The 71,915-nt window shown below is 38.1% G+C and overlaps 4 protein-coding genes across 8 annotated transcripts; 3 read left to right on the forward strand and 1 right to left on the reverse strand.

The window, feature by feature from the left end:
• The first annotated feature begins 15,986 nt into the window (after positions 1-15,986).
• On the forward strand, positions 15,987-22,697 carry mllt11 (MLLT11 transcription factor 7 cofactor). Its single transcript, XM_038302157.1, has 3 exons — positions 15,987-16,126; positions 21,828-22,003; positions 22,106-22,697. Exons 2-3 carry the CDS (start codon positions 21,839-21,841, stop codon positions 22,196-22,198), a joined length of 258 nt encoding a protein of 85 aa, XP_038158085.1. The 5' UTR covers positions 15,987-16,126; positions 21,828-21,838; the 3' UTR covers positions 22,199-22,697.
• Positions 22,698-35,611: 12,914 nt separating this feature from the next.
• On the forward strand, positions 35,612-50,397 carry gabpb2a (GA binding protein transcription factor subunit beta 2a). Of its 4 annotated transcripts, none has more exons than XM_038302171.1 (8): positions 35,612-35,755; positions 43,345-43,452; positions 44,250-44,417; positions 44,672-44,866; positions 45,193-45,346; positions 47,813-47,989; positions 48,073-48,191; positions 49,211-50,397. In XM_038302171.1, exons 1-8 carry the CDS (start codon positions 35,717-35,719, stop codon positions 49,556-49,558), a joined length of 1,308 nt encoding a protein of 435 aa, XP_038158099.1. In that variant the 5' UTR covers positions 35,612-35,716; the 3' UTR covers positions 49,559-50,397. The 4 variants fall into 4 exon arrangements, with proteins under 4 accessions (XP_038158099.1, XP_038158102.1, XP_038158101.1 ...); XM_038302174.1 differs by having other exon boundaries at positions 35,621-35,755; positions 43,284-43,452; XM_038302173.1 differs by lacking the exon at positions 35,612-35,755 and adding an exon at positions 40,741-41,002 and having other exon boundaries at positions 43,284-43,452.
• Positions 36,645-38,346, reverse strand: LOC119794576. Its single transcript, XM_038302178.1, has 2 exons — positions 38,042-38,346; positions 36,645-37,480 (listed from the first exon to the last, which is right to left on the reverse strand). Exon 2 carries the CDS (start codon positions 37,461-37,463, stop codon positions 36,660-36,662), a length of 804 nt encoding a protein of 267 aa, XP_038158106.1. The 5' UTR covers positions 37,464-37,480; positions 38,042-38,346; the 3' UTR covers positions 36,645-36,659.
• Positions 50,398-52,992: 2,595 nt separating the features above from the next.
• Positions 52,993-59,349, forward strand: anp32e (acidic (leucine-rich) nuclear phosphoprotein 32 family, member E). Of its 2 annotated transcripts, none has more exons than XM_038302175.1 (7): positions 52,993-53,188; positions 56,367-56,516; positions 57,467-57,589; positions 57,688-57,850; positions 57,930-58,057; positions 58,463-58,499; positions 58,968-59,349. In XM_038302175.1, exons 1-7 carry the CDS (start codon positions 53,135-53,137, stop codon positions 59,051-59,053), a joined length of 741 nt encoding a protein of 246 aa, XP_038158103.1. In that variant the 5' UTR covers positions 52,993-53,134; the 3' UTR covers positions 59,054-59,349. The 2 variants fall into 2 exon arrangements, with proteins under 2 accessions (XP_038158103.1, XP_038158105.1); XM_038302177.1 differs by having other exon boundaries at positions 57,930-58,021.
• Positions 59,350-71,915: the final 12,566 nt, after the last annotated feature.

The following is a 71,915-nucleotide window of genomic DNA, read 5'->3' on the forward strand; positions in this document are numbered from 1 at the left end:
AACATTAAAGCTACCTTTAGAAAGCATGCTAAAATTGAAAAAAAGATAATTCAAACCAAATAAAAGTAAATCTGACTGCTTAAAAGGCTAAAGAAAGATATTAGGTATGGTTTAAAATAGTTACCGGTGCTGTATGGCTATAAATATTTCAGTCATGTCTAGAGGAAATGTTCGTAATTCATGCTTATAGTGTGTGAATAATTCCTCTTATCTCGTCTGTATCGAAGTTTTTGTCACACATTTGTCTGGTGATTACCAGTGGCGGCCGGCCCATAGGGGGCGCTGGGGCACCGCCCTCCCTGATAAGAAGAGAGAAACGTAAAATATATTTTTAGAAATTAACTCATAAATGTCAGTTTTACTCTCTAGACTGTGTACCTATAAGCAAAACAAATTATATAAACTACATTTCCCTATCTACTGTCATTAATTTGTGGATTTCCACAGACAGACTCCTACCGTCTCTGTTCTGGGGGCGCTGATCAGACTGACCCACATTTGCAGAGAATCTGTCAATCATGTACTATTGCTAGGTGAATTTAATGGCCAATCAGCGTCTCGGAACTTTATGGTATTGGGGCGCTGAAAATACTGCGCTTTAACAGGCTTCTGAACCCAAGCGCAGGTGCAGACAGTTAGAGGGAAGATGGCGAATGTAACGACCGAGATGCAGCTTCCACCAAATTCGGTGAGATCCTTATTTATCTACCCGTTTGCCAGAAGAATATCCCTGTTGTAGGATATGAACATTTCATGTCATGGTTATTGTGACTGTGACGAATCCACCTCGTCGCTTAAAACTACCTCTCTAACTTTGCGCACCACACACACATTCCTGTTATACTGTGTTTGTGAGGACCAATACACTCGCGCTGAGACCAGTAGCTCCATGAACTTAAAACACACAAGCTGTTCCTGGTTACCTGCTGGCATATTGAGGGTGCACACTTAATATTTCAGTGGGGTTAGCCGTGTGTGTGTGTGTGTGTGGGGGGGGGGGGGGGGGGGTGTACATGTTTATGCTATGGGGACTTGTCATCTTCAGTCTGGCTGCGTCTTTGCTGGGTTCAAACCCAGTTTTGTGTAATTGAATAAGTCAATGAATCTGTGTAAAAGAATTAAGTTGTAAAAATTATTTGTTTTGTTTTACATCAATTGTTTGTGGAGGTAATATATGGACAAAACTGATTAATGAGAAGAAATCAGAAATAAGAGAGCCTGATGTGAGGGGCTTAAACTATTTAATGAGGGCTGTGGGAAGAAAAGCGGCAATTTTTGTTTTCTGTTTCTTTGTTACATTGCTGGTAACTGGAGGGAGGCTGAGGCCCAGAGTATCTTGTATGTTTAGTTTCTTTTGCACCCTGTTTTGAGTTTTTGAGCTCAATAAATCACCAACACCGGTAACCCGACTGAGACTGGATTCTTGGAGGCCAAAGAACCCCGTCACAGTGACCCAAATCATCACTGTTACTGTTATTATATAGTAAATTAAATCATTACTGTTAAATTGTATGTATTGTCCAATTGTTTACTTGAATTCTTATTCCGGATTAGTTGGAGACATACACTAGGCTATATCAGCCCCACCAAAAATATTTTTCACCAGCCGCCACTGGTGATTACTGCTGTGATGTTTCATGGTCTGGATCATCCAAACAAGCAAACAAACAGCTATCGTCACTACGACCTCCTGATCTGAGAGCAGCTGAGCGTTAATCACCTCGAGGGGAGAATCAGCTGCAACGCCACAAAAAGAAAACAACAGTCTGTCTGTTGGAGACGACATGCTGCAGGTCACGCTATCACACTTCAAGCAGACGAAAGGAAGGCTGAGGAACCTTTATTTACTCATGATGAGGCGTCTGACCTCTGGCAGTTTCACAACGACACGTCAAACTTGATGACTAAAGACAGAAAAGGCTGCAGACAATGGCAAATGACAAACAACATGGGGAAGCTGAGACCTGTTTCCTTTTTTTAGGGAATGCATTAATGCAAAGTAACACCTAATAAATGAAAGTGCTGGTGGTGAAATATTAGCCAACAGCACCAATTTTCTTCAGTTTCAGTATTTGCCTTAAGCAAACATGTCTAAACAAATGTTTAGCTATATTTGCAGGGGAAACTGTTTGGAGGAAAATCTTAGGAACTATATGTTCAGACAAAATGCAGGTTCTTTGTTAAAGATGAAAGATCACAACAACAAAACCTGGACTTTTATTTAGAGCCACTTCCTCCTTCATATACTTGCTCACATTTCCTCATGCAGCTTATCGCAGATCAGAAGCAGCCTTTGATCCAACAAAAATAAGGCCTCTGCTAAATAATTAAAAGAAATCAGTTCAGATCTAAGGACAAAGAAGAATGCAGAAAAAAAAATGAAAGATTTTATGTTTGATTATCTTTGCTTTTCAATGGCTCATAAAATCTCCTTCTAATTCTCGATGATTTCTCATTTTCATGCATGCAGTGTGAAACAACAAGTGGAATGCAGACTTTTTGTTGACTTCTATTCTTCTTATTCTTTCCCCACATGTCATGTCTTGGCATTTGAAGGCCTACCGTACAGAGAACAAGGCTATCTAAATGTGCCTGGACAGTTTTTCTCTACAAAAAATTATAAATATCTCCACATACAGTACAAACATAATTGCATGACTGACTTCATTAATGTCAGACTTCATTTGGTTGACTTGAAGCTTTTGTAGCGATCTTCATGTTTACTTGAAAACTATTTCTAGATTTGGTTAGTGTTTACATTTTTAGCTCAAACGTATAGATAGAAATCCCAAGAAAAACAATGGAATAAAGTTAGTTATAAAAAATATGCATTGATTGTTTTATTATTTACGTATTACCACTGGTGATCCTGCATGGATGAACAATTATAGACATGGATAGATAGATGTTTAATTAGAATATTTGTGCAGGTTTTATTTCTAAATAACAGCCATTACATCAAATTAGGCATCTTTATTTCATGTTTTTGAGAACAAACTATGAAATTATGGTATTTTGCTCAAGGTTATGATACCTTGAGAAGTTCTTACTGCTCTCTACCAAGACAGTGATAATAAAACAGCACCTGAAAGGCAACTACTCATACAGCCTGTCATTTACATAATTTTACATCAGCTTTTATCATCTTACTAAAGAGCACAAATTAAGGAACATGTTTTATTTTACTCTGAAAGAGACATCAAGGGTTATTTAAATTTTTTATGAATACCGAGGGGAAGCCCATAAAGAGACAGAAACCTCAAATCTTCTTTAAAAGGACATAGATGAGAAATGTGGTTAAATTTTTAATATTTCATGCAGAATTTGAAGTTGAAAACAATGACTCTGTCACTAAAAAGTCCTAGCATTATTGCCCTGATCTGAGTTTCGTGGGTTAAACCAGAGAAACCTAATAGAATACAAGATTTATATAAACATTGCCAAGCAAAGGAATACTCATCAACATTTCTGTAAATTTCCAGGAAAAGAGCAAGAGAACATCAAGAATCATTATTTAGTATATCACTGAGAAATAGAATCAGCTGTTAATACACAACACACTGAAAGAGTATTAATTTGGAAAATGTATTCAATGTAATAAATTTTTGTCAAAAACTCAACACTTATTGCAAACACCTTCATTTAGATTTGTTGACCATTCTTTTAATAATTGTGATGTCATCAGTCGCACCCTGTTTAAGAAACTCTAAGTTTCCAAAGGACAAAAATTAATCCCTACTGCATCAAACTACTTTTATTACTAGGGACCATGGCTGCTGCAGGCTTAGTCTGCAGGAGGACATAAAAACCACTTTCCCTTACTCTATTTTCTCCTACGTCTCTCTATTTATGCATTTAAGCAGGGTCAAATTCCAGACCTCAAGGGCTGGTGTCCTGCTTCAACATCCTGACTCAAATATTAGCTCTTAGAGATTGCATTTATGCTATTATCAGTAGATTTAGGTGTATAGGTCAACACAGACTTCTAAAAGCTGCAGGATACCAGCCATTGAGGATTTGAATTTCAAACCACTGGGTTACCAGCTAAGCTATCGCCAATAAACTTATGTCCTTGCTCTGTTGATGATACACTTGGTCCTGGCACTGACAAGACTTCTGATGTGACTATGTGTACTACCTTTTTATCCCGTAGATTGGACTGCATGCTAGGATCAACTGGCCAGCTGTTCGTCCCCGAGAACAAACAGCTAAATGTCCTCTTAACACCAAGCTGCTCAAACTAAGCCAGGTTTTTTCTGGAGGTTTCTTTGAGTTAAAAAGGGTTGCAGCAGAGCTATTAACTTGATGCAATTGACTGGATTTTGCCTAGATAAACAACCTTTATCCCTACTGGCAATATAATCCAAGATAATTTGCATTGCATTACACAATGATAAAACCAGGCTGTGAGTAATTAGGTCTAAATTGTGTCTATATAAGCGTATTCAGAGGGTTAATTGTTCTCTTTGTGCACTGAACCAGTTTTTCTTGATAATTTTTCTCAATTATCATATTAACTGAATTGACAGTTTTCATTTTTAAATATTTTATTATGAATGGTTGGAAAATTCTACAGAAAAACAAATGGATCCAAACTATGAAAGCTCTTATGAGTCGTTTCTCACATATAAAAAGACTATTAAAAAAGCTGCTCTGCTTGACTCTGTAGGTGATCTACATTCTGCCAGAACCTGTTTTTTTTAACTAAGAATAAATCCTCATACCATTTCATTTGTTCTTGTATTCATATAAACTTTTAGCCATTAAGAGGAGGCTGTAAATGGGATTTTTATTGAATCCACGGTCCAGAAGGCCTTATCAGATTGCCTGTGTGTTCCTTGGACTCTCTACTAGTGCTGGTGAGAAGCTGTAAAATAAAACATTTTATTCTAGCGCTCAGTAAAAACCAGCCTCTGTTAATTGTGAAGCACTAATAGAAACCATAGCTTAGCTTTTCTTTTCTTTTTTTTTTAATACATATTTCACATTAACCCATCCCATTTAACAACAGCTCAAATCCCAACTTCAGTAAAGGAAAGTGTTGACCTCTGATTTAACACAGAACAGTTAAGGTGATAGAAAGTGGAGCGGCTACAGCTGGAGGGCAGAGAGGGAGTAGGAGCAGGGCCCCTTTACAATGAAGCCTTTTTATTTAGACATTTAAAGGAAAACTTTCTAACTGGTTAACGGTCGAACCTCCTGTTTTAAAACAACGAGCTGCTTTTACTCCATTCCCTTGGAAAAAAAGTTAACACACCTTAAAGTGACGCAAGTCTTTAGGTTTAGCAGCTCAGACACAAAACTAGGGAATGCAGAACAGTAATGTCTTCAGCTGATTCGAAAATAGAGCGAAACTAAAACGAGAAAATGCTTTTTAGGAAGATCAGACGAGATGCTGTCATGAGATATGAGCCTATATTGTGCAGGCAGCTGTTATGAAATAGTTCTACATGTGTAGACGATGCACAGATTTTCATTTCAGTTCCAAGCTTAGTCAGAAAAAGAGTTATAGTCAACTAAACAATAACTGCAGAATGCTCCATATTGAGATCGATTCAAATAGATTTCTGAAATAAATTGAATCTGTTGCTGAATGCAGAAAGGGAAAGTTATTGAAGCAGAACATCTTGAGTTTGTGAGACAGTCCTGAAAAGCTCCTGCAATGATTTAACTGGATGCAGGTTGTTATAGGGATGAGCTAAGCGAAGCGTTGAGCTCACACGGAGATGAAGATGGATGACAAATATCCGCTTCTGGACCTGAGACATTTGTTTAACAGAAACTGAAATCCAGCCAAGCAACCAATTCAAATGAGTTAGTGGAGGGGACCGTGGGAATCAGACATGCACAGAAACATTACAACAGCAATAAAAAATAAATAAACCGAAAGATGTTCAAGTTGCCTGGAATAGTTATTGAAATGTAAATACATAAGCAAAAAAGGTATTTGTGCAGAGAGGGTTTTTTCCCCACCAGAAATGAGGGCTAAAATACAATAATCCACTATTTTAATGAAACTTTCTGGGCCTCTATCATCTGCTTGAGCCCTGCTCCTTAACAGGAAATGTAAAATCTCTGTTTTTATATTTACCTAGGTCAGAGAGGTGAAGTTTAATTTTTTCTGTGCTAAACCTCAACCACATTCACCACTCTTCCTTATCTTTGAGATCTGACCATTTTGAACAAAATACCGTCAACAGCAATACAATAACATATATGGGTTGCTGCCAGCAAGATGTGATCATTGTACGCATAAGGTAAAAGTGTCTAGTCCCAATTCAAATATCTAGTTATAGGTAAATAAACGGACAGACTTCAACCAAACCTGCCATAAAGTTTCTGAAAACATCCTCAACTGCTTCTGGTTAGTTGTTTCTCTGTTCCATGTGCTTCAGTTTCATGTGTATCAGTCATCCTCTATAGCCAAATTCACTCAGTAGCATCTAATCTGTACCTGGTTAATCTGTTCGTCTGGTCCTACTTCAGTATTAAAGGTCATAGAATGCAAAACCGAGTTTACATTTTCATAGATGAATAACGATAGTTCAGTGGGTGAAATGGACGTACAGAAAAGTTCAAACCCCATCATCAGCACCTACTTTCTCTGCAAATCTCACAATTCTAAACGTCCACCATAAAACGGGTGAATCCGAACGAAGCACCGAATTGACGTCAATTAGGGGATGTTGCCTTATTTGGTTCTGGCCTGTACTTCCGTCACTCCCCTAAATTGACATACAGACCAGCCTACTGGTTCACTGGCCCAATGGAAGGGGGGGGGGGGGGGGGTTATGAAGTGTCGACTGCTGGGCTGTTGACTGGACCGGACTTTGGCAGAGCCATCAGCTGCCTGTCCTCATCCGGAGAAGGGGGGCTGGGGGCTGCTAAGGCAGGTTTCGCGGACCAGCCACGGAGCTCATGGCTCCGTTCTGCAGTTCTTTCAGTGAGTGAGTGCTCGTTGCTATGATGCGTCTTTTCTCAGCAGCTTTGCTCGTTGTAATCCAACCAATCAGCGCACAGCTCATCTAAATATTCATGAGCATACCATAAAAGGAAGAAAACCTGTCATTTCATTCTAGGGCTTATAGCCAGACTTCATTAAGGCTCATAGAACATCAAATATGCCGTTTTCAGCCCAACCAATGTTACACACCCTATTCAGAGACCTTAAGGACCAGCACCACATACCCTATATAATCATTCTATGACCCCTTGAAAAACACGTTTGAAACAAATTCTTGAGACATTCCCACCACTAGTCCTAAAAGAAGGTAAGAAACTGAAAAGAATCCAGAGACAATCGTGATTAAAACATCTTTCAAGTAAACTGTGTGCATTTTACTTTTTTTTGCTTGTGTTTGTATGAAACACACACAACCAGATGAAAACAGCCTCACTACTGCAGCTGTAACAAGACTAACTAGGTTAACTGTGAATAGGTCAAACCAGTGGCGGCCGGCCCATAGGGGGCGCTGGGGCACCGCCCTCCCTGATAAGAAGAGAGAAACGTAAAATATATTTTTAGAAATTAACTCACAAATGTCAGTTTTACTCTCTAGACTGTGTACCTATAAGCAAAACAAATTTTATAAACTACATTTCCCTATCTACTGTCATTAATTTGTGGATTTCCACAGACAGACTCCTACCGTCTCTGTTCTGGGGGCTGTGATCAGACTGACCCACATTTGCAGAGAATCTGTCAATCATGTACTATTGCTAGGTGAATTTAATGGCCAATCAGCGTCTCGGAACTTTATGGTATTGGGGTGCTGAAAATACTGCGCTTTAACAGGCTTCTGAACCCAAGCGCAGGTGCAGACAGTTAGAGGAAGGATGGCGAATGTAACGACCGAGATGCAGCTTCCACCAAATTCGGTGAGATCCTTATTTATCTACCCGTTTGCCAGAAGAATATCCCTGTTGTAGGATATGAACATTTCATGTCACGGTTATTGTGACTGTGACGAATCCACCTCGTCGCTTAAAACTACCTCTCTAACTTTGCGCGCCACACACACATTCCTGTTATACTGTGTTTGTGAGGACCAATACACTCGCGCTGAGACCAGTAGCTCCATGAACTTAAAACACACAAGCTGTTCCTTGTTACCTGCTGGCATATTGAGGGTGCACACTTAATATTTCAGTGGGGTTAGCCGTGTGTGTGTGTGTGTGTGTGTGGGGGGGGGGGTGTACGTGTTTATGCTACGGGGACTTGTCATCTTCAGTCTGGCTGCGTCTTTGCTGGGTTCAAACCCAGTTTGGTGTAATTGAATAAGTCAATGAATCTGTGTAAAAGAATTAAGTTGTAAAAATTATTTGTTTTTGTACATCAATTGTTTGTGGAGGTAATATATGGACAAAACTGATTAATGAGAAGAAATCAGAAATAAGAGAGCCTGATGTGAGGGGCTTAAACTATTTAATGAGGGCTGTGGGAAGAAAAGCGGCAATTTTTGTTTTCTGTTTCTTTGTTACATTGCTGGTAACCGGAGGGAGGCTGAGGCCCAGAGTATCTTGTATGTTTAGTTTCTTTTGCACCCTGTTTTGAGTTTTTGAGCTCAATAAATCACCAACACCGGTAACCCGACTGAGACTGGATTCTTGGAGGCCAAAGAACCCCGTCACAGTGACCCAAATCATCACTGTTACTGTTATTATATAGTAAATTAAATCATTACTGTTAAATTGTATGTATTGTCCAATTGTTTATTTGAATTCTTATTCCGGATTAGTTGGAGACATACACTAGGCTATATCAGCCCCACCAAAAATATTTTTCACCAGCCTCCACTGGGTCAAACACATATCTGGGTCACCCGCTTTCAACAACTGCTTCTCCAACCTCCTCACATATAATTCAATAGAGCTTCTAATATAATTTAAAATGCTGCATTTGCACCTGGGGGCAAACAAAACCTGAGTAACAAGCTGTTAGAAGCAGCAGAAATAATGAGAACTATCTGCTGGCTCAGAGTTAATGTTTTTTGTTTGTTTATCCAAACATCTTTGCCTGGAGAAAGTTGAATCCCATGTGAAGCTCAGGGTTTTCCAGTAAACATGTTCCTTACTGCTCTTGAACGCAGCCTAATGCTATGAATACATCCCAGAAAACACTGGAAACAGAGCTCTGCAGTGTTGCTCTCTTTCCTTCTCACCACACTCCTCTAAACTGACTCCAGACCTGTAATTTGGCTCCAGATCTGGATCTTCACACTGCAGACCCAGAAAACAAGAACTTAGTCCACCACAGGCACCAAAGGACAGGGGTGTTATTTTTGGCTCCCTGGAAGCATCGCTCTGGGTTCATGCTGAGCCGGGCAGATGAAGCAGAGGTCGTCTGTAGCCCCTGACCTCTGGTTTAACCTCCATCATTGGGAAAAATCTAAATCTATATAAGTGAGTTTTTCTTAAAATAAGTGCATTTGCTCTTGGATTGAGGAGGTAAAAGAGACATCTTGCCAATGGAACAAGACAATTTACACTTAAAATAAGAAAACACAATTGCAGTGTCTTATTTTAAGTGCATATTATCTAATTATCTTATTTTAAAAGTAAAAATATTAATTCCATTGGCAAACTATCTCATTTACCTACTCGAATTAAGAGTAAATACACTTATTTTAAGAAATGTGTACTTATTTCTAAATCCTTTTTACAGTTCACCTCTTCAGTGTCAAATCCTTTGTTTATTTCTGCTATTTTTAAGCTATTTTATTAGACTGTTTTGTTTTATTTGAAAAAGCCTCATAGTGTTCCTGACTCTGATGAGCTTTTTTTTTTTGCTAAATTCCTGACAGAAGCTAAAAAGCCCACTGACTTTGAACTTGTTAGGACTCTTGAGCTGCACGAGCCAGGCCTTGAAGAAAATACCATTGCTGCTGAGGTTGGAAGCAGTCATTTTGAAGCACTTAAAGGACCCAAAGGATAAATGGAAAGAAACAGAGTCTAGTGATGGACCTGAAAAGATCTCATCAGCACCGAGGCGCAGTGTCCATCAAGACTTGGGACAATCCTGGACAGATATGGATGCTGGAAACCTAATAACCATTTGACAGCCTTTTCAAAACCTTATTAAAATGCCACAGTCTTAACCTAAGTCTATTCGGACTTTCAAATGGTTTTTAAACCTTTAATACTAAAAGATTGAATCTTTTCTTCCAGCTGTGGGTTGTTTGGGGCGTTAGACAGCAGCTGGCTCTGTAGTGATGTTGTAGGGGACATCCCTCATGGCAGAGGACCCCCATCTGAGTGGTAATTACTGGGTTTTTCAACAGAACAATGCCACATTTCACAATGCCTTCCTTGACAAAGAAATTCCTCCAGGAGAATAGCGTCACTCTTTTGGACCATCCCACCTTTTCTCCTGGTGAAATCCCACTGAAACATTTGGGAAGGATAACAGGGAAGGCCTTCCAAAATGGAAATCATCTTTAGACAGTGGAGGTTCTCAGCAAGGCAATGTTCCCAATAGCCTCATGGGAACACATACAGAAGGTAAACCTGAGATATGCATTGAAACTTTGATAAACTGCTCATTTTAAAACAAATTGCTGTTTTTAACAAATTACCTCCTCAAAAGATTTTGCCTCTTACTCACATTTCCTCCTTTAGCATTTGGAAAATCTATTTAAAACCTTCTTAAGATTCAACGGTTGAAAATGCAAATCTTACCATTTTTAACCAGCCTTAATATGTTTCCTCAAAAGAGTAAATTTAGCAGTTTTTTCGGTTTTACAGAACAAAACAGGCACCTTCCTCCTTTCTATTGATCATAAATTCCCTACTCTAAACACAAATCAGATTGTAGGTTTCTCTTCTAGAGGGAAAATACCTAAAATGAATTAACTGCAATAATTTCACCTTATGTAGACAGGAAATCCAAACCAGAGAGCAGAGGATAATGAAGCCCAGGGGAGTTTTTCTCCCATGAGATCTTCTGGTATGCTGTATCCTGTGACTCGTTAGACTCCCTGACCTGATCAGTAACTCCACTCTGGTCTTCTGTACCTTAAGCAGAACCTGAATTGTCCTTCTGGAAGGGATACAAGCTTTTAAATCTGGTGGAAAGGATCAGAAGGTTACATTACAACCCCACTTCTGCTCAACAGATGTTCCACAAAGCACCTTAAAAGCCCTAATTACTGACATGGTTTCAGCCTGTGGAGCATGTGAACAAAGGAGCGTCTGAAAATCTTTAAAAAGCCCTAATCTTGTATCTGTCTGCATGTCAGGGTCATTCAAATTATGTGAAGTGACTCTTGTGTGCGCTAGATTAATGATTCACAGATTAATCTGTTCTTCAGGGAGGTGATTGAACTGTTCATTTCAGCTCAAAACAGGATGTAACACAATGAAATTCGATCGCTCTTCATAAAATGAACACAAAATCATTTGGATCAGTTTAGAAAAAGAAAGTAATAGCAGACTCACCAGAGCCAAGGAGGCAGGCAGGCAGAGTGTGGCTGAAGAAATGAGATCATGAACCAGCTGCTGTGCTCTGACAGACTCTGCCTCTCTCTCTCTGAGGTGTGGCTCTAACCAGGAAATCCATCCTCTTTTTTTTTCTAAAGGTTCATTTTTCACTTTTCCCCTCCCTTTCAGCTTTTTTTTTTAACTAACAGTGCCTCCTTCTGGCAAACTGTTCATACAGCCTTATAAATGCAGTACAGGCGACACCAAAACAGACTGGAAGTGGATCCAGCTCTTTTCTCCTTTTCAGGGATTTAACCCCATAATATTAGACTTTTACTGAGAAAAACTAACCACTTTTCAACATGAAATGTTCAGTTCATGTTTAGACTGGGGGTATATATATAATAAAATGAAAAGTATTACACTATATTGCCAAAAGTATTTGCTCACCTGCCTTGACTCACATATGAGCTTAAGTGACATCCCGTTCCTAATCCATAGGGTTCAATATGACGTCGGTCCACCCTTTGCAGCTAGAACAGCTTCAACTCTTCTGGGAAGGCTGTCCACAAGGTTTAGGAGTGTGTTTATGGGAATTTTTGACCATTCTTCCAGAAGCGCATTTGTGAGGTCGCACACTGATGTTGGACGAGAAGGCCTGGCTCTCAGTCTCCGCTCTAATTCATCCCAAAGGTGTTCTATCGGGTTGAGGTCAGGACTCTGTGCAGGCCAGTCAAGTTCATCCACACCAGACTCTGTCATCCATGTCTTTATGGACCTTGCTTTGTGCACTGGTGCACAGTCATGTTGGAAGAGGAAGGGGCCAGCTCCAAACTGTTCCCACAAAGTTGGGAGCATGGAATTGTCCAAAATGTCTTGGTATGCTGAAGCATTCAGAGTTCCTTTCACTGGAACTAAGGGGCCAAGCCCAGCTCCTGAAAAACAACCCCACACCATAATCCCCCCTCCACCAAACTTTACACTTGGCACAATGCAGTCAGACAAGTACCGTTCTCCTGGCAACCGCCAAACCCAGACCCATCCATTAGATTGCCAGATGGAGAAGCGCGATTCGTCACTCCAGAGAACGCGTCTCCACTGCTCTAGAGTCCAGTGGCGGCGTGCTTTACACCACCGCATCCGACGCTTTGCATTGCACTTGGTGATGTATGGCTTGGATGCAGCTGCTCGACCATGGAAACCCATTCCATGAAGCTCTCTGCGCACTGTTCTTGAGCTAATCTGAAGGCCACATGAAGTTTGGAGGTCTGTAGTGATTGACTCTGCAGAAAGTTGGCGACCTCTTCGCACTATGCGCGTCAGCATCCGCTGACCCCGCTCCGTCAGTTTACGTGGCCTACCACTTCGTGGCTGAGTTGCTGTCGTTTCCAAACACTTCCATTTTCTTATAATACAGCTGACAGTTGACTGTGGAATATTTAGGAGCGAGGATATTTCACGACTGGATTTGTTGCACAGGTGGCATCCTATCACAGTTCCACGCTGGAATTCACTGAGCTCCTGAGAGCGACCCATTCTTTCACAAATGTTTGTAAAAACAGTCTGCATGCCTAGGTGCTTGAATTTATACACCTGTGGCCATGGAAGTGATTGGAACACCTGATTCCAATAATTTGGATGGGTGAGCAAATACTTTTGGCAATATAGTGTACATCCATGTTATTTACTCCCCTCTTTCTTATCTTGGGTATGTCCATCTATATCTATTGCTCCTATAGGGTGAATATATCCTTCATATACAAAGTGTATATCATAACACAAGGAATACTGCAACAAATGAAAGGTTTTTATATGAAAACATTCCAAACAATAGTTAAGGCATCTAGTGAGGTGCACCAGGGCTCTGTGTTTGATCCACTTTTTTGGTATATTAACATTCCCTTTGACAGATCCATAATGAATTTGTCAGGAATCAAGTTTGTGTGGTCTGTTTTTGTGTTTCTTTTTCTCCACCACCAGGTGGTGCCCAGTCCTCGTTGGGCCTCATTGGATCATTATTTGGAGGAGTACTTAAGCAGTGAACTGTCACTTCTTCGGCGCCAGAATGTTTACCAGTTTTGGGTACTCTTGTCAAGCTGAGTTTAGCTGAGTCTAATCTGAGTTTTGTTTCACTGAGTCTAACGTTGTTTTTGTCTTTGCCTTTCGGCAGGAAGTCTTCCTGCATACTGGATGTTTAGCCTTCTCCCACCTGGAAGGATTATCTGTGTTCACACTGAGCACAGGAAAAAACCTCCACATGTGCCGTTCAAGTTCTTACGGAAATCCAAGTGACAGTCCGCTCCATTGCTCCTCTGGATCCTACGTATGTCTACCTGTCCACTCTCCAACGAGTCCCCTCTTCACTAGATCAACCCACACTGACTGGATTCGAAGCGAGAGACGAACCCCCCCAAACGTGAGTCCCTCACTAGCATTATCCTTATGGCATCCAAGATTCCCATGGTCCCGGAACTAATCATTGTGATATCCTGTCCAGACTTTCTAGTTCCTGTTCACCAGCTCTCTGAGTTCCAGATCCAGCCCCCCTGCCCTTACCACAATAAACCTGTTAAACCTTTGCCTTGCTCTCTGAGTGGTTCTCTGCATTTTGGGTCAGATCCTTAAAAAAATCATGACAGAATGAATCTATTGTAGATCATGTTGGGCTTTGCTTTCCTTCTAATTCTATTATCTTCAAACTGTCCTAATGTCCTGATGTCCATAAGGAGCATGGTTCATCCTATAGGGTGACAGATCATTTGAATACTGCTGTCAGGCTAAGATTGGGATATTTTGGTAAGTATTGAAGGTTTGTTAAAAACAACTAATTCAGAAATTATTACATATGATATTAAAATGGTAACCCTTAAAATGTTTTTGTTTTGTTTTTTTGTTTAAAAATTACAACCAAACTGTTATTATTTCTCTTTTCCCAAATAAATGATTAAACAAATAGATAAATATTGGATTTTTAACATAAGTAGGTGTCCACATGATACACATATATAAATAGGTTATCAAATTCTCCAGTGTGCACATGCCATCATAATGGAGAAATTTACCCACCCACACCGGGAATTGCTAACACCTTTCAAAATAAAGCACACTTTCTAAAAAAGATTTCAAGCTACACAAAGTAAAACAGGAAAACAGAGATTTTTTTTTAACCTAAAATAACACAGATCATGAAATAAAACAATAACAAAATGTGTAAAGCTTGGTCAAATCAAACAATATTGACACAAAATAAATTAGTCTACTATTCGGACTATTCGGACTTCAAAATAAACGGTCTGAAAAATGTTTTAGAAAAGACATTCGGACTGCTTTAGGACTCAGATCTGGAGACACAAAAAAATGACTTGATCAGAATAAGTTAAAGAGGATTGTATGGAGTAAAAGGCAAAGGCATGAGTGATAGTTTTAAAATCTAAAGACTTAAATTCAAATTGTATCCTCTATTTAACTGCAAGCTAAAAAAGAAACAGACGACTTTGGACGATGTGAGCAAAGATCTAGAAATTAGGGATGTCCCGATCCGATTTTAAAATCAGATATCGGTCCGACATTAGCCCAAAAGAATATCCGATTATATCGGCCGGCATTTAAAATCTCCGATATCCTCATGCTGATAGAAACACTCTGCTTTTATGAGTTTTTGTTACTCATCAGTTAATTTTACAGGGGTCATTTTTTTGTACCTTTTGTTGTTAACTTTTTTTCCCGTTAGGTAATATTACTTGACCCACCCAGCCTTCCTAACATTATACACTATAAATGTATTCACACTAATATATCAGGTCAATATCGATGTCAGCCAATTCTCAAAGCTGCAAAATCGGTATCGTATCGGAAATGGAAAAAGTTATATCATTAATAGAAACCTTTGAACTAAACTAAGAAACAGGAATAAGGGCCTGTTGGACAATACAAAACAACCACAGACAAGAGCGCAGTCCAATAACTTAGCAGATCAGCTGTGTAGATGATCTTAAGGAGTTAACTCACATATACTAACATAAATTTTTATATTAAAATATCTAAGAAGAAAAGTCTTAATAAATGTAGCTCTGATAATTAATTATTACACATAGCTTTTAGTTTGTTGAATTATAAATCTGTCTACATCCTTGGGGGGGAGTGGCGGCCTAGTGGTTGGGAAATAGAGCTTGGAATCCAGAGGTTCTGTGTTCAAAACCCACTCCCACAGACTGCCTCTCTGGGTCCCTGAGCAAGACCCTTAACGCCACACCGCTCCCTGGGCGCCCCATGATGGCAGCCCACTGCTGCCCAAGGGGATGCGTTAAATGCAGAGATAAATTTCTCCAATGTGAAATCAATAAAGTTCAATTATTTTTTATTATTAACATAAAAATGTCTAAAAAGAAGTCTTAATAAATTTAGCCCTGATAATAAATCACTGTAAAAAGAAATACATGTTTTGTTTGTCTAATTAAGGACCCTTGCTGTTAATTATTACACATAGCTTTTTGTTTTTTGAATTATAAATCAACAAAAATCTTATAAAATCTTTTAATTTGAAATATATAACCGGAAGTGATAGAGTATTAAATTCTGAGTCTGACGCACTGAGCCCATTAAAGCTGCGGCAGAACATCAGCGGTACCACCTGATCCAGAGGCAGCAAAAAAGAAACCGGCGGAAGAAATACAGAGAAAAAATATCTGACACATCCCATCATAAACAGGTAAAGATCTTCCTCCACTGATCTTTTATACTTTGATCTTTTTTTTTTATTTTTTTAGACTCTGCAACTGAGGTAATTTTAAATGATCAAAGGTTATGGTCTACAACTAAAACAAAAGGATATAAATTCTTATTATTCTAGGTTTCTAGGTTTTATTTGTTGATTAAACCTTTTTGATTGGATGTGTAATTCGGGATTTTCTTGTCTCAGTCGTGATTTCTGCCTGCAGCTCCGCGGGCCAACGCCTTAAACTGCTGCTGAAACACTGCAGCCAATAAAAATCAGCATCCAAGGCTGTTATAGGTGACAGATTTTAACCCACATCTTTGTTTTTCTGTTGCTGCCCACAAGGTGGGTTTTTTGTTGGTCCCTTGACGCATGCAGGACGCGCGTTTCCAGGAATAAAAGCAGCCTGAAATAAAACCCCAGATATCTGAGCGTTATTTCCGTCTTCTGAGACGCGCTGACCCGGTTTTTGTTCCAGTGCCAGAAATAATCCCCATCAGTCAGAAATAGGGCTGACTGATACAGAACCACGCCCAGAGGGACAGGCTGGGGTCCTTCAAACAATAACCATCCCTATCATCTTCTAATTTAACGGATTAAAGACGCTTATTTTTAGTCTCAGTTGGTCACTGCTATGCATGACCTCAGCATATTCTATTCTAATTATTATAAAGGTACCCTGCATTTTAAATTAACAAAGCTTGTCTGGCTTATATATAGGCTGCATTTATACCCTTTCTACACCTGTTTTAATTGAACACTCAAATTTGCTCTAATGAGCACCATCTCCATCTGATACAAACACAAGTGAAAACAGGATGTACATTCACATCTGGCCTATTTTAACTTATTGGACCAATATCAATGTGTAGAAAGAAAACACCTGATATGGTCCCCTATTGATTTTAGGGGGCATCCTAAAATTAAAGATAACAAATCTGGGCGTGCCATTCTGTTCAGATCCTCCCCAAACTGCTTTAATGTGCTTTACTGCACAATTTTTGACTCGAAATCACATAAAAAGCATGCACATTCTCTAAAGGATGCTTTAGACCTTCTACTGTTATACGTAGTGTTGCACCGTTGCCATTTTTTGGCCCCAATACTGATTCCTCGCTGTGCAGTATTGCTGATACTGATACCATACCAATACCATCTATTTGAAATTAATGTGTGTGTGTTTACATGAAGAACTGCATGCTACATGGATGTAAAATAATTGCAATCTTGGATTTGTCAAGCTGTTGCTTACCTTTGTGAGGAAAAAGACTAATACAAAGGGAATCCAGTAGAACATTTTATTGCATACCTGGAATGGGTGACAATAGTTGAATAAACTTTTGGCTCTCAAAATGGTATCGGTGCCCTATTTGTTGGTACTCGACCATACCGATTCCACCAGTTTAGTGCTGGATCGGGGCCCCACCTGATACTGGTATCGGTAGAACACTATATAACAGTTATGCAAAGATTATTTTATTGGAAGTTAGATTATATAATGAATACATTTTCAACAATAAAGTAGAAAAAAGTTTTCCTAGATTGTTCTAGAGGTGATGAATGAAAGTGAGTTGAATTGAATTTACAGAGAATTCTGGGTAACAGCTTAAATATCTGTTAAACTGAATTATATTTTCCATTCATTTAAAATCTGTAGAAAAATTATCTGAGAACCTACACCAGTGTTTTCCCAATATATTTGCATGCATTGATATTTTGTATCAGTTTTGCAAGCTCACAAAATAAAATCCTAGTATGAGTTAAAAAAAAAAGGCTGAAAATTACACCACTAGACTATTTGATGCAGAAGTATCACATCAGATAAAGTTGAGATATCTGGACCCCAAAGCAGATGATGTTTGGCATAGATTAAAAACAGTACTGAAAGAAATTTATCTTAAAGCAACTGAAATACAAAGAGGTGGAAGTGTCATGGTTTTCACACACCAAACACCCAAATTTTAATATTTATATAATTTTATTACATAACTTCCCATTTACTTCTATAGATGCTTTTAAAACCTTTCAAATAAACCTTATGACGCCTGCTCAGTTATTGGAGCTTATATAAAAATGCATAATTGTGAGGTTCATTTCTTGAGAATTAATAAAGTATAATTTCTCAAAACTAACTCTGAGTTTAGTTATTTAAAAAATATTAAGTTTATTGAATTGCACAATAATTAGGGTTAACTTTATTCAATTCAAACAATAAGCTTAATTTTTTTTTTTTTTAGATAAATACACTTTTTTAATTTTTTTAATTTTAGTAAGTATACTCCGTTAAAACTAAATGCATAAACCTGATATTTATGTTTTTCAAATAAATATGGTTGATTATAAAAATCAGTATGCATCATGTAAGGTTTATTGAATGTTTGTGTTAGAATTATCTAATAAAAAGTACAGGTCATGTTTAGTGGTGAGAATCAAATGCAGGCAGCAATTATAGACCAAACAAAAAAAAGTTTATTAAAATAATACTAAACAGGAGAGAGGTGATCAGGGTAGGCAGTCCATTCCGCACTAGAAGAGTGGAAGTGTAGTCGCTGTTCCAGCATTGAAAAATGTTGTAGGGTGGACAGGCAGGTGGCAGATCTGAGGAGCAATCAGATGAATGTTTGCAGGAGGGCAGAGACAGCAGTCAGCAGGACTTCCAACACAAGACTTCAGTAGGGACTAGGCCAAGAAACCAGAGAAGAATCCACGAGAGGAACTGCAGGGGAGGACAAAGTCAGAAAGCTAGTATTAAGCTACTTTTAGCACAATATAAGCCCAAAAGGCAACTGAGGGAGCTGTTTACCACAGGATGTGATTTAAGCGTCAGGCCTCTTCTTCTTCTTGTGAGGTTTTATGGCGGTTGGCAAACTAGTGAAAAAGTGCATTACCGCCACCAACTGATACGGATTAAAGCAAGGAAACAGGAAAAGACTCATCCCAGAAACAAAAAAAAAAACTGTTTAACTTAACCCAACATAATAAATACTTGATCATTTGCACTAATAATTTTAATCTATCTTTAAATCATTGTCACTCTGCCAGTTCCTAATGGTCTTATTCGTTTTCCTATCATGCTCTCAACCAGTGGCGGATCTAGGGGGCGGCTACTTGGGCTGCAGCCCCGGATGTTTCCCCCAGAGTCCCGGATCTCGCTTCTGAGCTGATCTGAGTAAAATGTGCAGTATTGGAATTCACCAGATGGTGGCAGCATGCACAGCAAAGCAGCCTGTAGCATTCCCGTGCAGAAGAAGAAGTTCTCACCAATGGCTGTTGCTAATTAATTGTTACTGGTGTTCCAGGGATGTGAAGCTCTGACTGACTTCCAGACGTTGTTTTTCCCGGTGTTCTATGGAATTCTGTTCCCCTTGTGTTGGGAGCGCATTGAAGCCAGACAGGCGGACATGGCGGATGGAACCATTTTCACGACGGGTCTGATCGATTTCTCGCTAAAATCAGCTATAATTATGTCACGGTTGTAACATCCAGTTTAATCAGCAGCTGTTGTTTACAAAATTGTAAAATAAATAAATAGACGAGGTCATTTTAAGCTATTTTGTGTTATTTTAAACGCCAAGAAAATCGTCTTTTTCCATCTTCTGTCACCTGACAGAACCTGACAGAAATAAAAGTCAGTCACCAAACACAGTTTTCCAACAAGTAGTGAGTATTTATCATTTTTCATTGCTGATATCAGAGGATGGAAACTGGCTGATAGCAGGACACAAATATTCCTGAAAAGATGAGAGTGTAGACTTTCTGATTTATCCCCTTCTAATGTAAAATATGACAGATTACTGGATTAAGGACATTCCTACTACATGATATCACAAACAATTTTTGAGAATCTGGAAACAGATGCTTTTTACTTCCCAAAGATATGGGAGGAGGAGAGACTTGATGTTTCAGCTGCCTGAAATAATCTGTTCCTCCTCCATAACATGGGAAGAAATTAATTTACCTGCAGGACTTTAACTGTGTTTATTCATATTCCTCTGGATTTGGTGACATTTGATAATTATTTGCCAAAGTTATGAGAGGGAAATTGTATATTTTAGCCACCTGATATAATCAGTCCCCCCTTTGATGATTTTTATGAAATATATTTTCTGTTTAAATGTTTATCTAACCATTCACATATATTCCAAAAAAAAGTTCAAACCAAAACCACTGGACATTGTTTTCCAAGTTTGAAGATGTTTCTCAATTCAAAATGTCTGGAGCAATGCCACTGCAGATATTTGGAATTGAGAATTAAAATACATTAAATAAAGATAATCAAACCAACAACTATTTTGGATTTTAAAATATAAAATAATAAATGTTTTAAACATAATATATGAAAAATAATGACAGTTTCAAAGGATTTGTTTATTTTTTTCCCCCATGTTATGGGGAAACAGATTATATCAGGTGGCTAAAATATATTATTTCCCTCTGATAACTTTGGCAAATAATGATCAAATGTGACCAAATCCACAGAGTTAGTTGTTGATGAAGAGAGGAATAAACACAGTTAAAGACTTGCAGGTGAATTCATTTCTTCCCATGTAATGGAGGGGGAATTATGTGTGATCGCATGTAGTATAGTAGAAATTTCTTTAATCCAGTAATCTGTCATATTTTACATTAGAACGGGATTTAGAAGAAAGTCTACTCTCTCATCTTCACCCTCGGGGCTAAGCCCCTGACCTCCTACAATCCTAGATCCTCCCCTGCTCTCAACTATTTCCTGGTTTAAATCTTTAACTTCCAGATACTTTTCTGCAGCTTTTACTATTATTTTGATTTTTCTGATTTTTCTTGTCGTCTGTGCAGTACAATTGATCACTTCAACCATGAAAAGGACAAAATCTTTTTAACAATCAGTGAATCTTGTACAATTTTGGGACATTTCTCCACAGGTTTTGAGTTTGCCATGTTTTGAACTGTTGGTTTGATTTTTCCAAATGAGATGGGATCCTTTTTGCAGCTTCAGCATAAGTTATTCCGAGCTCAAATTTATTTATTTTTTTATTTCCTAAGACCTTTTGCTTACTTCACAGCCGCGATATGCAGCAGTATGTTCTCCACCACAGTTACAGCATTTGATCTTAGCTTCTTTCCCACATTTTCCATACTCATGCTCTCCAGCACACCTTCCACATCGCTGTTTTCCTTTACATACTGCTGCTACGTGTTCGAATTTTGGGCATTTGAAGCATCTCAAAGGTGAAGGGTTGTAAATTTAAACATTGCAACTATCAGGCCTCCGGAACCCACTCTTTTAAGCTCTGGATAATCAACCCTGATGAGGCACAGCTGGGGGTCAGACCTGTCACATGCTGCAAAGGGAGGAATGGAAAAAAAAAAAAGAAACACGGGGCATAACAGTACATGGGAATTTGTTATGTAATAAGTTTATGTAAATCATAAAATTTAGCTGAAGTGCTTTTGAAAGTATGTGATGACATCACCATTGGTTTCTGCAGGGTGTTTAAAGAAAATGTGAGACTGAACCTACTGACTGAACAACCTACAACAAGACAATACACAAAACATAGAGTCAGGGCCGGGGTCCTGATCCAAATGAAATGATACAGTGACACAAAACTGCACAATATATGGAGATGCATATTATAATATATATTATTTAAATTAAGATTTTTGAATGCAACAGCATGCAGGTATATTCATACTGATTTTAATCTTTATCCAGACAGTGAAACGATGGAGAAATCTAGCAGCCAGTACGACTCGTTCCTCTTCTGGAGGCAGCCCATCCCGTCCCTCGACCTGTCGGAGCTGGAAGACCTGGGATTTACCGTCAGCCAGCTGATGAGCAGCAGCAAAGCAAAAGATAAGACGTCCCAGCTGCGTGGACGAGACGACGACGTGAGCGGATTGGTCTATAGAGTGTTTTGGTTCATTGGGTAGTGTTCTCTCCTGAATGAGCGGCTCATTTACTGTTGTTTTTTTATGCTTTTTTCCCTGCAGGATGCGCTCTCTGAGTTTTCCTCCTTTAATTACTGGAGAGCTCCAATCGCTGATGTGGATGCTCTGCTGGCTGACCTGAACCTGCTGCCCTGAACCCAGATCAGTCCTACTTCATCCAAACCTATAATAGGAACTTTACCTGGAACTCTAACTCTGCAGACAGACTAAAGTTAATCATGATGATTATCCATGTTTCTTTATTTGCAGCCAAGTTCGTCCCAGTTTCAATATTTATTTCTGCTTTTCACAAGATTCAAGACTCTACGAACCCTTCATGTACATTTGGGGTTTAATTCCAAACACAGGCACGAGGTTAAACCCTGAATTTTAATTTAATCTGTTTTTAACTGCAGGATCAAATAAGTCTCATTCATCTGGAATGAATAAGACTTTGGTTTTTGCAAAATTTGTTAATATTTTTTTTTTTATATTTATGCCTTTTTTTGTCTAATTTGATGCTGCTTTATGAACAGCTAATTCCCCACATTTCTATTTATTTATTTATTCATTTATTTATTTCACCTGCTGTTGTTGAGCATGACTGGAACTTCAGCAACAGATGCCATATCAGAAATAAAATGCTTTAAAAAAATATATGTATAAATGCTTTGAAGGTTTTTTTGTTGTTTGTTATGGTTTAAAAAAAAAAATAGAAGATTTTAAAAGCATTTAAATTGCTCACTAAATGCAAAACATTGCAGTTTATGTACAACATTAAAAGCATTAAAAACTCATTAGTGGGTTTATTTCTTAAGGTATCACCCACCTTTTTGAAGCTTATTCATGGGCACTAAGTCAGACGAAGGGCCGCATTACGCTCCTATGAACTGGAGTTAAGCTATACTTCATGTATTAAAAAATATTAAAGTTATTAAATATTAAAGCTCTAAAAATGCAAGTGTGATTAAAAAACACAGCAACAGGATCAAATAAAAGCTCACTGGGGAATTGTACTATTTTTTTTAAAGGGGCCTGTGGGCCCCCCCGGTGTTGACCCCTGCTTTGGATAACCTCAGTTAACACAAGGAGCAATTTACAAATTATTATCCCATTTAAGAATAACAAAATGAAGGTAAAATATTTTTTTAATCCTTTCTTAACAGATTATTCTTTTTCTCATCAGTTTATTTTCTTTATGTTGTCAAATAGTTTCTATTTGGCTGACTTATTGATTCTGTACATCTGGATGTAATCAGGCCTGTCTGTGGGTGCTGAAATGTAACCAAAGATGGTTTTATTCACAGGTAAATTAATTTACAGCATAGGAATGGATTACTTAAAGTGAGCAAAACTCTGTAACTTAGTTTAAGCCTTTAAAACTAAAGATCATAATTTCCCAAATGTTTAATAAACTATCCATAGAGCATACAAACAAAAAATGTGTTTTCACATCACAAAGCAAAAAAAAAAAAAAAAACATAAATTTGTTTAAAATAAAACACCTAGAGTTTGATAAATGCTATACATTTTTTAGCAAAAAAAAAAATCTATTCTCTCCAAATATGTTAAGATTTTACATACTTTAGGATACTGCAGCATGAGGGACTGACCTGGGATAAGTGGATGTGAACACATTTATCCTTCAAATTAATTTAAAAATTGCATTTAATGGGAAGGGCTAAAAATCCTTTTGATCTTTTTTCTCTTTTAGTTGTTTTTTCCCTTTGCGATTCATTTGGTATTTTTAACCGAATTGTCCTTTTATGATGATGTGATAATTTGCATAAAAGCTCTAAATAAGGTAAAAATATTAGACCAGTGTTTTTATCAGTTTCTCTTGTTCTAAAGATATATCGCCTGAAGAATACAACTGATGAACCTACAGATGTGAAGATAGCAGAGGTCACCATTCTTCAAAGAACTGAGCAAACAATTATCCTTTTTTATTAACAACTTTTATTTTGACAGGTAATATAATTTAGGTTAGTTCTCTCCATGAAAAGAGAGACCAGTAACACAGAAACAACACAAAAATAGAAAAAAAAGCATCCTGATATTTAAAAAGTAAATCTTAGCCTCCAAAAAAAAAAAAAAAAAAAAAAAAAAAGGGTTAGAAACAAAAATGAAAAAAAAAAAAAAAAACTTGTGCAAACTGAAAAAAAATGAGAGAAAAAAAACTAGGTGTGTGGATTGTGGCTGTAATAATCTACAGATGATTTTGTTTACTATAATTTAGGTGTTGAATGTTACATACTTAAAAATAATAAAGCTGGACAAAACATTTCTTAAGCTTATCTGGAAAAGGGAGATGGCAATTATTACCCCGCCGTCTGCCAAAATAATTCATAAGATTCCACATCTCAGAAAATAAACTTCGATTTCACACAAACAAAAAACATTACATGAAATAAAAGGCAAGCTGATAAACAATTTACAGGAAAATTTCAAAATTAGGCAATTTACATGTATGATTTCAGTATTTTTGATAGAAAAGATTACATTTTTAGATAATAATAAACGATAACTATATTTTAAAATTAAAGTAAGGAAAACAAAGCACTTTATTGAAGGAGTTAAGGTAATTAAAATACAAGTTTCCTCAGACGTGAATTAAACTGTAAATTTTGTAAGTCACACAGCCAGAGCAGGAATTTGCTCGTTTTCGTCCTTTTTTTTTTTTTTTCAATGAACTTTATTTAAATGAAATTAGTATACAACAAACAGTATAATGAACAATACAACATTCAAGCAATACAACCAGGGGTGATTAGATAAGAACATGCAAAGACGTACACATCGAGATTGTCCTTTGAGCCTTTTGATTTGTAGAGTCTGTTATTGATTTGACATATAGACCCATATCTTTAATGAAAAAAGAAAAACAAGGTGTCCTATTAGCAAACTTGCATTTATGAATATAATATTTAGCAAAGAGTATTAGTAAGTTTATTATAAAGAAATGATCAGCAACCTTTCTATGAAATCTATAGAAACAAAATAAAAAATTTTCCCAGCATAAAGAAAAATTGTTTAAGATATGGTCAATAATAAACCTGCTAAATTCAGACCAAAACCTTTGTATAACAGGGCAGAGCCAAAAAAGATGTGTCACATTTTCTGGATGGCCCTCACAGAAAGTGCAATTAGTGTTTATGTCGCGTTTATATTTTATCATATAATGTTTAGCAGGGTAAATTTTATGGAGAATTTTAAATGACACTTCCTTCACCTTGTTTATAATTAAATATTTATGGGGGATCATCCAAACAGTTTTCCAGTGAATATCTGGGATATAACGGCTCCAATAAAATGTTATGGCTGGACGAGAAACAGTAAGTTCTTGGAACAATCTGCGTATTCTCTCATTGCTTTTCCTAAACTCCATTGAAAAACAGCTTTTTCCCACAGATGATTCGGTTAGAGCAGGGATAAAAGGAGGAACAGACAGAGTATAATTAGTGTTTTTAAACAACATTAAGGTGCCCAAAGGTACAGCATTAACCACCATGGAGAATTCCTGGATACTAACTGGAAAATTATATGTCGAGCAGAATTCATTGTAATTGATTAATCGTCCTTCTTTATTAATCAGCTGAGCCATCAGTAAAATTCCATTTTGAACCCAGGTTTCAAGATAGAGTGACCTGTTTTTAAATAGAATATCTCTGTTGTTCCAGATGAGGTATTTGTGAGGTGAGAAGTTATGTTTATAAATGAGCGTCCACGCTAAGAACACCTGCTTATGGAAAGATGAGAGTTTTACAGGGAGTTTCTCAACATTGTAATTACAATGTAGAATAAAGTTGAAGCCACCAAAGCATGAGAAAATGTGTTGTGGTATAATGTTCCAGATAGAGGTTGGATTCTTAAGGAAGTGTTTAGCCCATTTAATTTTAAATGTGTTATTTAGGGTAGAGAAATCCAGAAAGTTAAGTCCACCTGATTCATAATTATTCATAATAACACTTTTTTTGATATAGTGAGTACGATTTTTCCATATAAAATTAAGAAGCATACGATCAATATCTTTACAGATTTTATTGTCTAAATGTAAGGCGAGAGCAGCATAAGTCAGTCGGGATAATCCTTCAGCTTTAGAAATCAAAATTCTTCCTCTAAGAGATAAATCCCTCTGAAGCCACTGGTTCAGTTTATTTTTGGTTTTCTGTATAATTGGTATGAAATTAGAGGAGCATCTTAACTTCTGGTCTTTAGAGATTAAGATTCCTAAATAAGAAACTTCTTGTTTAATAGGAATATTGCAAATATCAATAGCATGACAATCCTTAATCGGTAGCAATTCACATTTTTTTTAATTTAAAAATAAGCCAGAGGCTTTGGAAAAAGTATTAATCACCTCTAAGGCCAGAGGGATCTGGTTTGCATTCCTTAAAAATAGTGTGGTATCATCTGCCAGCTGGCTGATTATGAGTACTTTGTTAGGTAAGCTGATTCCATGTACGGCACTATTGGAGATATGAGTTGTAAGGATTTGAGAGCAAAGTAAGAATAAATAAGGTGAAACGGGACATCCTTGACGAATGCCACGTTTTTTTAAGTCAAATCTTGGGGTGGTGCCGTTTGGCAATTTAATAACACTATTGGAGTTGGAGTATAATGTTCTGACTGCATTACAAAAAAAGGGGCCAAAACCAAATTTTATTAAAGATTGAAAAATGAATTGATGTTCTATTGTGTCAAAGGCCTTATAGAAATCAAGGAAAAGAATAAAACTTTCATCAGGCACTAGATATGAATAATCAAGTAAGTCTAGAACAAGTCTAATATTGTTAGAGATGTGTCCGTTCCTCATAAAGCCTGATTGTGTCTCATCAATAACTGTGTCCAAAACCTCTTTAAGTCTGTAAGCAAGTATTGAAGCCATAATTTTATAATCATTATTGAGTAGACTTATAGGTCTCCAATTATCAATAAATAGAGGGTCTTTGTTTGGTTTTGGAATGAGTGTTATTAGGCCTTGAGTCAGGGTAGGAGGGAGAGTGTTGTTCTCTATACTTTCTAGAAATACCTGTAAGAGAAATGGAGCTATATGCTTAGAGAATGATTGATAAAACTCAGCAGATAAACCATCTGTGCCGGGGGATTTATTGGCCTTGAGTGCATTAATGCACTTAGAAATTTCCTCCACGGTAAAAGGGCTGTCACAGTAGTTTTTATCTTCTACAACAATAGTTTGTACATTTCTTATTTTGTTAAGGAATGATTCTGATATCTCTTTATTATATTTTGAGCTGTATAAATTAGAGTAAAATTTAGTACAAAAGGCTGCAATTTCTTTAGGATTGTTTGATATAATGTCATTGATATTTAGTTGGAAAATAGAGTTTATTCTTGATCTGTATTTTTCAAGTCTAAAAAAGTAAGCAGAATTTTGTTCTCCTTCTTCCAGCCATCGTTTCCTGGATCTGATGAAGGCACCTTCAGCCTTGTGTTTATACAAAGCATCCAGTTTATTCTGATTTTCTATTAAATTTAATTTATCTACCTCTGAAACTTCTTCTTGGCATTTTAGGTAATAGGAGGAGATCTTGCTTATGACTTCTTCCTCTTCAGCTTTCTTTAATTTAGAGATCTGACTTCCGTAATGTCTTAAAAATAGCAAATTTCAAATTTGAGAAGTTCCCAATTGTTGCAAAAGGACCCTTCCTTGTTAGCCTTATTCCAATAATATAAAATTAATTTATTAATATGAGTTTTAACCACATCATGCTTTAGCAAGGAGTTATTTAGTTTCCAGTAAGCACATTTATACGATGTATTATCTGGGGTATAAATCTGGATGCTAATGCGAATAGCTCTATGATCTGTAAGAGGGGTGGCAAGTATGTTAACATCGATATTGTCTTTGTTAATATATTTGGAAATAAGCCAAAAATCTATCCGGGACTGCGGCTTAGGGGGCCATCTGTCCATCATATTGTCTAAGGCAATGTTAAAGTCCCCACCAATTAAAATGATTGAGTTTGGGTATTTGGCAAGCCAAAAAGTAATTCTGTCTTCTAATGATTCAAATAGTTTGTTGTTTTCCGTTATATTATTGTAGCCATATATATTAACAACAATAAAGGTATTGTTAAGGCATTCAATTACTGAGCAAATGTAGTGACCTAGAGTGTCGCAAACAGTATGTAAAACAGATCCAGAAAAATTATTTTTAAGTGTGGCGACACCAGCGGAGCGCTCAGATCCGTGAGATAACCACATATCATTTCCCCACTGGGATTTCCAGAAATTAACATCAGAAGATGTAGAATGACTCTCTTGAAAAAAACAAAAATCTGTTTTAAATTGTTTGGCAAATAAGAATAATGCTTTGCGTTTACCTGTTTGTCTTAACCCCCTGGCATTGAGAGATACAAATGAAACGGACAGAGTTATTTAAGAAGAATAACAGAGAATAAAGAACAAGAACTACACTTTTATGATAAAGTGGAGTTCACAAAGGAAGGGGACCGATAGCTGCACGCTTTTAGTAAATCGGTAAGAGGCCTGACTAAATTTTTATAATACAAGAGAGATAATTGAAAAATAGCACTTTGCTATCTATTTTGGTTTGACTATGGTACTTTAGGATCTTACAACAAGAACAAGGTAAGATTTCATAACTAAATTATATATTGCCTAAAGGAGAATATATAATGTTCAAAAGAAACGTGAAGTGAGAGTATAGTGTAGAACACATTTAAATTGTAAATGAAAAGGTGAAATTATCCTTTCTAAGGATTCGTTGAGAGTGAAGGAGGGAAGACTTCTGATCTGTTGATAAATCCACGACCTCCAACGAAGTACGCTGGTTTACCCGCCCACAGCGAGGTTATCGCTTATTATGGCTTCCACCTCCGGTGTAGGAGGAGGTCCCAAGATGGCGGAGTGAGAGGTTTTGTTTTTGCAGGCTCTGAAATACAGTTATTATTTAGCCTAGATTTAACCCAAATTTTGTGCTCTAGCCCTTGTTTTAAAACGTCTTAGGTTTTTTATTCTTAGTTCAACCACTTTTTGAAACCTTTTCAGCCTTCTTACTCCTTTTTTCCGTTTTGCAATTCATCGATGGAAGTTAGCATGTCAGACCACGACTACAATCTATCGGCTCTTCAAGAGGCTTGCGACGAAGATATTATAGAAGAAATTGAATCGGTCGGGGCAACGTCTGATCCTTCTGTTAAAGAACAAAAGGTGAATTGGGATCACACACCTATAAAAAACAAAAACAAGAAAAAAATGAAGCTACAAGAGGCTGACGGTAAGGAGGACACAGCGAACGCCATTCTTCGTGCGATAGGAGAACTTAACACAAAGATGGACAATCAGACTGAAATTTTAAAAAGCATTGACAAACGCATAGTAGCTAATACTGTCGCCATTGAGGTTAATAAGAAAGCCATATCAGAGCTCCATGCTACAGTTAACCTTCTCAAAAAAGAAAATGCAGCGCTGAGGTTTTCCTGTGAAGACCAGGCTCGTTACAAGAGACGCTGGAACCTGAGGGTGACCGGACTGCCCGAGAAAGACGACGAGGATGTACGGGAAACCATCATTGGGATTCTCACTAGGATCATTCCTGTCTCCGTGGATCGGCTGCGTGATACAGTCGACACCGTTCACAGATTGGGGAAAAAAGCTGGCGCTGGTTCGCCCAACAACCGTCCCAGAGCCGTCATCATTCAGTTCGGGATGCGAACCATGCGGGATGAGGTCTGGAGGAAGTCCAAAGATGCTAAAGTTTGTAAAGAAATGCACATTAGTTTCAAGGAGGACTTTTCTAAGGAGGACAGAATTGCCCGGGCTAAACTGTGGCCCCTGGTTCAGGAAGCCAGGAGCCGAGGCAAACGTGCATACCTGAAGGAAGGTTTCGCCCTGATCGATAATCGAAGAGTGGACCCGGACTAATTACACCGCCATGTTTCTTTACTTTCACCGGTATGGTATATTATGTTTGTATTTGTTTAAAGGGCTATTGCACTATTCCATTTAGCTATTATTGGCTATGTTATCTCGTTCCTGCTCATCCTTCCTGTGAGTAGTTTTTGCACAACTACTGTGTTTTTTGCATGTTATCCTTACTTTCACTTAATACTAGGGGTTTAAAAAATGTTGTCAAACGTAAGGCTATTTATCTTTATTGCAAAGAGCAAAAGGCAAACTGTTTTTTTCTGCAAGAAACTCATTCATCAAGTGAGGAAGCTAAATTCTGGAAACTTCAATGGGGGGATCAAATTTATTTTAGTCATGGTACGTCGCATTCAGCTGGGGTTGTGATTATGTTTTATAAATTCCCAGGTTCTTTGTTGGAACATATCAGTGATACAAATGGCCACTGGGTAACTGCAATAGTGGAGATTGATGGAAATAAGATAATTTTGGTGTGTGTATATGGATACAACAATAAAGCAATGAATAGTATATTTTTTACCGACCTCGGAGTGAAGATAAAACAATGGAAAATAAAATATTCCACTGATCAGGTTATCTTGGGAGGAGATTTTAATGTAGCTCCAGATGGATCCATTGATCGTCTGCCCTCTCGGGGACAACACCATATTTATGATGATATTTTTGTAAATTTAATCTCTAATACAAATTTGACAGACTGCTGGAGAATTAGAAATCCTAATATCAGACAATACTCATGGTTCAACCCTTCGGGGAATGGCCAATGCTCCAGGCTAGATTACTGGTTAATCCCTCATAATCTGGTAAATAATATTTCAAGTTGTGAAATTTCAGCAGCTCCTTTAACAGATCATTGTTCAGTTACCTTGTTTCTCTCTCTGAATAAATCCAAACTACCTTCAAACGTAACTTGGAAGTTTAATAGTAATCTACTGAATAATAAAACCTTCTGTTCAGAAGTCCTGAACCTTATTGAAGATATTTCAGTAATGGATCTGTCGCCCTTAAATAAGTGGGAATGGTTTAAATTTAGTGTTAGGACAGCAGCAATAAAGGCAGGCAAAATTGCTTCTAAGCTGAGGAGACAGAAACATTCCCAACTTATAAGCAATATAAATTCTCTATGTTCAAAATCAGTTTTATCATCCGAAGAGCTGAGTCAGCTTGATAGTTTCAAATCTCAACTTGATTATGTTTTTTTAGATAAAGCAAAGGGGGCTTTCATTCGCTCTAGGGCTCGATGGATTGAAGACGGTGAAAAGAACTCTTCATATTTTTTTAATCTTGAGAAGCAGAGACAGTCCAAAAAGAAGATTCAGAAACTAATTATTAATGGTAGCATCACTGAAGACCTGGATTTAATAAATGTAGCAATTAGAAATTTTTATAGTAATCTTTATTGCTCTAAGTATTCAGAATCCAATTGCCAATCTTTTTTTGATGAAATCCAGGAATCTGATGAAAAAATTAACCTTGATTTTAAAAACCTTATGGAAGATGACTTAGGAATCGAAGAGCTTGACGTAGCAATTCAACAAATGGCAAAAGGGAAATCTCCAGGCCTTGATGGGTTAACCACTGAATTTTATACTTTCTTTTGGAAAGATTTACGAAAACTTTTATTTGAGGCCCTGCTGGAATGTATTTCAAACAATAATCTCTCTCCCACCATGAAACGAGGCCTGATTACTCTGATCCCCAAAGCTAAAAAAGACCCTTTATCTTTAAACAATTGGAGACCCATCACTCTTTTATGTACAGATTATAAAATTTTAGCTCTTGTTTATGCCAATCGCTTGAACAGTGGATTAGGAACAATTATTAATGAATGCCAATCAGCTTTTTTAAAGGGAAGAAATATCCATCATCACACTAGACTGATTTTTGATATGATTGATTATCGTAGCTTTATTGATGATGAGAGTTTTATTTTATTCCTGGATTTCTTCAAGGCTTTTGACTCACTGGAACACTGCTTTATAATAAAAACCTTAAAATATTTTGGCTTTGGGGAAAAATTTTGTAGTATAATTAGATTATTTTATACTGATATAAGTAGCTCTGTTTCCCTGGGAACGAGTTTGACCCCTAGTTTCTCAATGTCAAGGGGAATCAGGCAGGGCTGCCCAATTTCACCTAAATTATTTATATTAACAACTCAAATGCTAACCTTACTAATTATAAAAAATTCTAATTTACATGGGATCAAAATTTTTGATAAGGAATTCAAGATTAGTCAATTTGCTGACGATACAACAATTTTCCTAAGAGATAAAACTATGGTAGATGTTGCACTAAAATCTATTTCAATGTTTTCTAGCGCATCTGGTTTGTCTCTCAATATTGATAAATGTGAACTTTTGCCGATCCATTCCAGCTCTGAGACGTCTGTTGCCTCCATTACAGTTAAGTCTGAGGTTAAATATCTGGGAATGCTGATTTCAAAGGACATTATTAGAAGAGAGGAGGAAAACATTTGTAGTTGCTTGGATGGTATGAAGAGATCCTTGAGTCATTGGTTAACTAGAGATCTGACTATTTTTGGACGAGTACTTCTGTCCAAAGCTGAAGGAGTGTCTAAATTAATTTACCCGTGCCATTCTGCTTTTATCTCTGGCAAGAATATTAAGAAAGCCAATTCAATAATCTTTCAATTTATCTGGAGAAACAAAACTCACTATTTAAGACGATCTGATCTTATTAAAGACTATGATAAAGGAGGAATTAGAGCATTAGATTTTGAGGCTTTGATTGGCTCATTTAGAATAAACTGGCTGAAGACCTATTTGTCTCATTCCAATTCAATGTGGTTTCATATCCCTAAATCTATATTTAATAAGCTCGGTGGCTTGGATTTCCTGCTTAAATGTGATTTTGAATTAACCAAGATTAATATTACACTGTCTAATTTTCACAGGCAAGTTTTACATTTTTGGAAAATGATATTTACCCACAACTTTACCCCACATGGATCTGTAGTGTGGAATAACAGGTCAATATTGATAAATAGAAAATCTATTTTTAGAACTGACTGGTATGAAAAAGGTATTTTATTTGTAACTGACTTAATGGATAGTAATGGTATGTTGTTAAATCATAGTGATTTCACTAACAAATTTGATCTGAACTGTTCTTGTAATGAATATTTAAAAGTACAGGTGCTGGTCATAAAATTAGAATATCATGAAAAAGTAGATTGATTTCAGTAATTCCATTTAAAAAGTGAAACTTGTGTATATTATATTCATACATTACATACAAACTCATATATTTCAGATGTTTATTTTGTTTAATTTTGATGATTACAAATGACAACAAATGAAAATCTCAAATTCATCATATCAGAAAATTAGAATATTGTGAAAAGGTTCAAAATTGATGGCCCCTGGTGCCACACTCTAATCAGCTAATTAACTCAAACCACCTGCAAAAGCCTTTAAATGGTCTTTCAGTCTAGTTCTATAGGCTACACAATCATGGGGAAGACTGCTGACTTGACAGTTGTCCAAAAGACGACCATCGACACCTTGCACAAGGAGGGCAAGACACAAAAGGTCATCGCTAAAGAGGCTGGCTGTTCACAGAGCTCAGTGTCCAAGCACATTAATAGAGAGGCGAAGGGAAGGAAAAGATGTGGTCGAAAAAAGTGTACAAGCAAGAGAGATAACCGCACCCTGGAGAGGATTGTGAAACAAAACCCATTCAAAAATGTGGGGGAGATTCACAAAGAGTGGACTGCAGCTGGAGTGAGTGCTTCAAGAACCACCACACACAGACGTATGAAAGACATGGGTTTCTGCTGTCGCATTCCTTGTGTCAAGCCACTCTTGAACCACAGACAGCGTCAGAAGCGTCTTGCCTGGGCTAAAGAGAAACAGGACTGGACTGCTGGTGAGTGGTCCAAAGTCATGTTCTCTGATGAAAGTAAATTTTGCATTTCCTTTGGAAATCAAGGTCCCAGAGTCTGGAGGAAAAGAAGAGAGGCACTTCATCCACGTTGCTTGAAGTCCAGTGTAAAGTTTCCACAGTCAGTGATGGTTTGGGGTGCCATGTCATCTGCTGGTGTTGGTCCATTGTGTTTTCTGAGGTCCAGGGTCAACGCAGCCACATACCAGGAAGTTTTAGAGCACTTCATGCTTCCTGCAGCTGACCAACTTTTTGGAGATGCAGATTTCATTTTCCAACAGGACTTGGCACCTGCACACAGTGCCAAAGCTACCAGTACCTGGTTGAAGGACCATGGTATCCCTGTTCTTAATTGGCCAGCAAACTCTCCTGACCTTAACCCCATAGAAAATCTATGGGGTATTGTGAAGAAGAAGATGCAATACACCAGACCCAACAATTCAGAAGAGCTAAAAGCCACTATTAGAGCAACCTGGGCTATCATAACACCTGAGCAGTGCCACAGACTGATCGACTCCATGCCACGCCGCATTGCTGCAGTAATACAGGCCAAAGGAGGCCCAACTAAATACTGAGTGCTGTACATGCTCATACTTTTCATGTTCATACTTTTCAGTTGGCCAACATTTCTATAAATCCTTTGTTTTTATTGGTCTTCAGTAATATTCTAATTTTCTGATATGATGAATTTGAGATTTTCATTTGTTGTCATTTGTAATCATCAAAATTAAACAAAATAAACATCTGAAATATATGAGTTTGTATGTAATGTATGAATATAATATACAAGTTTCACTTTTTAAATGGAATTACTGAAATCAATCTACTTTTTCATGACATTCTAATTTTATGACCAGCACCTGTATGTAGAGCTATCCCTGTAGCTCTGATCCATCTCATCCAAAACACCCTACGATACTCAAATGTCACTTCATCTTTACCCAAATTAAAAATTGGAGAATTTAGTGTGACCGATTCAAAGTGCAACAATGTTCTGCTTGTGACTGCCTTCAAATCTAAATTATTTAATGATTACAATAATAATATCTTGATAACAACCAATCTGTCTATAATTGAGAATGCGTTCTCCAAGTACGTAAAATGGCCAATTTCACCAAAGGTTAAAGAAACTCATTTCAAAATTTCTCACAATTTTTACCCAGTGGCTGAATTTTTGCACAAAAGATTTAAATTTGATTCAGCATGTTGTGCCTTTTGTGATGGTCCAGAAGAATCCCTTAATCATCTTTTTTTTTCCTGTCCCTTTTCTTTTAAACTTTGGAGCGACGTTAAAAATTGGTTATCCCTTAAAATTGATGACATTCCTGAGATAACCATCACCCACATTTTATATTATATTGATGGCCTTGATAGTAAAATATCTGACATGGTTAATATTATCTTTTTACTTGTTAAATATCACATACACTGCTGTAAATGGAGAGGTTCTACTCCTTGTTTTGATTTTTTTCTTAACCAATTTAAACTTTATTTCACCTCACTGAAACTTTTGAAATCTGTTTCTGCAAGAAAAGTAACTGCCAGTATCTCAAGTTTTCTTTTGTTTTAAATCCCTGCTCTATTATTATTCATTTGCCTTACTGTTTTATGTGCTTGTTTTTAGTCTTAGCCCCTTGTTTTTTTTTTTTTTTTTTTTTTTACTTTTTCTACCTATATTGTAATGTTCTTGCACCTCATCGAGATTTTGTATACATTTTGTTCAATAAAAAAAAAAAAAAAAAACTCCGGTGTCGCGCAGCCGCCATATATGTACAAGAAAAAAACACAATTAATAACTTTTTAAAAGGATCCTCCTCTCCCGGTAAATACCAAACAGACCCCGACTCAACACCGATGACCTCCGATTACAACAGCTACGAGGTAGCAAAGGAGGTAAAATCAGCCTAAATTTAACTTGTTAACCCTTTGCATGTGTGCAGGCTAACAGCTAACATAGCTAGCTATAAAATCGGTCTTTGTCAGACACGTGACTGACACGCCCCCTAGCGCCATTTTTGTGGTGAGCGGAAGAAAAACAAAACAGCAGAAAACAAGAGGAGAGCGCTGCCAGCAGTGAGGATTATCAGTTAAATGGATAAGAACAAGAAAACTGAACGGATACCCTACCCAGACAAACTTTCTAAAGCTGCTAGGGAACGATATTATATATTATTATTACAGTGACAAGGCAGATGTTGTGGGCAGTTGCACAGATAGCTGCAGTTATTAGAGTAGATTGTGCTGCTCATCAGACTGAACGAAAAAACTTGTCATAATTTTTGCACATTGATAAGTTGCACACTGTATTTGCTGTTCACTTTATCCAGGCCTGTTTTCACTGGGATCTGCAGTCTTCTTCACAGATATCACCTGTTAGGTAATATCTCTACGGAAGACCATAGACCACAGTGAAAACAAGTCCAGGGAAAATGAAAATCTTCTAATTTAATCTAAAGAGCAATCTGCTATATACGAGGGAGGAAGACAAAGTAAAACATTTGAAGCTTTGCACTGTTCTGCATTATTTATGTATTTGAGATTTTGTATTGCATTTTCATAAATTCTCTGCTTGATTGAAAAGATAATAACAACACTTGTTTCAAATTTCAAATCCACTCTTTATTGTACACACATTTTTACAACCTCAGAAACATTGTTAATATTTGAAGTGATGGTGAAACTTATATTTGTTTTGCTGTTATTTTTCAAAAGTAACTTTAAAAAAAGCAAAATTCTATTTGTGTGAAAAGAAGAATAAAAAAGAAGAAGAAAGTTGAAACAGTACTTGATCTGGCATTCATTTATTAGCTGGTTTCTCTGTGAAAATTTCAAAACAGTCGATAATCACTGTGACTCTATGTCCAAAGGCATCCACAAACTGATGAGGCATAATTTTGTGCAAGGTGTCTCTATCTGGCCACACAATTGCACGCTTTAGATTTGCATATAAAAATGACAGCATTTCATTGAATGTTCTGTACACTGTCTTTGGTGAAACACAGAAGAGATAAGCAAGGTGTTTTGAGGGCAGATCCAATATCAGACGCATGAAGGTTAACAGAAGCATTTGAAATGGACTGAGAATTTTATTTTGAGCAGACATGAGAGGCAGCAGAAAATTAAACAAAGCCATAAAGGTTGCCAAGTTTGGTAGACCCGTATAGTACTTGACTTTTTCATTACTGTCTCCAAAGAAGCCATCAGAGATCCGCAGCTCATCAAGTTCACGCCCCAGCTCTCTGTTTTCTTCCAAAAGACGGTTCATCTCTGCACACCTGAGCACACACAGGTTACATTCTGTCTGTCCTTCCTGACGACCACCTTCTGTGTCATCCTTGGTGTTTGGCCGGCCAACGTTTTCAGCAGCCTTCTGCGTGTCAGTCTGTTGCTGGTTAGGGTTCTCTGTCGCCTCATGTGTAACTTCATCCTGTCGCTGAAGGATTTCATCAGCCTGATGGAGCCCCGTTTCAGTTGCTTGCAGGGCATTCTTTTTCAGCTGTTCCCGATAACCACGTCTTAAAGAGCGGTCTGTGTCTGTTGGTTTGATGTCAGTGTGGCCCAGATGCAGGGATGGAGCCCAGTCTGGGTCAGTTTCCATCATCTCATATGCGGGTTGACCTGCAAAGTAGATGAAAGGTTGAGTGTTTTACACATCTATTCAAAACACTATATAAAGCACCTTAATAACAGAGCCCATTAGATTAGATGAGTTATAAAATAAGATATGCTTATGTTTCCCACAGTGGGGAAATTTGCTATTTGAAACAGCACAAGTACATCGGACTAGTAAGGCCAGAGGTAAATAAATAAACTGAAAAGCTTACAGGACGAACAAAGGATTATAATAAATAAACTTAAGTAGATTGCACAGGATGAATAAATGCAGTGAGTTGGCTGACGAGTGGGTATGTACAGTGTTTTTATATGTACACTGACACACTAATACTATATATTTATTCATAAAAAAAATATATTTGTATTGCAGATTGTGTAAATGATTATATACAGATAATGCATTATTTATTAAATTTTAGCGGTCTAAAAAAGAAATAAAACAAACATCACTTTCCGCTTCTCTTCCACAGCATGTTTCAGTAGGTTTACATGAACTCCTGCAACTTTATAAGCAAACCATTTCAGCGTGTTGATTTCTATTAGTGTATATTTATAAGGACTTACCTTTGTGAAAATGCCGAGAGCAAACACGAGCATGAGGAGATATTTTATGAAACGTGATGTCTTTCCTTCTTACAGCAGCGACCCACGGAGCCCGACACCTCTTTGTTAAGTCCTCTGTCTGCGGTCCGTATTTTTTTTCCAAGTGGGGAATACGAAAAACCGTACGGCCCCATCTGCTGTTTTCTGTTTAGAATTACTATTGCATCCTTTGACGCAGCACCAGTGTCCCATTATTTCCAAAGAAGCAACTAGAACACGTCTGCTCTCTGTTAGTTTTCTTTTGTTTGTTGCTGCTGTCTCTTCCCCACAGAAATCTTCTTCTTCTTCTATTGAGTTTTCTGGCAGTTTGCATCCTGTGTGCATTACCGCCATCAACTGGACGGAGATGTAATTCAGAAATATAATGTCTGTATATCTTTATATCTTCATGAAACTAAATTCTATCTATACTTACACACACGCACATACACACACTAAATTCTCCCAGCTAATTCTGTATCTTTTAAATATTTAATAAGTGCTTTAATTATCTTATCTGATTGATGCTTCCCTAATAAATCTGCCATCTTTACTGAACTCCCCATTACCCTTTCCAGTTCTTTCCTCTCTTTTGTATATTTGCTACAATAGATCAACACATGTTCTACTCCTTTGATTTCTCCGCAATAACAACAATTACCCGTTGGATGTTTCCCTATTATTTTTAGACCTGCATTTAAACTAGTATGCCCAATCCTTAACCTGTTTATCCATATTTCCTCTCTTCTACTCATTATACTGTTATATCCTATGCTAATATCTTTATGTATTTTATATAAATGTCTTCCTTTTTTTTCTAAATTCCATCTCTTCTGCCATACCTTATTTATTTTATCTTTAATAATTACTTTTATTTCTGTTCTACTTAGCGGGACATCATATTCAATTTCTCCTACTTTAACTGCTTCTTTAGCTAACTTATCTACTTTTTCATTACCTAAGATTCCTTTGTGTGCTGGAACCCATGTGAATTGAATACTTATATTTTGTTGCCTTATACCATACATTAAATAACTGACTTCATCTAAAAGATCTTGACGGCTTTCAGATTTTCCACTTTTAAAACTAGTCAGGCAAGACATTGAATCTGAACAGATAACTACATTTCTAGGCTTCACCTCCAGCACCCATTGCAATGCTAAAATAATTGCCAACATCTCTGCTGAAAAAATTGATAAATTATCTGTTGTTCTTCTCTTGATAGAAATATTTTCTTTTGGAATATATACTGCTACTCCTGTTTTACCATTTTCCTCTTTTGATGCATCTGTATATATTTGTGTCATATTTTCATACCTTACTTCTAAATGCTGCTGAATAATTTGATACAAACCTCCACAAGACTCTTCTATTTTTTTAGTTTCTAAATTTACTATTGGCATTTCGAAAAACCATGGAGCAATTTTAGATGTACTTACAGTTTTACAGTATGTTATATTACTTATCCCAGAATACTCTGCATAAATATTTCCTTCCCATCCAAAACTCCTTATATTATGGCCATATTCCCAACATTCTCTGAATATCTGTTTAGTAGGGTGATTTTCCTCATGCCCTTGTAAATTTAACCAGTAATTTATTGACAGTTTCATCCTCCTTAAGTCCAGTGGCATTTCTCCAGTAATCACTTGAAGAGCAGGAACTGGAGATGTTCGAAAAGCACCACTACATATCCTAAGCGCTTTGGCTTGGATTCTATCTAAATCTAACAACAAAGAATTTGCAGCTGATTTATAAACAATACATCCATAGTCCAACACAGATCGAATTAAAACATCATATATTCTTTTCAAGGATGAGCTAGTTCCCCCACAGAAATGGCGCTAACTACCCTAAATGAATTGCGCTTTTGCGGAAGTGACGTACACTGTCACAGACCGATAGCATAGCGAAAAAGTAGCAGTTTCCTACTATGACTTTCAAAATAAAATGGATACACTAGGAAAGGTATTATAAATCACAAAAAAAAAAAATCAGCTACACTTTTAAAGGTGAGGATCTAACAAACCTTTTGATAGAACAACGGATGTTTATTTTAAAACCGGCCTGTCTCATGGTATACTTGGATTTTTTAAGGCAATCTAAGCTAGATAAATGTTGTTTGGCTTAAAACCTAGACCATAAAAAAATCTTAGAAAAATATTTTTAGATAAAGTATAGGAAATAAGTCAAATATTTCAGAATCAAGTTTGTTGCCAAACCTAAAAGGAATTTGACTTTATATATATATATATATATATATATATATATATATATATATATATATATATATAGTTATAAAACATACAATACAATATTTTATTATTCAATATATTTGTTTTATTTGTAAATTCTTGAGTAAGTCAATTCATTATTAGATTTTGAGAATCTTAACTTTGTGATAATAAAATTTAAGTTTAATACATGATACGTGTATCATACGTGATCCAGCTTAGCTTATAAAATAGATATTAGATATTACAAACTGCTTTAAGGTTAGTCCAATCATGGAATAAATGAATAATACAATAGGTAATTAAATAACTCATGTAAACAAATTGACAACATAAAAAGTGCAGGTTTTTGTAAAAAAATATATATATATATTTTAAACTGAATTATCGACCGAAATCAAACTTGTATTAATACTCGTCTTATTTTGAAGGCCGAATCGTAAACATCCGGGTGTGTTACCGATACCTGTAGCTAACTTTCCGCAGTAAACAAGCTCCGAGGACTACGATAAGCTACAGTGGTCCCAAATGCCCGTGTTTTACCAGTCTTAAAACTGATTATTGGCGCGACTAACGCATGCTGCGCGTCAATAAAACTATAGAATTGTACTAATCTTATTCAAGCGGCGGGGTTTGTTCTTCTTAGCCGGCTAGCTTGCTAACCGTAGCAGAGGAGCAGCCTAGTTGGAGCCGAACAAACCTGAACGCGGTAAGTAGCCCTCTCCGCCGTCCCACGCCAGGAAAACACTCGTGTTTTTTGAGCTTTTACATCTTTAGCGCTCACAGAAATAACCACAATAGGTGGGAAATATAACCGCGCTCTCCTCCTGTGAGCGATTTGACGATGCACGCTTGCAGAATGCAACTTAACCGGATGTGGAAGTAGTTTTTTCTCCGTGTGTAAAATAGGAAATTTTTGTGTGACTTCCCCCGGAAAACCAACAACTTAATATCAAACAGTTTCCTGTCGGTGTTACTCTTTATTTCTAGGTGGAACGGATGGATAGGTTTACATGATGAAGGTGGTAGAAATCATCTTAGATGCGAGAGCGGGGGGTACGTGGCACATGGCGGTCTATTTTCTGGCCATGAAGGCGCGTAAAATGGCTCCTCGGCCGCGGAGAGAAAACTATCGCCCTGCTCCGCTATTTCGCAACAAGAAATGCTGTTTCTAAGCCCGGATTCCATTGTCGGACTGGACTTCAAACAGTTACATATATATTTAAGTTTTATTATAAACTTATACGAGCATCTCAGCCTATAAACGCTTTGAAATAAATGTCAAACGTTTTGTTGTGAGCTTGTATCGGAGAGGGAGGTATCAGCGGGCTAAATGCTAGGATGGAAGTGATTCCATAATCGGACACATATAGATTTTGCCCGTTTAGGTCTTTCACGGATTCATCTGTGGGTTTCTCACAATAGATCAGACACATTTCCCCCCTAAAACATTAAAAGGTGCAAAATTCCGAATTCGTGTCTTTATTTTATTTTTTTCTTCAAACGCGGTTTGTAAACATAAGGCGGGGTCTGTGTCCGATAATAGACGCATGTTTAGCCTCGGTTCACTGAGTTTAGTGGGAAGCTAACTAACCAGTACTGTTCAGATTAGTAGAGTCAAAATCAGATGCACAGTGTGCCAAAAATCAAGAATTTAGACAAAGACCTTTTCTTTTTTTTCTTTTTCAGATAATTTGATTAATTTGATCAAGATTGAACACGTTGCACACGTTATGTCAAAGGAAACATCTGTAGCATTCATTCTTTTCAGTGTAGCTGAGTATATTCCATTTTCTCTGTTTTTGACCCTTTTATCATAAAGGTATCAATAAAAACCACAAAACAGGCTTAAACCAGAGGGAATCAGACCTCACTCAGTTTTTCTGAAAAAGTTTCAGCACCTATTCAGGAGTCTTTGTCAGTTATGTCAACTTGCATTAGACCAAACACATATATATATATATATATATATATATATATATATATATATATATATATATATATATATATATATATATATATAGAAAATAAATGTTGACCTTGGATGGGGATATATGTCGGGCTAAAACAAGCTATTATCTTGCAAATCGATAAGTCTGTCGATTATTCATTTCAATTATTCAATTAATTATCGCAAAATTTTGCCTTAAGAAAGAATTTTTATTTAATTAAACCAGGTAAAACTAAAAGTTTTCAACTTTAGGAGTTCTGGATAGAGCATATTGACAGGGGGAAAGGTTTGTTTTAATCACTGCAAAATGTTTACTTTTTTTATTACAATTTTGGTCTCTACACTCTACAGAGTCTCTACACTACAGTTTACAATTAATTAATTACCAAATTAGTTGGCTATAATTTCATTAATTGATTAATCAGATTGTTTCAGCCTTAGATATTAGTAAAATTAAAATGCTGTGAATTGTATAATTATGTGAACAGTTTTACAGATCTTAGCATTGCTGTTTTATATTTAGCTTTTTTTCTACAATTAAAAACAGTTATTAATAAACAATATATTTATATAATCAGGACTGAAACAGTTGATTAAGTTAGTCTTGATAATGGAGTCTTTAAATCATAATCATTTCATTTAGTAATCTATTCATCTTTAACTTGCTATACTGACTATAACACATGCCATTAGCTGAAAGAGTAAACCACATAGAGCGATAATCAGACTGAAGGAAATATATATATACATAAAATATATTTACAGGATAGTTCATTTAAAGGTATAGAGGACGATCTTTTATTTCCCGGTGGATCATCTAAATAAGTGGTCCTCCTAATTGCCAATCATTCTGGTGTTATGTTTATGTAAGGCTTTTCCTAACAGGTGTTCCCTCTCGGGGGCGGGTACAGGGTTGTGCATAATTTTTTATTTTTATTTTTTTAAATACGAAAATCCTCCACTATACCTTTAAGTAGAAAAATCTCAATCAGATTTTTGGCTGTCCTTCTAGTAAGTGTGCAACAAAATCTCTTTCCAGCATGCAGGGCAGTAATTTAGGACATAATTGGGACCTGATCTCCTGCATTGATCTGTGTTAGATGTCGCTGGTGGACCTGGGGAAGAGGCTGCTGGAGGCGGCTAGGAAAGGGAACGACGATGAAGTCCGAACTCTGATGGCCAATGGAGCGCCGTTCACCACAGACTGGGTGAGACGCCTGTTTCCAGCAGCGCTGGAGATTTTTAAGATGAATCTGGTTTTACAGCTAAATTATACAACACCAGAGAAAAGATCATACTTCATTTGTCTATTTATAAACACAGTATATTTCATTAGGATTTTGTGTGATAGATTAATACAAAGTTGTGGGTGAATTAGTATTGTGAAAATATATGTATATATAAACAGATTTAGTTGTGTGATATTTATCTACATTATTATCTCCTTTTTAACCCGATATCCCTTTAGACGTTGCATAAACAAAGCATATTTCACTAATGTATAGTTCAAACTCAGAGTAAATGAGAATGCTTCATGTAGGGGAAGCATTGATCAGAGAAGGAGCTTGAAGTCCAAAGTGTCTCTGGAGGAGCTGTAGTTTTACCAGTATTAGACCCCTAAACCACTCTGCATTGCAGTAAACTAGCACTGAAACATGGTGCTGACAGCATCATGCTGTGGGAATGCTTTCAGCTAGAATCAGTGTTTATATTCTTTGAGAAGGTAGAGAAATTGACCACAAAGTACATTCAGCCATCATCTCTACGGCTAGTTCTGCTCCTGGCAGCAAACTCTGGGAACCAAATACATGCTCACATCATGCTCTCTATGTTTGTGTTTTATCTAAAATATTGTCAAATGTGTTATTTGTTGGTTTATGACATAAAATACAGAGATGTTTGTTTATGAGATCATAAAATGTAGAAAAAGAGATGATTACTTTGAGAAAGAAGCAATGTGTAGCAGTATTTGTAATGTTTATTTAATCTCCTGTACTTTCCACAGCTGGGGACGTCCCCCCTCCACCTTGCCGCTCAGCACGGCCACTACTCCACCGCAGACGTCCTGCTGAGAGCTGGCGTCAGCAGAGATGCTCGTACCAAAGTGGACAGGACCCCGCTGCATATGGCAGCTGCAGAGGGACACACAGAAATTGTGGAGCTGCTGATCAGGGTAAGAATCTGGACTGCCTGGATATAATCTGGATATATTGAAATAAACAAAAATCTAATCGAAAATATTTTGACGTGGGATTTCAGGGAAATAAAAAAAAAGCATAAGCTCTCAGAAATATTAGCTGTATCAGTTCAAAAGTTAACGCATGAGTCTGTTATGTTGAAATAAATAAATAAAGGAAAATAATTTCTAAATACTTTTATTCTGCCCATAAATGATTGTGGGTTTATTTCTGCAAAATTTGCTTTCAGAGCGGTGCAGACATCAATGCCAGAGACATGCTGAAGATGACGGCCCTTCATTGGGCGGCGCAGCACGGATACCAGAGCGTCTGCGAGACCCTCATCAAACATGGGGCTGACGTGCATGCGCGCAGTAAATTCGACAAGACGCCGTTTGACATTGCGGCGGACATCCAGAACACTGAGCTGATGCTACTGCTGCAGGTGAACATCCAGGCAGCTTTAACTTGTGTCTGCAGGAAATTGGCCTTTTTATCCACTCCTTTATTTATTTTTGTTTTTGTTTATTTTCTTAGTCCTGCTGCTAATTATCTTAAATATAAATTCTCTGAGATTTATGACAAAAGTGAAAGACATTAAGTCACTTCCATGTGTTTTAACCTTCATATTTAGAGGATTCCAGATAAAGCTTCCAACTTTCTTGTTAGATCAAATGTTGTGAACCAGAACTGAGGCGGATAATCTTAAAAAGGTATTTTTAGGTGTTTGCACCTTTCCATTTTATCAGACGTTGGTGTGTCTGTTGACAGGAGAGCATGCAGAACCAGGTAAACATGAACCAGGTGAGCATGAATGTCGAGACGACCAGCACCACCAACCAGCCACAGTTCATAATCCAGGGGATCCCTGCCATCCAGGGGGGGGTGGTGAACCTGGCGGAGCTGCTCAACAAGGCAAACGCAGGTACAGTCACATTGTCTCTGTGCTGCTTAATACAGCTAAACACTGAAAGCCAATAAGCAGCATCCTGTTAATAAAACACTGTATTAACACTCTTTGAACTTCAAACATTTCATCCCATGAAAAACCACAACCTTATGTGTGTTTTATCAAGGTTTTATCTGACTGATCAACTCTGTACCAGATATTTATTCTTGAAATGATACTCAGAGATGGATGCAAAAATCTTAAAAGTGTGGAATGAACATATAGTACTCATATGGACACATGGTGGTGGCAAGAGGAAGGATGATGGAGCTAAATGCTCTGAAATTCCCCAAGAAAACTGCTTAGATGATGAAACTTTCTACACCAACCAGAGAATGATACCAAACAGTCAGAGCTACAGTGTCAGGGTTAAGATCTGAGTCATAGCTTTATTACCACACAGAAACATTTACAAAGATAAATCCAAAAGTTCTTACTGTAGTGACCGTAACCGGTGGTGCACCTGCAAATAACCCAAACAAATCCTCCCCAAAGTGGAGTACGGTGATGGCAGTATCATGCTGTAGTAGATGCCTTTTTTTCAGCAAGGACATAGCGGTTGGTAGGGTTGATTTGGGGGCTGTCCTAAAAAAAAAAAAAAAAAGTTAGCTTCTGCACAGGACTTGAGGTTAGGTTAGAGGTTCATCAGAGCACATAACCTATAGATAAAGTCTAGAAATAAATCTAAGAATCACCTGATTTTTTCTTTTTTTTTTTTTATTGATACTTTTCCTTCCAGTGTGAGTTTCAGTCCCTAGATGTGTTTTTATCAAGTATTCACAGTAGCAATAGATGGATACACCGGTCAGCATTTTTGGCTGATATTAGCCTTTTTTATTGTATTATCAGCTAATGTGTAACACTTTGGCCAATTTAACGGTGCAGTTTACAAAACTAGTCTCCTAGATGTGGTGCAGTATAATTGCATATAGAAACAAATTGAATAATGATCCAGTTTATTGGTAGCAATATTGAAATCTTTTATACAATAATAAACAGCTAAACTTAAAATAACTGCACTTTAAAGGTGTTTGTTGTAGTGATTTAAGGTAAATTGCAGATTTTTTATTGCAATATTTATTTATTGCTGTTGACCTTTCTTTGTGCAGCTTTTGAAAAGGTAGGAGCTTCAGCAGACATGCCTAGAGATCACGTAAAACAGATGCATTGAGACTTTTCTAACATGATATATAATTAGTTCCTATTTCTCATATAAATAGAGGAAGAAAAACCCATATCTAAGAATAGGCCAGTATATACCTGGATTGGTTTGACAAAATCATTGGCATCGGCTTAAATTCATTTCAGCTTATTTCTATAGCACCACATCACAACACATGTACACACTTTACAGTTCACCAGATCATACAGTCAAATTGATTCAAAGTTTTCTATCTAAGGAAAGCCAGTTGATTGCATCGACTCATTGACTCGAAGGCAATCCCTATTACTAAGCATGCCTGTATCGACAGTGGAGAGGAAAAACTCCCTTTTATCAGGAAGTAAACCTCCAGCAGAACCAGGCCCAGTGTGAGCGGCCATCTGCCGAGGCCGACTGGGGTTCAAGGAGACAGAAACAGAGATACAAAAAGCAGCTGTAAAAAGCGTCCCCATCCAGGAAACACACAGCCAGGCAGACGAGCTCCGAGCCAGCTCCCATGTCAGATGATGAAGAGAGTACATCCAGTTAGTCACAGTCAGAGAAACAGGACCCCACTGGAAAAACAGACCGATCTCCAACACTTATAAACAAAGGTGTTGATGGCAGCAGCACAGCTGATATTTCTCTCCATGGTGGTGTCACAGCCAAACAGAAACAGGCGAGGCGAAGCTACTATGAGAAAAAGCAGAGGGAGCAGAACGTTAGAGATTTAACAAACAGATTCTGCTGAGTGGAAGAATAGAGATAGAATGATGAAATAGGGGTCCCTATGTCCTCCGGAAGTCTAAGCCCATAGCATCATAACTATAGAGATAGCTCAGAATAACGTGAACCACTCTAACTATATGCCTTATCAAAAAGTAAAGTTTTAAGCCTACCCTTAAAAGTAGACATGGTTTCTGCCTCACGGACTAAAACTGGTAGTTGGTTCCACAGGAGAGGAGCCTGATAACTAAAAGAACTGTCTCCCATTCTACCTGTAGAAATTCTAGAAACCACTAGTAAACCTGCAGATTGAGCAACGGTATCAGTCGATCTCTAATAAGCAACATTCCTTAATAAAATAAACACAATAGATTTTTCCACTTAGACAAATAATTCAATGCACAGCAATTTTCTGCTACATAAAATCACAATAAAAACACATTCTAGTCTGTGGTTGTAAAATATCCAAATGTATAACGTTTAAGTTGTTTTAATACTTTGTGAAGTGTGCTTTGCTCGTTGTGAAGTCAATGCCTCCAGTTGAAGGAATGTGCCGCTTGTACTTGGCTCCGCAGGAGAATCAGAGGAGGCAATGGCTGCCAGTGCTCTTGACTCCAATATCCAGCATACCGCTGTGGTCAACGAAAGTGGCCAGAGAGTCATCACCATTGTGACGGACCAGCATGGCAACCTTCAGACTACAGGAGGGATGTCCCAGCCCTTTTTTGTCACCATGCAGCACGGGCAGCAGAGTACGCCACAAACTGCATCCTTTCCAGAGCGTTAGAGGCTGCAGGACGCTTTATGTAACCACCGTTTGTTTGTTGGTTCTCAGTGCTTGCTGTGCCGGCCAACACGGTGACAGAGGAGGTGGTGACGGAGGAGCCTCAGCCTCCACCTTCCAGGAAGAGGAAGTTAGAGGTGACCAACAACCACAACGACACGGGAGAAACTGTGAGTACTCAGTGATTCTGTTCAGTAAACTACGACTTCTGCATTTTCTGCTTACTTATTACATTTTAACAGCCTTATCACAAAGTCAGACAAATTTACAGTCATGGTTTTCTGTTTGCTGTGATTTTTAAACAGCATATTTTATTTCAAAATGGTTAACTTTTAAGAGTCTACACAGGTAATTACTGTGTGATATTGAGGTATAAACTGTGCATAATAAGCATAAGTTGTTACATTCAAGCTGATTTGGCAAAGTTTCTACCTCAGTTAAATAACATGTTGCTGCCATTTTTGCACATCTCTGATGTTGCTGCTATTTTCAAATATCCATTACTGTAAAAAAAAAAAGTCCATAGCTGCATATTGTTTTTTTATTCTCCAAGTGCAGTTTTATATTGTTAAAACAATTTACAGTACAGTATTTTGTTTTTTATCGTTTAACTCTTCACTATTATGTTATTCTTATACATTTTTCTAAGGTCCACATTTGTGTGATAATTTTTTTTTCTATAATCTTTTTGCTGCTTTAAACACCAGAATTTACCTATTGTGGGGGAAAAAAGGGATTTTTGTATTCTATTCTACTCTAATACTGTTCCAACCTGTGTAAGATTAAGCCTCTTTTTATTAAAGGCGAGAACATAAAGGTTAAATAAAATGTGACCAAGTACAAGACCTTGTGGAACACCAAACCTGACTTAGATGAATGTGAATACAAACCTGTTAGATATTTATAGGTTAAACTGCTTAATTTCTACCATAAATAAGTAAAATACTAAAAGATGTAAAGGAAAAATAAATTGTCACAAAGAACAAGATCTTGTGGAAAACTAAAACTGACTGTGATGAATGCGGAGGTCACATCGTAAACGTGAACCTAGTGGATCATGACAGATGAGTTTGAATTATCTGGAACTGATGGGATTTTCTAGTTTGGTTTCAAATTAACCAACTTGCTTCTGATTTCTTCCTGCATTTCATCAGTTCTGATTTACGTATAATTTCTCCTCCATCTTCAGGAGTTGCTGCAGAGACAACTGCTGGAAGCAAACAGGAAGGCTCAGGAGTATCGCCAGCAGCTCCTCCGTAAAGAGCAGGAAGCCGAGGAGTACCGCATGAAGCTGGAAGCCATGGCTCAAAGTCAGGCCAACACCAGCAACGGCGGCACTGCCGTCAGCGCCGGAGCCAACGCCGCCAGTCCGGAGGAAGTGGTGGGAGGGGAGGATGAGGAGGAGGGAGCTGCCAGCGTGGTGGAAGAGGAGGGAGAGATGGTGGTGCTGCAGGAGGGAGGCATCATCATGGAGGGGGAGGAAGGTCAGGTGACGCTTGTGGAGACGGGCGGGGAGGCGACGCAGGTCAGCTCCTAACGGAAGAGGGTTAGGAGCGGGGCGACGCATCGTAACAGGAGGTGGCCGATTAGACTCTGCATTTAATTGACATGGAGAGGAAGGAGCTGACTCACCGCGGGGAAATAACGTGTTTAGAATATCCCCAAATATCCGAAACAAAGAAGCTCAGCGGAGAGTGATGGACCAACCAGGATGATGTAGTTCAGCTCTGCTTAATTTGAAATCCCTCAATGGCTAGATGGTAACAGATCAGGTAGACATTACGGACAACTACAGTTGACACGCCTGTTCCTTTCTTCCTGAACATGGTCCAACAGAAAGGGAAAAGATGCATGAACCATCAAGGATCAGTACAATAGTTTTCTCTACTTTGTCATCTGCCGGCGAACAATAACCTGGACGGTGATGGGAGGAGATGCAAGGAGACAAAGGTTTACGTTCCATAACCATCGCTACGACAACATCCTGCTTCCCTGTTGGAAATGTGACACAAAAGAAGCTTAGGCTTTTAGTTTGTCCTTTGTTACAGTTGCTTCCTCATTCTGATGACTTTGAATGACTCAATCATACCCATTTATTTTATTTTTCTACATACATTGTGTTTAGTATTTGTCCGAGTTAGATTTATAGTCAGTTTCTGCTTGTTTTATGGCTTCATAACTGATCTAGTCAGCTTGTCAGAAAAATCTTTGCAGTAATTGGAAACTACAGTAGTTCCTGCTTTACTGATCCTCATAACAGAAGCTTTCACTCACTCTGTTCTTTGGATGCTTTCAGGTGGGATTATCTTTGTCATTTAATTGTGAACCCTACGCCCCGTCACACAACCCTTCTGGACTGGTTAAATGGTGGGCAGCTTATATATTCATATTAACCAAGAAGGTGAAGCTGAAATCTGTGACAACAAATAAGAATCATTGTGGTTCCTTCTGGTTCATTTCTAACTCCTTTTTTCAATCACTCCGACAGTCCATATCTGTTATTATATCAATAATGCTCTAACTTTAAAACTATTTCATCTGATGGTGCCAAGATGTCAATTTGGTAGTTTTACAGTTATTTTATGATATGTTTAGGCTGGAAAAACATTTATATACAGTTTAAATGTTTGAATAAACCTGAAGTTATTATAGCTGAAGGAATGATTGCAAGATAAATTAAAATAAATCTCAGTTGTAGATCAGCAAACTATATTAATAGTTTACACATGACCTTTTAATGCCGATTATTCACAAAATGACTGAAACTGAGGTTGGAGGTGATGCCAGGAAGGTGATTTGAAGCAGGAAAGGAGAAAAATACTGGATATCCTCCCTCTATTCGTCCATTCTCCACCTTATCGTTGATTCATATGCAACTCTGCAGTTTAGTCTGTTAGTTATCCTGGAAATGACAATGTAGAGCTTCTATTGGCTTATTTTCACCTCTACTAAGGATTCAGTCATTTCAAAGAGCCTTGATGGTAGATGAATCATTAACATCTGCTGTAATCTGGGTTAATTTACATTTGTTAAAGCAGTTTGTGTTTGCTGCTTGTCAGCAGGCAGATCGCTTTGTTGTGATTTATATCAGAATGTAAAGCATGCTATTAATAACATCTTGAACCAATAATGGTGGGAGCTGTAAGTTTTGGATTAGATGAACTAGGAAATTTAAATCATTCTGCTGATCAGAGCAAATTAAAGAACAATTATCCAGTTCTGATCTCTCTAGATAAATGATGCATCTGTTTAAAACGTGGTCCTCAATGTTCTCTGACTGGTCTCTGTCACAAACCGTTTATGGCTGCATGATGTGTTAAAAACATGCTTGATTTGACATAATTGTGCAGAGAAAAAAGCACTGCTGACTTTTTCAGTCAAAGATGTTTTGACGTTTTTATGACGAGTGGAATGTCTGAATCTACAGAAACCATTGAACATGAAATGAGGGAGCAGGTTAAAGTTTGCTGGTAGATGAAGAATCCCCAGAAGCCAAACACAAGCTCATCTGGGGAGATTCTTGTCAGAAATGTTGGTCAACTTCACTGTGCTCACAATGATCACATGTATTCCCTCAGCTGCCCGTCACCCCCTCTTTTTCTTCTTTAACCTGAGACCAGCTGTTGTTTGTGTTACAGTTATTTTTATAAGCTTTGCAAAACCAACCCTTTTCTATGTACATAAAAAGTTGTATTTTTTTAACTTTACCTAATGGCTTCTCTGTGACAATGATGGCTGCCTGCATTTAAATATAAACTTCATGTCTTTTTGAAGAACTTCTTTGTTGTGTCTGAACTTTCGAGGCAAAATGCTCCTAAAAGCATCCTTTATTTATGAGTTAACTAGTTTTTGGAGCACAGTATAGCTCTGCAGTTTAGTGTTGGTCATATTTTTGTAAGTCTATATATAAACAAGTACATTTCTGATTTCTTTTTTTACTTATTCGTATATTTTCTTTTCTAATAAACTGGCATTTAAATCAACACAACATATGGTAGGACAATTTATGAAGAATAAAATCCCTATTCAGATGGCATACATTAAAAATGATATAGATTTTATATAGGCTTCTTTTTCTGAAAGATCAAATTATTTTTTACTTTTGGGTCAAGCTTGATCATTTATTTAGATTGTATTTCAAAGTTGAATAGTTATAAAACTGCCAGTGCTTTTTCAAGCCCATGGCATCATATGTCCTGTACCATGCCTAAGTGGGCAAGACTTGTTTTTCTGCAAATGTATCCTTTGTTTTCAACTAACCCCCCTTTTTTTGGCAAAAAATCTGTTGCTTATAGATCAATAAAAGTCCCCCTAGGCTTTTGACATAAACTCACCTTTATTTACTCACATTGATTTTTAGCAAAAATAAACATGTTTACATTTGTGATGGTAGGACAGAAAAGGCTACTTTCCCCCCCTGACATTGTTCCCAGTTTTTTCACAGAAAGGGTTTTTTTGTTTTTCTTTTTAACTAGCAATATAAAAATAGGTGTTCATCAGCAGCTAGTGGTTTATAAACTCTTGCCTATGTCATGTGACATCGATTTTTAGTTATAAATTAATTATCAGTTCTTAGAAACTGATAATAAAAAATATGTAATATTTCAAAAGGTTCAGATATATTATTTCTACAAATGATTATAATTCAACAATTGAGCAGTAAGGAATATATTTTTTGCATAATAGTTTACTTCGCTACTTGATTTGTTGAGAGATTATATTATAATTCATAAAAAAACACAGCTAAATAATTAATTCAAAATTATAATAATTTATTAAGAGATCAGAAGCCTTGCTTTGACAAAATTACAATAACACCCGCTTTCAGTACTACAGCTCCTACGCCTGCTAAGCCACACAGTAGAGGATTATTACGACGATGATCGTGATTGACATATCTACCGCCCAATCAAAAGCTATCAAAACAGGGCCGGCCCAGCCCCCCATCATTATGTGGGCGAGGCTTTATTGGAGGGGGCAGGGCGCAAGTTATCATGGAGGATCAGTAGGCAACTTGCGGCCAGAAGAGAAGGGCAGCTCCCGCTCTGATCCCCTGGACTTTATTCAACTGCGCTCCGCTCTAAAACAACCCCACCAACAACCACCTTCAAACATGGATATGAAGAAGAGGATTACTTTAGAGCTGCGGAACCGGAGCCCAGCGGAGGTAAGCGACTTATTCCGTAATAAGAGGGTAATTGTTGTCCGTGATGCGCGTCCGGAGCCCGGACCCAGTCGATCGCCTTTCAGCTCTCACTTCCATGATTTACTTAAGATGGACTCACCGTCTGTTAAACTGTTTATATTAAGACGCTGATAAGGTGAAGTGGAGCCTAGTTTGTAACGGGTTTTTTCAGTCTGTGTGCAGCATCCCCTGGGTTGCTCGGTTGTACCGCCCCCCCGCTTCTCCTCTCCGTTAAATTCCGTCTCTCACTCCGACTCAACGGTCGATACGCTATGCTAATTCCCTTAACTTGTTCTCCTATAACACCAACTTTCCTCTTATTTCGGCTGCTCGGTGAAACTTTATTTAAAGAATAAATATTTTTAGCGTTTAGCCTTTTTTAGAGTACAGCGGAGGTAAACAACAACTCATCTGATGTCCGTTAGACTCCCCGTCCTTTCCGAGCGGACATTTTTAAGTCACCGACACTTTAAACTTCGACGACATTGTCTAACTGAGGACTTTCTTTCAACAGGTCCGGTCACGCCATGTCTGAAAATGATTCTTTTTCGTATTGTGTTTGTTTTTCGGGTGATGTTTTCGCGGTGGTTTCGGTTCGACCCGAAGCAAAGGTCGGACACAGGCGGAGCGGCGCTCTTCACCGAGCTACGGAAAGCGGATTAGCCTTCGTGTCCAGCGGAATTTTTAGACGACGACGGAGAAAAATGTCGACGCTGCGAGTCCGTGACCTACAGAAACCCGTCAAAACGCGGCTGCGTTACACCGCGACCCCCCGTCACGGTAACGGGGTTACAAGTAACGGCCTTTAGTCCCAAAGCCTTTAAAGGAAATGAGATTAATGTGGCTCCTTTAAAGCTCTGAAGGCAGACATTTATGTGTCCGGATGCGTCGTCTGTTTCCATAAACCAGGACTTTAGAAAATACAAAACTATGTGTGGATTATGTAACCAAGTCAGGTTAAATAATACTCCCAGGTTAATTTGAACAGATGAAACACTGCGGTCATGTTTTATAAATTGGGGGAATCCGGCAGATGGTTAATGCAGAGCCACCTCCTCCTCCTCCTGCAGCGCTGTGCATGCAGATTACAAAGGGTTAAACCCTGCACAGATGATGATGGAGCTGCAGGCTGATGCTCTGCTCAGGCTCTCACGTTATATAAGCATGGAAGACCAAAGGACTCTGGGAAATAAAAGCACCTACCAGTCAGAATAAACCCCCTACCAGTTATCTTTCATAAAATTTGACTGATTTAATTGTTTAATAATTTTTTACTTCTTAACAATGTAATAATATATAAACGCATAGTAGTAAAACCTTTAGTTAACACTTGGCATGTTCTTTTAAGTCCTAATGAAATGCAAATTACAGACGGAGAATGATACAATTTATAGAAATCACTGGGTACAACTTCTAGCAAACACATTCCTGACGTTCCGGCACCAAGGAGATGAGTCGTTCATGGACATCTGGTCGAGCTCTGAATTCCTCTGACTTCATTTCTGATAAATTTAACACTTCTAACATGTTTGAATTGCTCTGGATTATTGTCATACTCGATATAGGGATTTCTGAGATGTTTAGTAATCTTGTATAAATTCAGTTTAGGTTCTTTATATAGCGCCAATTCACAACACATGTCATCTTAAGGCACTTTACAGTCACCAGATCATACAGTCAGGTTGATTCAAGGTTTTCTATCTAAGGAAAACCAGTTGATTGCATCGACTCGAATGCAATCCCTCACACTAAGCATGCTTGTAGCAACAGTGGAGAGGAAAAACTCCCTTTTAACAGGAGAAACCTCCAGCAGAACCAGGCTCAGTGTGGGCGGCCATCTGCCGAGACCGACTGGTGTTCAAAGAAATGGAAGCAAGAGATACAAAAAGCAGCTGTAAAAGGCGCCCCCGTCCAGGAAACACACAGCCAGGCAGTTGGGCTTTGAGCCAACTCCTATGTCAGAGGAAGAAGAGAGCACATCCAGCCAGTCAGAGAAGCATCTATATTCAAAGGTGTTGATGGCAGCAGCACAGCTGATATTTCTCTCCAGGATGGAGTCACAGCCAAACAGGAACAGACGAGGCAAAGTTACTAGAAGAAAAAGCAGAGAGAGCAGAACGTTAGAGATTGTTCACAGTTTTGGTTTAGGTTTACCTCCATTGGATAGATAAGTTAATGTTTAAGTAAAAAAAAAAGAAAAAGAAATAGGTTGAATATGCTTTGTTTTTATTATAACCAGTAGGGGGCAGCATAACAGATCACCTCACAGCAGCTCATCCTTATGCCAAACTGTCTCACTGACTACCTGCATCCCAATTTCCTCTCTGAGGTGTTCCTCTTTTTTGCTCCATCTTTACAACATGTGGTCCCATATCTGCCTCATCTGCAAACAATCAGTCTTTTCTCTGCATCTGTTTGTCTGAGCTGTTCCTCTATACTCACATTCAGACCCTCCTTTTGCCACTGCTGCCATCTCCAAATCACACCTGATGTGATGTCAGCCTTTCCCCTCTACTCGTTTCCCCCTTTCACCTTTTTTTTGCTCTGCTTTTCGTTTTGGGAAAAATTGATCCTGGATACTTTAACTTGTTTTCCTTCAGTACTTGTAGTCATTGCAAATTTAGGAAAAATCACAGTGTCATCTGCAAACAATATAATCCATGGGGACTAATGTCTGACATCAGCTTCTGTCCTTTCCATTGCCATCACAAAGACCTAGGGATGATCTAAATGTAGTTTACCTAAAATACATAAATAGTCATTTTTATACTCAAGAAGCAGAATAACCATGATAAATACATTTTACATGTACATGCAGTATGAACAAATTTATTTACTTTACTATCTAATGCCCATGACTTTTCCTTTTCTTCATTGTAGTTATTTTCTGATCAGTTAATATATTTAATTGAATAATTAAAAATAAATTAATAATATAATCAGGTGGACCAGTTTAGGTATTTATTAATAAATTTACAAATGAATATCATTGCTTTTCCGACTTATCTCCATTCCATTTTAGATTATTTCTGCGAGATCCGAAAAAAAAAGACTCAACTAGCATCCATTTTCTGCAGTTAAAAAGTGGTTAAAAAATAAACATTTAAAAAGAAATGATGATTTAGGACAGTATTTGATGAAAGCACCCATTGCTTTTCAGGTCGTGGAGCTGGTGGTGGACAACAGTCGGTCTGCTGATGGAGAGGTCGAGGGTCTGACGGACGAGTTCACAGAGCTGGAGTTTCTCAGTGTGGTCAACGTGGGTCTGAGCTCACTGGTGAAGCTGCCTTCGCTGCCCAAACTGCGTAAGGTGAGCCTTCCTTAACAGTCAGATGAACTTCCAAATAGACGTCATTGTAATCCCACCAATATTAGATTTTAAAATCAAAAGTTATTTTAGACTTAAATGCAGGCTGTGATTATTAATTAAGCTACATATGAATCTCTACAGATTTATATTGTAGAGTTGATATATATGTGTGTGTATTATAGATCTACATATCAGATGGAAAGTGTGAATATAGGAAGTGTAGTTCACCAGTTGATCCACTAGATGTCACCATCGTGTTCGTCTTAATAAAAAGAAAATAAGCGGTGACTGCAGGCACTATTGAAAGCATCAATGAATCTGCAACACAATAACACAGATATATTATTAAACTTCCAGATAATAGCTCTTAGCATGAGGTTTGTATTGAACACATAGGAAGTAGAAAATATGTTTTATTTGTATCTTTTTTACTTGTAACATGACAAATATAAGCTTTAGTAGACTCAGGTTTGACGTTTCCTTGATCAATGTGGCTGTTTTCCTGCTTCCATAAATTGGACCTTCTCATTTTCTCCCTCTTAGGTTAAGATCTATATATTTCCACATTATTTTGGAAGAATTTTTCTTTAAATAAGGGCTTCCTATGTTGTTTCACAAAGTTCTGGACTTTCTTTTCTCTCATATTCAAACGACATGATTTATTTATTTATGCATTCATTTACTAATTTATTGTTATGTGTTTGACCCCTGCTTCCCAGTCAAAGCAGCATTAAATTATTAGGCATACGATGTTTATTCCTGAGGTTTAAGGGTCACCCTAACCCTAATGTGTTCATTCAGTCGGTGTTGCATCCACAATGGGCTGCTGTTTTGACATTTTAGCTAAATTTCTGAAATGTTTTTTGCTCATCTTTAACTCCGTAAAGCACCGGTCCATCTAAATGTTTTAACAGATTCTCTTTAACCCAACTCTCTTTCTTATCCCTCAGTTGGAGCTGAGTGACAACAACCTATCGGGGTCTCTGGAGACTCTTGCACAGAAATGTCCCAACCTGACCTACCTCAACCTGAGTGGGAACAAGATCAAAGAGCTGAGCACGTTGGAGGCGCTGGTCAGTGTCTTCAGTTAGTCTGATTTATTTAAGGTTTAAAAGAAATTAATGTTACTGTTTGAAGATACTTACTTTATACAGTGTTTTATGATTCACAGCAAAACCTGAAGAGTCTGCAGAGTCTGGATCTGTTTAATTGTGAGATCACCTCTCTGGAGGACTACAGGGAGAGCGTGTTCGAGCTGCTACCTCAGGTGACCTACCTGGACGGCTTCGACCAGGAGGACAACGAGGCCCCAGACTCTGAGGCCGACGACGATGGTGAGAGAACGAGCTCACAGAAACGACTCAGCAGTCGCTGTCAGCTTGGCCCGAGTTCAGTGGTGGTCTCTGTTCACAGACGAGGACGGCGAGGACAGGGCGGGGCCGACCGGGGATTACGGGGAGGAGGATGACGAAGAAGAGGATGAGGATGGCTCAGAGGGAAGAGAGGTGGGGCTGAGCTTTCAGGTGAACCAGGCCAATCAGGTGGGCAACTTAGCAGAGAAACAGCAGGATTGGTAGCAGTCCCCACCCCTCTCCCTCCCTCCCATCCCATCATGCATCAGGGCTGGATCAGACAGAGAGCAGAGTTTCTTCTGGACTGAAGTTCAGTTCTCTGGCTGGTTGGATGAGTTTAGTCGACCCCGTTCAGCACCAAAACGACCACCTCTGACAGCACGCTGTTACTGCCTCCCTTAGAGACGCTTCCTGAAAGGTTCTATTAGATTTGCCACCATGCTTGTTGCATCACTGCGTGTCAGAGTTGGTCTGAAGGATGTTGGCCCTGTCTCCTTGTCTTTCTAGCCACTAGATAAAGAGCATCATTGTCTCATCTAAACGCTTTCAAAGAACATTTATAAACCTGCTCCCCTACATTTTTTTGTTCTTCAGGATTACGAAGATGAGGATGACTATGCAGACGAGGAAGGTGAGGATGTTGCAGCTAATTCAAGGCTAAATCCTGAAGAAAACCTAACAAAAATATTAACATCCCCTAATATTTTTCCCTTGTTGTTGCATTGCAACCATAAGCTTTACTTGTTTCGCTATAATTGAATGAAATAGAAACGGATCAACACAAATGACAAGGTGTGGCAGCCATTTATATTCCGAATCAGAGTCATCATGATGTTAGCCATTAGCTGGATGGAGGACAAATAGGGACAAAATAAATAATGATGTCCCAAGAAATAGATGAATATACTGTATAATGGATAAACACATTTAAAAGTTTAATATTGATTAAAAACATAATTTTGCTATATGTTTTTTCATGGCGTGGATGGCATGTCTTTAGGGCTTTGCCTAGGCACCAACAGTGGCTGAAATGCTGTGCTCCTTAAAATCCAGATATAATATATACATTTTAAAGGACCTGTATGTCATCTGTCTGCAGAGGATCTGCAGGGCGCTCAGGGAGAAAAGAGGAAGAGAGACGTAGATGACGAAGGCGAGGAAGACGACGACGATGAAGACAACTAGTCCTTCTGATGGCCGTCGCCTGTGTGTCGTCCTGCCCCATCTCAGTCCTCCTCTGGACCCAAGCTCCACCAAGCAGCAGCAGCTGCCGTTTGCTGCGTCCCAAGATAGTTGGTTTCAGTTTGTTAGAGAGTCACTTGTTTTCTAGATAAAATTATATTTGTAGGGAAAGAGATATTATGTGAACTTTACCTGTTGGTTCCAGCTGAAGACTTCACACGTTTCCCTTAAAAAAAAAAAAAACCTGCTTCAGGGTCAAACTGGTGTCCGTCTGGTAAGCCGAACCCCGTCGCCGGTCAGCTGGAGTTCTGCTTCCTCGTCGCGACTTAGAGCACAGGGAATCATCTGAACTGGTTTCATTGCGATCTTCAGGGAGAACATTTTGAATCCGGTGCAGAGTGGAGAGCTGTTCAGTCCCACATTGAGACAAAAATTAGAACTGCGACAAATATCCACATTTAGGCTTTTAAAGTTCTTAACCGAACGTTGGCGGTAAAGATCACAGCAAACAGCTGAATCCCGTCTGAGCTGCAGAAATGATAAAGAAATAAGTAGATTCCTTCAATTAAGTGTATTTACCATTAATTTCAGTAGGTAAATAAGATAATTTGTCAATGGAATGAGTATTTTTACTCTTAAAATAAGATAATTAGATAATATGCACTTGAAATAATATGTAATTATTTGATCTTATTATAAATGTATATTGTCTTGTTCCAATGGAAAAGTGTCTCACCTTCTCAATTCAAGACTAAATTGACTTGTTTAAAGAAAAAATGACTTATTTAGATTTAAATCTTTTGCAATGTGAGCTTCAGAAATCATCAAATGTTTCTGTTTAATAATAAAATCCTCCCAGTTGAACCTGACAGCAGACTGGGACTGAGCAGGTCTCTACCTGCACTGTTTTTGTTTGTCTTTAACTGGATTGATTCATTATTCCTTTCCAGTTACTCTGACTCATTTATCTGTCCAGCTGTTTGGGAACCTTAAATTCTTCTCTCACTACATGCTTTTTTTTGTTGTGAAACCTTTAAAGTTGTCCTGTTTTAGGTGATCCTCCTGAAATTTCAGAACTACAGACTTTATAGAGAATCTATAAATAGCTGACTGGCACTGCAGCTGGTCCCCCTCCGTTTCACTGGTTCCTGTCAGAACCTTAGAGCCCTTCAGGGAAGTCGTCAGGCACGTAGTTTAAACCGCATCCTCTCCTCTAGTGATCAGTAGGCCTGCTGTTCCTCAGGTCCTGTTGTTTCAGTGTGAGTTTGACTTGTATGTTGTTTTTTGTGATAGCAAGGGAGTGGAAGGAAGTGATAGATTTGTGGATTTAATTTGGTTTGTGTGTTTTTTTTTTTTTTGGTAATGTTTCTTTCATGGTTTATGTGTTTATGGATCATCAGCTGTTAATGTTTTTAAAACAAGCAGCTCCTTTTTAAGAAAAATTATCATGTTGTAACAGCTCAGGCTCCGCCCACTTCTGATTCTCAGATTCAAACATCCTAGATTCCTGATAAATGAAATGAAATATTGTTTACATTTCGTTAAGGTCTTGATAAGTTTTAAAGACTATAAATACTATTTCTGGACTTTATTGCCCATTTCAGTTTTAAATCTTTGTTCTTTTCTCATTTCCTTTATTCTATCCTTCCTTACATCTGTTCTTCCTTTCTTGCTTCTGTCCGTTTGTCGTCCTTATTCTCTTTCTTCCTGATTCCCTTTGCTGCTTTTCTCAATCCTGTCTTGTCTTTCCTTTTCCTCTTCCCTCCTTCCTTCCTATCTGTAATAAACCTGTTTCCATCCTTTCTTTTTAGCCTAATTCTTCTTTCCTTTTGTCATGTTTTCCTCCCCTCTATGGGTTTAGTCTTTACTTCTCTTCTTTACATTCTTTATTAGTTGTTTCCCTCTTTTTTCCCTCCTTTTATTTGTCTTTTTCATTTTTTTCATCCTTTTTTCTTGCTCTCTTTTGTCACTCTTTCTACCCTACCATTTCTTTCTTTCCTTTTTTTTCTTGCAGGTTTTGTATTTTAATCCTACCCTTGAAAAATCTGCAGTAAATACAAAATGAATTTACATTCTTTTGAAATGGGCCAGAAACACATTAAGAGCTCGGCTAAGATAAGTCTGGATTTAGGATGTATTGGAAGCCTGGACTTAAAAAAGGGAGACATATTTGTTTTTCAGAGCTGTCATTTTAAATCAACATAAGTTCAACCTGCTGTTTGACTTTTTGTCTGTCATTTTGTTATTTTTATGATCTCTGACAGATCAGCATTAACAGTGTTCATTAAAATCTATTTATTATGAATTCAGTATGCAGTTTGGATTTATTTGCACATCTACTGTTTTGACCTTTCTTATGCTGTTGATTTCTGGGTAGAGATGCAACAGAGAGGATTGGAGGTTCAGCAGAGTGAGAAGTATGAAACAAGTCCATGGCTGGACCTGTTTGCATAAAAACAAGATGGCTGTTGACCACACTTTACAGCTCTCTAGTTTGTTATTGATTTAGATTGCTCTAAATTGTAAAAACAAAGTGAAGTGCAAAGTTTGTAATGAGGTGATGTTAGGCAACTCTGATGCCCTTCAAACTTAGGCCTTTTTTTGGGATATAGTACAACATGCTCTGGATTTTGTAATAGAATAACAAAATAAAAAAAAATACTAAATGCAATATCCTTTAATCCATACATTCATTATCTTCTGCTTATCTGATATTAACATCTGAGGTGACAGATCTTCAGTTGATCCATCCTCCCCCTGCAGGAACTCCAAACCTGGAACTCCAAACCTTTTTTTTTCTCCTAAACTAAAGGAATAGAGTTATTTCTATCACTTTAAACATATTTGTATTTACTTTTCTGTCTTCTATAGTTCACCATTTAGGTCTGAGATTGGACTTTAAAAAAACTCCAAAAACAAGCTAAAGAAGAAGTCAAAATGAGAATATTTGGAATGAAATAACCAATAAATAAAAAAAAAATCTGTAAATGCAACAACTATTACAGCACAGAACCTGACTTTGTTTATACATGTTTTTAAAAAAATCTTATGATTGCAATGTTTCTTAAATAGTGATGCAGGATGTGGTTTTTATGCATTTGAAAATATAGGAGATTTGTCCTATTTAAAGTCCACAAGAATGTTCATGTTTTTCAAGCCCCTCAAAGACTCTCAACTTATGAAATGTCAATAAAAACCTTGTTTTGATTCATTTATAACCCAGAAATGTGCTTTTAAAACTGTTTCACTTAACAAGACTTTCTAGATGCAATGACTTAAAACAAAATGGTTATGTTTCTATTAAATTTATCAGTAAAGTTGGGTTTGACTTACGTTGAGTATGATAGGTTTTGAATTAACAATAAATAAATACACTTAATAAGAGTCATCATTCAAGGGTTGCTGTTACCATGCTTATGCACTATACAGTATATGAACATACTTCTAAGTAGGGAAACATATTTGTACCATGAGTATCATGAATCTTCTTTTAATTAGGGATTGGTGGGTCTGAATGTAACACATAAGGAACTTTACAAAAAACAACTTGCATAATAACTTTAGTTGTTTTGAAGGCTAGTGGAAAATTCAACAGAATAAACTGAATCACTCACCCATCCAATCAGAGGCTCATCCGTCTGTGATGCAACCCAATCAACATCGGACCACACCTCCACAAAGTCCAGTCTAAATTACATTTTAATTGACTGCTACCCAACCTAGCGTCTGCTAAGTTGGCCTGCAATGTTGAACTGTTCTTGGACGTCCTTGATTTAACCCTCCTCCATCTCCTTCTCCACCTCTGCCACAAGCTGCATCCGTCCCCTTCTTCACTCTGCTGCTGCCTCGTTCCATCAGATGATTCTGGATTGACTGCATTCATGAGGCACGCCCAGTCGGTCCAGCAGAAGACTGCCATGTTGAGCCTGGTTCTGGTTCCCAAGGGAATTTTTTTTCTCTCCACCGTCACCCCATGCTTGCTCAACATGTAGGTTCATATGAACCTGTGCCTCATTCCAGCTGCCATCCACCTCCATTCTTTCTCAGTTCCACCACCAGTTTCAGGATTCATCCTCACTGTCATTCTTCAGTTCATCCCTATAATCAGAGTGGATTTAAATGCTGATGTTTCCTACCGAGGTTTGAACACTAAAGGTTTAAATACTGTATCAAATTCTTCTAATTGCATTATTTGAGTGAGTTTTTTTAGGTAGATATTAATGCAATACACTTGTTTCACCTTTTGAGTCAAACTGCAAAACTTTATATATTCTGTAGTTTCAAAACTATCCTGCAGGGGGCAATCTTTTCTTCCCTTTGATATCTTCCTGCTGAGTTTTAAGTAATGCATTAATGCATCCAATCATTTAAAAAGATATATATTTTAGTTTAGCCTAATAAACCAACCGAAGAAGAATTTCCCATCTTTAGTTCTTTTATTCTATTAGATCAAAACTAAATCAAGCTCCTTTCATGTCTTCCCTTTTACTCTCTTGTTTTGCTTTTGCAATGTTTGATCAGCTGTTTGTCTCTCCCCTGATAATACATCCCTGACACAACTGTTCAGGAACAAGAGGAGAGATCGGTTTGAAACCAGCCAGATTAAAGCAGGAGAGAAGGAAATAAGGAAAGGAATCTAGGAGGTGAGATCAGGGCGCTCCCTGTCATGACCTCCATTGCCCAACCCCCCCTTTTTTCTCCTCCTCTTGATCCACTTTGTGGAATTTAAACAGCTCAGATAGATAAATTGTCCTTTGATGGAGACGACAGCTGCGGCTACACACACATTAACAGTCACAGGTCTCCTCCATCCTCCCCTGGGAGCTTCCTGTCTGACTACCTCCCTGGAGAAAACACTTCAAACTGCTTATAATGTATTCAGTTGTCGGCCACAGGCTGCAGATAGGTCACTAAGAGGTCTGCTAATCACAGGCGATCTCTCATCAAGTAGGATTTAGTGCTATGATATGTTATAAAGCAGAGACTATGTTTTGATCTTGGAAGAGCTCGTTATGGAGCTGCATCCCAAATAAGTCACTTGGTTTCTGGTATGCCAGATGCTGTGAGGTGTAAAGACATGGAGCACCAGTAACAAATTTAAACAATCAATGAACAATCAAAGGGGATTGATTTGTGAGTGAGGCTTTGGGTGGGTCATTCACACTGTTTTATAATGGAAGGAGAGAGAATCATGAGTTAAATTGCCTTCTTTTTAGAATAAGTTCCACATGTTTAAAATAATAATTCGACATTTTTTAGACTTCTGGAAAAAAAAAAAAGAAAAATATTGTAATGCAAGTAGTTTTACAGTGAAACCATATTAGTGTATTATTTTAAACATCTTTCATTACAATGCCTTTTGCTTTTGTATATGCTGTTCACAGAGGTGTCAAGTAACAAAGTACAAATACGTCTTTACTGTACTTAAGTACATTTTTTAGGTATCTATACTTTACTCCATTACTTATTTTTCTTCCTACTTCTGACTTCTACTGATTACATTTTCACACAAGTATCTGTACTTTCTATTCAAGTTGATTCTTCAACTTTTATCAGTGTTTTTAAACTGCAATATCTATACTTCTGCTCGAGTAACAAATGTGTGTACTTTTGACATCACTGGCTGTTCAGGATCAGGATAGTAGGTGGGATATAAGAAAGTTCAATTGTCAGATGCAGCAGAAAAAGGGGGGTAAGGAACTGAACAAGTTCGACTGGGTCAGAGCATTAAAACCAGGTATTGCCTAATTAAGGTCATTAGCTTCAAGTCAAATTGACCCCAGCAAATTATATCCCCTTTACCATAGTTTTATTCTAGACTTATCAAAGAGCCTTCATAGTTAAAAAGCCCATGATACAAAGTGACACGTTTTCACATATTTTATCTAAATATATAATAAAGGTAACAGATTGATATACAAGTATTAACACTATTTACTATTAAACAAAAACAAATATTGTCAAGACAATTGTCTGTAGACCTCCAAAACAGATGGTGTTGAGGCTAAAATCAGGGGAGAAGTATAAAAAAAGATATGGCTTCGTTTCTCTTGTCTTTTTTATGCAGCAATAGGAAATATTTGGATCTACAAGGACGTCCAGCTGAGTAACAAGGAGGAGCTTTGGAGAGGGGACCATGAGCCCCATGATCAGTATGCAGATATTAGCAATTAAAGGTGCAGTAGGAGATCTTTTCTGACGCATTTTTCACCATGTGGCTTAAAGATCTCTCCACAGCCACTTAGCAAGCAAACAGAAGGTCTGGAACTGAAACTAAAATAAGTGGCCCCCACTACAGTGAGAAATCTATGAATAACCTCAACCAATCACAAAAATGGTCAGTTGTACACGATTGGTTCCTGACACATCAATCATGGTCGTCTGCTTGTCCCTCCCCCCTGTGCGCGTACACTGACACATGAACAAATCGACCTCCCAATGCTCGTGCAGGACGCCATGGCTGAAAGCTAGCCACTGTTATGCTACGTTCACACCTAAAGCAGCAAGAGCAGCAAAAACAGGGGTGCTGCTTCATTTTTGATGCTTGTGCACGTTTAGTTCTGATGTGCGGCTGACGCATCTCTGCTTCTCTGGCTGCACGGTGGAAAAAGTGGGTCTGATATGCGTTGGGTGGAGCTACCCTATCCTTTCTTTGCCTGTAACAATGCCAGCTATATTTGCTGTGATCTGTGGGTAAAAAGTAGTTTGAATCTATATTGAAGTGAGAAAGCCCACCTGAAAACATCGTCATTGCAGGCAGTTCAGCCAAAACGTTAAATTTTATTTCTGTCGGAGCCGCTCAGATCCCCGTACACTGGCGATGCGCTGTCACTAGGAATCCCATTCAAGTACCATGGCATCCTGTTTATAAAGGAGTGCGGAATGAAGCACGATATTGATAGATCGATTGGTGCTGCTGCTGCTGCTGCTTTAATGCAGATGCTGCAACAGGCCGTTGTGGTGAAGAGAGAGTTGAGCAAAAAAGCAAAGCTCTCCATTTCAGCGTCGCTCTATGTTCCTGCCCTGACAGTACATATTGTCATGAAATATGGATAATGATTGGAAGAACAAGATCCTGGATTCAGGTTGCTGAAGTGCGCTTTCTCCGCATGGTAGCCAGGCACTCCCTTAGGTATAGGGTGAGGAGCTTGATCATCTGGGAGAGGCTTAGAGTAGAGTTGCTTCTCCTTCACATTGAGAGGAGCAAGCTAAAGTGGGTCGGTAATCTTTTTCGGATGCCCTCCTTGGTGCCTCTCTCGGGAGGTGTTCCCACGGTGAGTGGGGCCAGGGAATGACCCAGGACACGATGAAGGGACTACATCTTTCGGCTGCACTGGGAGCACCTTTGCTTTCCCAAGCAGAGCTGGAGGAAGTGTCTAGAGGCAAGGCAAGGTAAGGCAAATTTATTTGTATAGCACAATTCAGTACAAAGAAAATGCAAAGTGCTTTACATGATTAAAATATAGGGAAATAAAACACAATCAAAGCAAGTAGAAGAAAAAAAAATAATGAAAAAGATGCAGAAACAAGAAAGAACATTAAAAGCAGTTGGACTAAAGAAAATAGCGAAGAGATAGGGAAGTCTGGGAGTGTCTACTGAGATTGCTGCACCAGCGACTCTATTTAAGATTCTCTGTCTCTTTCAGGTACTCTGGCATTGCTACGCGGAACTGCCTCTCTGTAAACACCGGAAGATGTGATGCAGAGAGATACATGTACTACATGTTAATTCCCTATTTTCTTTGTAATGTTAAGGGTTGTTTGGACTCCACTCATTCTTCATGTTTGTGAATATAGCAGCCGTTTAACCGGGGTTTGTAAGGTTGGTGAAAAGTGTGTTTATTAAAACACTGTGGAATTCCCAGTAAAGGTGTGGTTGTGAGTTTCTGACCGTCCTCTCCTCCCATAAACACAACCCTAAGCGTTACAATTATCATGAAAACAGAGACTCTGTATTTATGTCGTGATAGGATATTTGCATATGCATCCAAAGGATCAAATAAAAGAATGCATAATTTTACAATGCTGTATCTGTGTGTCACACTGCTTCCTTATCATGTTACTTAGTTAATTATTAAATACCAATACCTAGTAAACACCCACTCCTTCACTCTTCAGTGGTAATATTCATATATTTCAACTACCATTGATTTTTTAAGATTATTATTATAATCTATTATAATAAATAGATGCAAAAACTTGTCCCTACAGTCATATAATATCAGCTAATATCTTTGCAAAAGGAAAGCCAGAGAGCTCATTACACAATATATTTCTGTTTCCGGGAAAGAATTTCCTACAGATCAATATGAAACACATTTATCAGCTCCAGCTTGTATTTCCTCAGAGGAGTCGGTCAGTCTATGAGGCAGTGATGAAATATGAATCAGTCTTTACTGGTAACTGCAGGGTTCATGTTCAGCGGATAGCGTGTTAGCTGGGGCTTATGGGTTCTTTTAAAAAGAAGATAAATCCGACCTTGTTTCTGAATAGCTCGAGTTGAGGCTTTAGATTTAAGTTTCAACTATGGACAGTTATCACTAAAAACGAGCACTTAAATCCAATTTAAGAAGCTAAATTATTATGTTATTTGAGCTTTTTTGAGTTGTGTGTGTTAGTGTGTGACATCCTAATGTGTTTTAGCTCCTCTGAAATATTTAAAATCTTTGACCTAAAAGCCTGCTGGTTGTCATGGTCTTTTCATGAGACATGGATACATGCAGATGCAACACAAATTCACATTTAATGACCGGCTTACCTGACTCATGTCCTCCTCTTACTTATCTGGTGATTTGCATACCCTGTGCGTGTTTACTTGTGTTACAAGTGTTGTTTAGACCCCAAAGTGGTTTCTAAATTACATTTTGGAGATCGAAGTGATTGTCTAATCATAAAGCAACACATCAGCTATAGTTACCATGCAGGCTTGGCATATAGGTCAAAGTAATGCTTTTTAATGTGCGTGTCTATCTCTGTGTGGATAATAAACAGGAAGTATTTTTAGTTCTGTTGCTATGAGAGCAGCCGGATGAGCTGCAGCTGAACCTCTGCCTCTAATGATGTCAGCCCAGGGCCTGCAAGCGCCACATCATCCCCGGATCATGAGGCTGCAGATCAAGATCGAGTGTTGCACCAAATCCTGCCGATAAGACACATTTTGATGGCAAAAGAAACTAAAATGTAATCATTTTACCCCGAGAGGTGATCGCAAAGCAACATAAGCCATTTAAAGGGGGAGGAAATGCGTTTAAACTTTTGAGGGATCATTGCTGCTTAGGTTAGCTGGTAAAGATTTTCGTGGATTTGGAGAAGAGGCGGTGACCTGTTAGTCAACCCTGGATTCAGGGTAAGCAGCATAGATTTTGTTATAGCTGTGAAACCATGCACTTTGGTTTAAGATGTTATATTCTAGTCTTTGGTATCAGGTTCCCTTTAGGGGTCTTTCAGTCCTTGTGTACCAAAAGAAAACGTGTTTCTGTCATCAAAATCTGAAGATGATTTTAGGGTCTGCTTCTGATCCTTGTTTTATTTTCTGGAGCATTATTATTTATTAACGCATCATTTTTAGGTTAAGCTTCTTTTTCATCTGTAGGTTTATCCTTTGGTTAAATTACTTCCTTTTATGTTTGGATCAATTCAGTTTTTTATTTTCTAATCTCGACCTCTATGTAATCGAGCTCATGTTGCTCACCTGTTGCAGACGTATGTTATCCACCTGTTAGCCTCCTGTGTAATCTTGCCATTTCTCCATAACCACCAAAATACTCTTTTTGTTCATGTCAAAACCAGCCTTATTCCATTCTTGCCCTGACAGCCTCTATTCTGGCCTGTATTTTTCTGTCCCTCCAGTATTTTTTAGCTTTAATTTAAACAATTTTTTACTCCCTACTCATCCTCTCCCTGTGTGTCACGCTTTCCTTTGATCCTGCTTGTGGGGGTTCATGCTGTCATAGGATAATCACTGAGAGAAGATAATTTGTTTCAGGAATCTTAGAGTTTCATCTCTATCTTTTGAAGATGATTTAATTATTTTTTGCATTCACAGCTTTCATGCATCAGTGAGAAGAGGCTTGGTGAGATTCAATTCCTCCATTTCTGAGACGATCCTTCTCAGCTGGAAAATGGACTGCTTCCTTCAGGGGAGGAGCCTCTTTAAGTCCAGTTCTTGGGTGACAGCTGGTAGGAAGAAGCAGTAAATGGGTAGACAATATAGGATTTTTGTCTCCAGTGAAACATGCTTCCTCCATAGGATGGTTGGACTAAAGGGAAAAAGTTGGAGCTCAGATTCTAGAGCTGCTCTTTATTTTATTCAACAACATTCAGTCATCTAAACAAGATGCATCATCAGATTCCTTTATTTTTGAGTTTTTCTTTTTTTTTTTTTCCCCAGACATAAGTTTCCTGAGCTGTAGCCTTGCAGAGGGATGTCACCCGTCCCCTGGTGGACTTCCAGTCTTAGATGGCCGATGCCGAGTTTTTGTGTCCAGACCTCTGTGACTTGGGAAAAAAAAGGCCCTCAGTGATGAAAAAAAAAAACAGTTGGAAACTGTTAGTTTTGCTTTCTCTTCACAAATTCTTATTGCATATTTGTTTTTAATAGATGATGTTTCTGTTGGTTACCATGGCAAACAGAGAAGCTTAAGTTTCCCTGCTTTTTGATCCGAGGATAGAATGAAGGATGAGTAAAGGGAGCAGAGCTCGGTCCACAATAATGAGGAATCTGCTCTGGGTCACTGGAGTTGAACGTTGAAGAAGGAGTCGTCCCGAGTATTAAAGCTTATGATTTATAGCTATGTTTCCATTCCAACCCAGCTGAAGGTCATGCAATATAGACCCAGACTGAAGGAATGAGATCACTGATGGAGGCAGCTGTATCCTCCAATAGTAAATAGGTTTCTCTGCAGTGATAGTGTAACAAGGTTGCTACAGCGCTGTAACTTCTTTACATAAAAAACTGCTGAGTTATTTAAGGATTCTCTGATAATGGTGTCCAAATCAATTCTAATGGACGGTTGGATGCTGGTTTTAGTCTTTGATGTTAAGCTCAGCTTCGCCCTCCATACTAAGTAGCTCCATGGTGCCTCCCTCAGCTCTCCTTTAAGCCCAGCTATGCTCATCAATTGGAGCTGACGTGCAGCAGCTTCATTCAATGGTGCATGGAGATGCACCTGCATCAGCATCTGAGTCTGTTCTTCTGACAAGGAGACACTAGTGCAAAAGTGCTTTAAAATAGGAAAGGTTACTAAAGGTAAGGAAAGAGGGATAATACCACTAAAGGGAACTGGGGATTAAAAAAGGAAAGAACATTGGGGGGGGAAAGGGTGAGACTGAGAGAAATAAACGAGGTCGAAGCTTTGAACAGACGCTGCAGGGCTCTGAGTCACGGAGCTACCATCCCCCCATCCTCCCTCCGTAATCCTCCGTGCTTTAACTGGGAACAAACTGTAACACTGACCTGGAACACCGGGCCTTAGAGTGTGTTAATGTCTGCACATGTTAATAAAACATGTAATAACATCTCCGTACCCTTCCCCCACTCCCACTGACAGAAAAACGAAGCTTCAGAGTGAGAGTGGGAATCACACAGAGAGAATCGGTGTAAATAATTTAATCAGCTTCCATGTGAACATGAATCAGCCTCTGTGTCTCCCAGTAAATAACCCTGGTGAGGAACAAACAGGGGAACCAGGTGGCTTCACAAAGCCTCAGCACCTGTTCAGTCTGCAAATCAAACATGTAACTCTAATTATGAAATTATAACCAAACCAATCCTCTGGTTTCTAGGAGTAGGAGATACTGTTGCATCACTGGTTCATCACAGCTAACGAAGTTCATGGTTTACAGGGAGGGGTGTGGCACTTTTAAGGGTATAATCTCTAACTCGGACTCCATAGATTCTGTTTAAGAGAACCAGAAATTTTTGTTGTTGTTGCAAAAACCTAACTCAAACTGAACACCAATCAAAATCCAAACCATGTGCCCTTTGAAGTTTGAAGAGTCTCTTAAATTTCAGCATGTTATTGCATCAAAAATAACAAACATCAATGTTTTTTTTATTAGATATAGAAATTAAATAAATTAACAACTTTGCAAGGAAAAATTATTTATGTCTGTTATGTTAAAAGACTGACAATATCTACTCGGTTTTAGATTGTTGTTTGTGAAAGTCATCTATGATGAAGTTTGAAGCAAAGTTAATTATAAAACTATTTTCCAGATATTTTGCTGTGTGATGGAGCTATAAACCAACCAAGACATGGCAGGAGTTCCATAGCAGCTCTGGGGGAGCTGCAGACTGTTCGGATTCCAGTTTGTGTGGGTTGTCTTTTGTGTTTTCCTCTCTCCTTCACCAGGCGGTGCCCTGTCAGCGTTGGGCCTCCCTGCACACCTGTGGCTCATTGGGTAATTACCAGAGGAGTACTTGAGCAGCGGGCTGTCACCACCTCGATTCCAGAGTGTTTGCCAGTATAGGGTACTCTAGCCAAACTGAGATTAGCAGAGTCTAACCTTAGCATTTGTTTCTCTGAGTCTGAACTTGTTTTTGTCTTTGTTTTTCGGCAGGAAGACTTTCTGTGTTACTGGATTAACCTGGACCTTCTACCCCTGGAAGGATTTACTGAGTCTCACTGAGCAAGGGGAAAACCTCCACGATACGTTCACTCCTGGAAAATCAAGTGACAGTCCGCTCCTTTACTCCTCTGGGTCCAACGTATGTCTGCCTGTCCGCTCCCCAACGAGTTCCCTCATTTCTGGATTAAATCCCCCCACACTGGATCCAAGGATAAACCAAGAGCCCCCCAAAAGTGAGTGCCTCTCCAGCAACGTTCAAGCCTCAGTCTATTGTCCCTGAACTGAGTTTCTGGTT

The sequence above is a fragment of the Cyprinodon tularosa genome, unplaced genomic scaffold (genome assembly GCF_016077235.1).
Source record: "Cyprinodon tularosa strain WSP-4 unplaced genomic scaffold, ASM1607723v1 ctg483, whole genome shotgun sequence".
In the NCBI taxonomy this organism is placed as follows: Eukaryota; Metazoa; Chordata; class Actinopteri; order Cyprinodontiformes; family Cyprinodontidae; genus Cyprinodon; species Cyprinodon tularosa.

Coding starts and splice junctions, on each gene's coding strand:
- mllt11 (XM_038302157.1), top strand. CDS start 21,839: ATGGAGAAATCTAGCAGCCAGTACGACTCGTTCCTCTTCTGGAGGCAG. Junction 22,004..22,105: donor TGCGTGGACGAGACGACGAC/GTGAGCGGATTG, acceptor TTTTCCCTGCAG/GATGCGCTCTCTGAGTTTTC.
- gabpb2a (XM_038302171.1), top strand. CDS start 35,717: ATGACCTCCGATTACAACAGCTACGAGGTAGCAAAGGAG. Junction 43,453..44,249: donor CGCCGTTCACCACAGACTGG/GTGAGACGCCTG, acceptor TACTTTCCACAG/CTGGGGACGTCCCCCCTCCA. Junction 44,418..44,671: donor TTGTGGAGCTGCTGATCAGG/GTAAGAATCTGG, acceptor ATTTGCTTTCAG/AGCGGTGCAGACATCAATGC.
- LOC119794576 (XM_038302178.1), bottom strand. CDS start 37,463: ATGATGGAAACTGACCCAGACTGGGCTCCATCCCTGCATCTGGGCCAC.
- anp32e (XM_038302175.1), top strand. CDS start 53,135: ATGGATATGAAGAAGAGGATTACTTTAGAGCTGCGGAACCGGAGCCCA. Junction 56,517..57,466: donor CGCTGCCCAAACTGCGTAAG/GTGAGCCTTCCT, acceptor CTTATCCCTCAG/TTGGAGCTGAGTGACAACAA. Junction 58,058..58,462: donor AGGTGAACCAGGCCAATCAG/GTGGGCAACTTA, acceptor TTTGTTCTTCAG/GATTACGAAGATGAGGATGA.